General features: G+C 42.7%; 4 pseudogenes; 1 reads left to right on the forward strand and 3 right to left on the reverse strand.

The window, feature by feature from the left end:
- Window positions 1-11442: 11442 nt before the first annotated feature.
- On the reverse strand, window positions 11443-11561 carry LOC134912688 (5S ribosomal RNA; annotated as a pseudogene).
- Window positions 11562-18733: 7172 nt separating this feature from the next.
- Window positions 18734-18852, reverse strand: LOC134912879 (5S ribosomal RNA; annotated as a pseudogene).
- A 7177-nt stretch (window positions 18853-26029) lies between these two features.
- Window positions 26030-26148, reverse strand: LOC134912689 (5S ribosomal RNA; annotated as a pseudogene).
- A 3489-nt stretch (window positions 26149-29637) lies between these two features.
- Window positions 29638-29756, forward strand: LOC134912690 (5S ribosomal RNA; annotated as a pseudogene).
- The last annotated feature ends 42333 nt before the right edge of the window (window positions 29757-72089 follow it).

Here is a 72089-nt window from a genome sequence, read left to right on the forward strand (position 1 = left end):
ATGCAGTCCAGCTTCCTCAGGAGCAAGTGAGATAGTGGCTGTATTGGAGCCTTTTTATACTGGATATGAGTGAATGATTAATTACACATGAGTAAATCACTTAAAATCATATATAAGCCTTTTGGAAAAATTCATATAATATTATGCTTACTACAATATCGACTGGTCCCATATACTTAATATCACAAGCAATATTAAAAACGATCAGTTGTTCAACAGATATATGCTTTTTTAAAATACATTAGATTTGTATAATGTCTAGATCATGTGATAGTTTATACCACATGATCGGCATTTATGTCCAATGGAGGTGTACGATCTAGTCATGTGGTATAACACGTGTTTGCAAGGGAGTCCGTTGCATGGCAACTAGTCCGGAAGAATCTAAAGTCAAGTTAGTGACGTTTGAGGGATTGCGTAACGTCCCGATCACGTGACCATCTGTGTCACGTGATCGGGATATCAGCCAATCTAGAATATTGTATCAGTCACATGTATATGACGGAGTTGGTTGCCGGGCAACGGATCTCTAATAGAGGAAAAAAGAGATAGAATAAACGTCCTGTCCGATATTATGACAGGGCGATCTTACACACGGACTAATATCCTAGTATTGAAATATCTTCCATTAGTATATGGCTACATATCTAACATCCTGGAAATATTACATTATCAGTCAAATCCATATTTCACGATCATATAATTCATGGTCACATGCAATAAAAGTAAACATAGATCATTTCAATCATTGTATACACCCATGACCATATACAGAAGGTTTTTTGTAGTGAGTTGAAAATAGATAATATGAAGATTATAACATAAAAGAGTTATGTAATTATCCGATCATGTGATCATTTTAGGTCACATGATCGGTGTTTTTCCTCCTAATAGAAAAAGTTTGTAAAAATCCATACAGAGGAGAGTTTGAATAAGAAATGTAATAATCCAAATAATTTATCAGTCTATATAAAATATTATTAATAAAACAGAAATAGAAAGAGCTGATTCTAATAGATACTAAAATATACTGTTTTGTATGAGAATCAATTTATGATCTTAGAGAGTTCTTCCAAAAATAGAAGAGGATTTATGTAGTAATAAGGAGGATATATAGTTTCTGTCTAAACATCCTTATGAAGGATATGGCACGGTCAAGCAGATAAAGTGAATAAGAGATGATTAGATAACAGAATTTAATTCCATAGTTTCATTTAAACCAACTGGGTGTAAAGAGTTGAATTTCAACATCCAGTATACTTCGCGACTACAGAGTTTTTTGAATCTATCACCTCCCCTAGAGGTTGGGGTGATCTGTTCGAGACATGTAACTGATAAGCAAGAAGGGTTGGACATGTGTTTTAAAAAATAATGTCGTGAGACACTATGAGTTTGGCATTTGTTTATAATATTTCTTCTGTGCTCCATAAAGCGAACTTTTAGTTTTCTTGTTGTGCGTCCTATATAATTGAGTCCGCAACTACAAGTTAAAAGGTAAATTGCGTAAGTCGTCTCGCAGTTCATAAAAGTTTTGAGTTCATATATCTCATTAAAGGATGGAATATTAATTGAGACGGTCTTACGTTGTATATGAGAGCACATCGTACATCTTGTCAGGCCACATTTGTGGAAGCCCAATGGTTTTGTGCTTAGCCATTCTGTGCCTTTCTGAGTCCTAGGTTCCCTAATGTTTTTTAGGTGGCTAGGGGCCAGAATGGTTTTTAACGACCTATTTTTCTTATAGATGATTTGTGGTTGAGGGGGTAGAATGGTGCTAAGTATATTGTCTTGTTTTAATATTTTATAGTTACGTGACACTATTGATTTTATTTCTTGGGCACATCTATTATATTTACAAATAAAAGAGAAATCTCGATTATTTTCTTTCTCTATTTTATGTCTAAGTTGTTTGGGATGAAGAAGTTGTTGTCTATCCATATTAATGACCTCTGTATAGGCCTGTTGTAGTAATGCCTCCGGATAGTCTCTAGTTTTAAAAGAGTCTATCATCTCTTTAGCTTGAGTTGTGAAAGTATCAACATTGGAGCAGTTGCGGCGTAACCTCCTAAGTTGACCCTTAGGAATGTTGGTTTTCCAGGGTCTATAGTGTGAACTCCTATAGTGTAGGTATGAATGCGTATTGACTGACTTAATATAATTAGATGTAACAATTTTATTATTAATTATTTCTAATGTCAGATCAAGGAAGTTCACACAGGTCTTATTAAACGTGGACGTGAAGGATAAATTAAAAAGGTTAGTGTTAAGAGTGGAAACAAACTGATTAGCAGATAACTCATCCCCATCCCAAATGATAAATAAATCATCAATGTAACGGCCATAGAGGACCAGGTGCGCCCCCCATGGGCCATTCCATATATATTGTTCTTCGAAATCGCCCATGTATAAATTTGCATAACTGGGGGCGAACCTGGTCCCCATGGCCGTTCCCATCACCTGTAAATAATAACGATCTAAAAACGTGAAATAATTGTGAGTGAGAATAAAAATAATACATTGTAAAAGAAAGGCTCTGTGATCCACACTGAGATCACTATCTTGATCTAGACGTCTAGAAATACTATCACAACCTTTTATATGAGGTATATGAGTGTATAGTGATTTGACGTCAAGAGTCAGAAAGGAGAAAGAATCTTTCCATTGTAAATCTTGTATTTTAATAAGAAAATCTGTTGTATCTTTAAGATGTGATCTCAGTGTGGATACCCGTGGTTGGAGAAAGGTGTCAACGTAATATGATAAATTAGATGTGAGGGAGTCAATACCCGAAACAATAGGTCTACCAGGGGGTGACGTGAGGGATTTGTGAATTTTGGGTAAAAAGTAAAAAGTGGGGGTGACAGGGTGATAGGGTAATAAGAACCGGTGTTCTTCCTTAGACAAAATGTTTGATTCTAATGCAGAATCAAGAAGATTTTTTAATTCCAGTATGAAGATGGAGGTGGGATTGTTGTCCAGAGTTTTATAGAAGTTTTTATCCTCCAATTGATTTAAAGCCTCCTTGACATAATCCACACGATTCATAATCACGAGGCCACCACCCTTATCTGCCTCTTTAAAGACTAGGGAGTTGTCCTTGGTTAATGCATGAAGTGCCCTCTGTTCTTGTCTAGTTAAATTGGATGGTGTTTGTAATTTATTATGGTTACGTTCCACCATTTCTTTAAAGTCATCTAACGTGATTCTGTAAAATGCCTCTATACTACTGCTCTTGGCTGATATAGGAAAGAATTCGGATTTATGTCTGAAAGTACCGGTTTCTCTCTTTATGTCAAATATTTTTTCTGTTTTAGCCGGTAAAGTGTTATTTTCTTCCCACAATTGTTCCAACATTGATAACATAATGTCATCTGTACTATTTAGAATGATAGGTATGGACTCATCTTTTTTTGTATTAAGACTCTTCCTAGCAAAGTACCTCTTACGGCATAATGTGCGTACAAATCTGTTAAGGTCAACATATAGTTTAAATAAATTTGGATCATTAGTAGGAGAAAATTTTAAACCTTTCTCCAGTAATGACAACTCTGAACTGGTAAGAGTTTTGCTGGAAAGGTTGAATACACTAGATTTTTTATCGTACGAGATTCTTGTTACAGAAGTTTGGAATCTTCTTGGATTTTTTCTTTCGGTTTCTACCTCCTCTGACTCCTCTATACTGGAATCTCTTCTTCTTTTGGGGGTTTCCCTTTGATTCCTGAAATTTGATCGCCACTGGGATGTCTTGGGGCGTGCCCCTAAAAAATCTCCCCTCTTTTCCTGGTCAACTGTATCATTGGGGTGTGGTCTTTTTTCTCTGTTATATTGATGTCTACTCGGGTATTGGGGGAGGGGCGATTGGAAGGTCCTATCTTCATATTCATTAAGGACTTCATATCTATTTGGATGGATATAATTCCTGTAAGTAGTTTTCTGGGCTGTATTTCTATTAGATTTAGGGTAGTCCCTACGGGAGGGTTCAAAGTTATCTCTCCTTGGATTAGGATCACGCTCTTTCTTCTCTCGTTGTCTAAAAGTATGAACTGCATTGTTTTCATAATCTGCCATATCTCGTCTCTTTTTTTCTGTTTCATACTCATAATAATCTGTTCATATTTTACTACTTTGTCATTAATGACTTTATCCCTGTTGTTAAACTCTTCATCTTTGTCATATACCTCCATATGTTTTTTTAATAAATCAATTTCTTTTTCTAACGAATCAACCCTGGATACTCTGTATCTGACAACCAATTTCATTAGAGCAATAGAACACTCATCTAAAAGTTGGTCCCATTGTTTCTGATACTCTTCATTATCTTGAAAGATAGATGGTTTATGTAACCTGAGACCTCGTGGTATTATTTTTTTATTTATATATTGTTGTAGGTTGGTGCTGTCCAACCAATTTCTAGATTCAGCTTTTAGTAGATTTTCTAATTTAAAAAAATCTTTGTACATATCAGGTTTGTCAGAAAGAGGAGCATCCAAGGTTGATTTGTCAATATGGGACCAGTAGGATTCTCTCCTATTCATACGTTCATTAAAATTCATAAAACAGCTCATGATTGCTGCACCCGTATACCAAAAATATGAATATATGAAAAAGGGGGGCGGGAAATGGGTGCGCTATCAATAGCGGCTGGTAGGGGGATGGTAAATCCCCTGGTAATGTAGGTAACAGAAAGGGGGGTAGATTACCAGCGCTGGCTGATCAAAATTTATATATATATATATATATATATATAAAAAACAATCTATATTCCAAAAGGCTTATAATTATAAAATCATATTTATTTCACATGTATATCCTGTAAGAAAAAGAGGGGGTATGGAATACTCAATAGATTTTGCCACAATATCTTAAATACTTGTAAGTCCACAATTAGGCTATGGTGTTACTCAAGGGGACTGGGATCACTTGGAGATGTCCATCACTAATCGGTTATTTGCATAAAGCCGATAATTGCAGATGTGAGGTATTTACCAGTGTCCTGAAAGCAGAGATTGTCCACCCGATGTATAGCTGGATCAGTTGTCCTCCTGTGCATGGAGGATTGGGTCCAGAGGGTGGATTCTGCTGATGAAGGATGTCCCAAATGGTGTGCACCAGAGTATCCGTAAAGCCAGTGGAGATAGTGGTCTTTGAGTATCCAAAAGAGTATGATGCTCAACGCGTTTCGCTGGGTTATGCAGTCCAGCTTCCTCAGGAGCAAGTGAGATAGTGGCTGTATTGGAGCCTTTTTATACCGGATATGAGTGAATGATTAATTACACATGAGTAAATCACTTAAAATCATATATAAGCCTTTTGGAAAAATTCATATAATATTATGCTTACTACAATATCGACTGGTCCCATATACTTAATATCACAAGCAATATTAAAAACGATCAGTTGTTCAACAGATATATGCTTTTTTAAAATACATTAGATTTGTATAATGTCTAGATCATGTGATAGTTTATACCACATGATCGGCATTTATGTCCAATAGAGGTGTACGATCTAGTCATGTGGTATAACACGTGTTTGCAAGGGAGTCCGTTGCATGGCAACTAGTCCGGAAGAATCTAAAGTCAAGTTAGTGACGTTTGAGGGATTGCGTAACGTCCCGATCACGTGACCATCTGTGTCACGTGATCGGGATATCAGCCAATCTAGAATATTGTATCAGTCACATGTATATGACGGAGTTGGTTGCCGGGCAACGGATCTCTAATAGAGGAAAAAAGAGATAGAATAAACGTCCTGTCCGATATTATGACAGGGCGATCTTACACACGGACTAATATCCTAGTATTGAAATATCTTCCATTAGTATATGGCCACATATCTAACATCCTGGAAATATTACATTATCAGTCAAATCCATATTTCACGATCATATAATTCATGGTCACATGCAATAAAAGTAAACATAGATCATTTCAATCATTGTATACACCCATGACCATATACAGAAGGTTTTTTGTAGTGAGTTGAAAATAGATAATATGAAGATTATAACATAAAAGAGTTATGTAATTATCCGATCATGTGATCATTTTAGGTCACATGATCGGCGTTTTTCCTCCTAATAGAAAAAGTTTGTAAAAATCCATACAGAGGAGAGTTTGAATAAGAAATGTAATAATCCAAATAATTTATCAGTCTATATAAAATATTATTAATAAAACAGAAATAGAAAGAGCTGATTCTAATAGATACTAAAATATACTGTTTTGTATGAGAATCAATTTATGATCTTAGAGAGTTCTTCCAAAAATAGAAGAGGATTTATGTAGTAATAAGGAGGATATATAGTTTCTGTCTAAACATCCTTATGAAGGATATGGCACGGTCAAGCAGATAAAGTGAATAAGAGATGATTAGATAACAGAATTTAATTCCATAGTTTCATTTAAACCAACTGGGTGTAAAGAGTTGAATTTCAACATCCAGTATACTTCACGACTACAGAGTTCTGTAACAAGAATCTCGTACGATAAAAAATCTAGTGTATTCAACCTTTCCAGCAAAACTCTTACCAGTTCAGAGTTGTCATTACTGGAGAAAGGTTTAAAATTTTCTCCTACTAATGATCCAAATTTATTTGAACTATATGTTGACCATAACAGATTTGTACGCACATTATGCCGTAAGAGGTACTTTGCTAGGAAGAGTCTTAATACAAAAAAAGATGAGTCCATACCTATCATTCTAAATAGTACAGATGACATTATGTTATCAATGTTGGAACAATTGTGGGAAGAAAATAACACTTTACCGGCTAAAACAGAAAAAATATTTGACATAAAGAGAGAAACCGGTACTTTCAGACATAAATCCGAATTCTTTCCTATATCAGCCAAGAGCAGTAGTATAGAGGCATTTTACAGAATCACGTTAGATGACTTTAAAGAAATGGTGGAACGTAACCATAATAAATTACAAACACCATCCAATTTAACTAGACAAGAACAGAGGGCACTTCATGCATTAACCAAGGACAACTCCCTAGTCTTTAAAGAGGCAGATAAGGGTGGTGGCCTCGTGATTATGAATCGTGTGGATTATGTCAAGGAGGCTTTAAATCAATTGGAGGATAAAAACTTCTATAAAACTCTGGACAACAATCCCACCTCCATCTTCATACTGGAATTAAAAAATCTTCTTGATTCTGCATTAGAATCAAACATTTTGTCTAAGGAAGAACACCGGTTCTTATTACCCTATCACCCTGTCACCCCCACTTTTTACTTTTTACCCAAAATTCACAAATCCCTCACGTCACCCCCTGGTAGACCTATTGTTTCGGGTATTGACTCCCTCACATCTAATTTATCATATTACGTTGACACCTTTCTCCAACCACGGGTATCCACACTGAGATCACATCTTAAAGATACAACAGATTTTCTTATTAAAATACAAGATTTACAATGGAAAGATTCTTTCTCCTTTCTGACTCTTGACGTCAAATCACTATACACTCATATACCTCATATAAAAGGTTGTGATAGTATTTCTAGACGTCTAGATCAAGATAGTGATCTCAGTGTGGATCACAGAGCCTTTCTTTTACAATGTATTATTTTTATTCTCACTCACAATTATTTCACGTTTTTAGATCGTTATTATTTACAGGTGATGGGAACGGCCATGGGGACCAGGTTCGCCCCCAGTTATGCAAATTTATACATGGGCGACTTCGAAGAACAATATATATGGAATGGCCCATGGGGGGCGCACCTGGTCCTCTATGGCCGTTACATTGATGATTTATTTATCATTTGGGATGGGGATGAGTTATCTGCTAATCAGTTTGTTTCCACTCTTAACACTAACCTTTTTAATTTATCCTTCACGTCCACGTTTAATAAGACCTGTGTGAACTTCCTTGATCTGACATTAGAAATAATTAATAATAAAATTGTTACATCTAATTATATTAAGTCAGTCAATACGCATTCATACCTACACTATAGGAGTTCACACTATAGACCCTGGAAAACCAACATTCCTAAGGGTCAACTTAGGAGGTTACGCCGCAACTGCTCCAATGTTGATACTTTCACAACTCAAGCTAAAGAGATGATAGACTCTTTTAAAACTAGAGACTATCCGGAGGCATTACTACAACAGGCCTATACAGAGGTCATTAATATGGATAGACAACAACTTCTTCATCCCAAACAACTTAGACATAAATTAGAGAAAGAAAATAATCGAGATTTCTCTTTTATTTGTAAATATAATAGATGTGCCCAAGAAATAAAATCAATAGTGTCACGTAACTATAAAATATTAAAACAAGACAATATACTTAGCACCATTCTACCCCCTCAACCACAAATCATCTATAAGAAAAATAGGTCGTTAAAAACCATTCTGGCCCCTAGCCACCTAAAAAACATTAGGGAACCTAGGACTCAGAAAGGCACAGAATGGCTAAGCACAAAACCATTGGGCTTCCACAAATGTGGCCTGACAAGATGTACGATGTGCTCTCATATACAACGTAAGACCGTCTCAATTAATATTCCATCCTTTAATGAGATATATGAACTCAAAACTTTTATGAACTGCGAGACGACTTACGCAATTTACCTTTTAACTTGTAGTTGCGGACTCAATTATATAGGACGCACAACAAGAAAACTAAAAGTTCGCTTTATGGAGCACAGAAGAAATATTATAAACAAATGCCAAACTCATAGTGTCTCACGACATTATTTTTTAAAACACATGTCCAACCCTTCTTGCTTATCAGTTACATGTCTCGAACAGATCACCCCAACCTCTAGGGGAGGTGATAGATTCAAAAAACTCTGTAGTCGCGAAGTATACTGGATGTTGAAATTCAACTCTTTACACCCAGTTGGTTTAAATGAAACTATGGAATTAAATTCTGTTATCTAATCATCTCTTATTCACTTTATCTGCTTGACCGTGCCATATCCTTCATAAGGATGTTTAGACAGAAACTATATATCCTCCTTATTACTACATAAATCCTCTTCTATTTTTGGAAGAACTCTCTAAGATCATAAATTGATTCTCATACAAAACAGTATATTTTAGTATCTATTAGAATCAGCTCTTTCTATTTCTGTTTTATTAATAATATTTTATATAGACTGATAAATTATTTGGATTATTACATTTCTTATTCAAACTCTCCTCTGTATGGATTTTTACAAACTTTTTCTATTAGGAGGAAAAACGCCGATCATGTGACCTAAAATGATCACATGATCGGATAATTACATAACTCTTTTATGTTATAATCTTCATATTATCTATTTTCAACTCACTACAAAAAACCTTCTGTATATGGTCATGGGTGTATACAATGATTGAAATGATCTATGTTTACTTTTATTGCATGTGACCATGAATTATATGATCGTGAAATATGGATTTGACTGATAATGTAATATTTCCAGGATGTTAGATATGTGGCCATATACTAATGGAAGATATTTCAATACTAGGATATTAGTCCGTGTGTAAGATCGCCCTGTCATAATATCGGACAGGACGTTTATTCTATCTCTTTTTTCCTCTATTAGAGATCCGTTGCCCGGCAACCAACTCCGTCATATACATGTGACTGATACAATATTCTAGATTGGCTGATATCCCGATCACGTGACACAGATGGTCACGTGATCGGGACGTTACGCAATCCCTCAAACGTCACTAACTTGACTTTAGATTCTTCCGGACTAGTTGCCATGCAACGGACTCCCTTGCAAACACGTGTTATACCACATGACTAGATCGTACACCTCCATTGGACATAAATGCCGATCATGTGGTATAAACTATCACATGATCTAGACATTATACAAATCTAATGTATTTTAAAAAAGCATATATCTGTTGAACAACTGATCGTTTTTAATATTGCTTGTGATATTAAGTATATGGGACCAGTCGATATTGTAGTAAGCATAATATTATATGAATTTTTCCAAAAGGCTTATATATGATTTTAAGTGATTTACTCATGTGTAATTAATCATTCACTCATATCCGGTATAAAAAGGCTCCAATACAGCCACTATCTCACTTGCTCCTGAGGAAGCTGGACTGCATAACCCAGCGAAACGCGTTGAGCATCATACTCTTTTGGATGCTCAAAGACCACTATCTCCACTGGCTTTACGGATACTCTGGTGCACACCATTTGGGACATCCTTCATCAGCAGAATCCACCCTCTGGACCCAATCCTCCATGCACAGGAGGACAACTGATCCAGCTATACATCGGGTGGACAATCTCTGCTTTCAGGACACTGGTAAATACCTCACATCTGCAATTATCGGCTTTATGCAAATAACCGATTAGTGATGGACATCTCCAAGTGATCCCAGTCCCCTTGAGTAACACCATAGCCTAATTGTGGACTTACAAGTATTTAAGATATTGTGGCAAAATCTATTGAGTATTCCATACCCCCTCTTTTTCTTACAGGATATACATGTGAAATAAATATGATTTTATAATTATAAGCCTTTTGGAATATAGATTGTTTTTTATATATATATATATCTATAAATTTTGATCAGCCAGCGCTGGTAATCTACCCCCCTTTCTGTTACCTACATTACCAGGGGATTTACCATCCCCCTACCAGCCGCTATTGATAGCGCACCCATTTCCCGCCCCCCTTTTTCATATATTCATATTTTTGGTATACGGGTGCAGCAATCATGAGCTGTTTTATGAATTTTAATGAAAGTATGAATAGGAGAGAATCCAACTGGTCCCATATTGACAAATCAACCTTGGATGCTCCTCTTTCTGACAAACCTGATATGTAAAAAAAACACAGGTTGTTGATCTTGCACCGAACTAGATTCAAAAATACAGGGAATTATGTAGGAGCCAGAAATGGACGATCATATATTGGAAATCCCTATCTGTCCATATGGCGGTGCGCCCAGGGTCATAAAAACGAAGTACATATGTGACTACAAAGAGAAAAAGTATGACACTAGTTTGGGCGCACTCTTATTATTGTTTTCTTTTAAATTATGATCATATGAGAAATAATGATATCTTAGGCTTGTACTCTACACCTCATTATAAAACTAAAGAGTAAATATATACTGCACGTATCATCTGTATGACAATGGTGTCAGGAAGGAACACCTATGAATGTATACAAGATAATGTGTGGAATGTTCAGATCCTTAATTATGCCTGGATAATTGCATAATGGAGGGTGGCTACATCACAAGCAACCTCCGTCTGCCAAGGATCTGTACAAACTTGGTTTGTATTAATACAACCCTGAATGGGGTAGGGTTAGTGAATGAGAGAGCCCACACACTATATGCTGATATCTAGTAGTTATCCACTGTCTTAAATTGGAGAACTTATTAGAAAAATAGTTGGAGTCAGTAAAGTAGTGATACTGCTGTTGGCGTTCTTGCCCTAGGTAGATCTTCCTACTTCACCGGGTATTCCCTAGTAGTCACCCGTCTAGGTACTGACCCAGCCCGCCTCCGTTTAGCTTCCAAGATCGGACGAGATTGGGCGTGAACGGAGGGGTATGGTCGTAGAGAGAAATATTGTCCTACCTCGCCAATGAGAGTGCACCGAAACGGAAGGATGGGTTCCTTCTAGGAAGGAGAAATTTTGTAGGAAAAGACGTGAATCTGCTGTCCCCGTTAGACTGGCAGGACGTGTCCCATGGTGGACTAGTCCGCCTGAATCGTGGATGAGAGTTCACAGAAGGAAGAAAAGTAAGAATGAAGAAAAGGAATTACACAGTTATATAGGACTCCTATATGGACGTTCTCAAATTCTTACAGTCACCTGTTGGCTTTCAAATGGATATGCGTCTTTGTTAAGTAGTATCATAGGGATGATACAATAAAGAAGAAAAGCATAAGGTGCCGAGAAATAAATAAAACAAATACTGAATATTCACTTGTGACAGTGGAAAGGTTTGAATTTGTTTTGAACAGTGGTGGGCATACAGTTTTAACCTAGAAAAAAACTGTATTATTTTGTGTTTGAGAGGTAAAAATACACACAGATTGATTGAGTATACACTCCTATAAGAAGGTGTTGCAGGTGGTGTTCCTGCTTGGAATACCTGCTGGTCTTACAGAAAAATAAAAATAAATAGATAAATAAATTTGTTCAAATATACACACAGAGTCGTTTGTATATCAATACCTATGTAAGAGTTTTGAGAAAAAAGATTTTTGTGTTTTTAAGAAAAGTCTGATTGTGTGCCTGCTGAAACAGCAGGAAGACAGATTGTTAAAGGATGCACCACTTATCGGGGTCAGACATAGGAGGTGCCCCTTGGACAACACACCTGTTATAAGGAATAAGATATACACTATTTCAATGACAGATGTGCAAAATTTACCCTAAGCGAATATCGGGGTATTGCAGGTAACGTTCCTGCTAACCAATAATAATTGGAGCCAAAAAAATGGTTAAAGAATACATATCACATATTCAGATGTCAGACATAGGAGGTGCCCCTTGAAAGACATACCTGTTGTAAGAAATGGGATATCCACTGTTTAAATGACAGATATGCAATATTTACCCTAAGCTAGATAAAGAGAACATTGGATATCATCCATTACTAATGTCAGACATAGAAGATGCCCCTTGAAAATCCAGAAATTACAATTGTCATTAATACACATACAGACTTGTTTGGATATAAACACCTATGGGAAGGTATTTTAGATGGTGTTCCTGCTTGTTAGAACAATCCTGTATTCTGAAACAGGTCTAATTATGTGCCTGCTAGAACAGCAGGAAGACAATTTGTTATAAATAAACACACCTAAGGTGGGGTGTTGCAGGTTATAAATAAACACACCTAAGGTGGGATGTTGCAGGTATTGTTCCTGCTGATATCACATATTCAAATGTAAGACATAGGAGGTGCCCCTTGGAAGGCACACCTGTTGTAGGGAATAAGATGTATATTCTTGCAATGATTGATTGGCAAAAAATTGCCCTAAACAAGATCAAGAAAATATTAGATATCACCCATTCCTGATGTCAGACATGAGAGGTGCCCCTTGGAAAAACGCGTTTCACCCGGTAACGGGCTTGTTCACTTTCTTTCTGTGCAGCTAAAGGAAGTCTGAAGCCTGGCTATTTAATGGAGCCAGCAGTGGCTGTGATAGGTCATGTGGGCGGGAAATAGTCTAATGTGGTATTCTGATTGGGAGAGAGACTGTCAGTCATTGTTAGGCCAGAGTGGGGCGGAAGTTTAACTTGGTGCTTCCGCCCTCACTGATTGGCTATGTGGTAAATAAAGAAAGTACCTATATATATAGAAAACACTTGTGTGGGCTTATGTATGTATTTAGAAATAGTCCGTAGGGTTTATAATGGTTAGCCGCATTAGCGATGTGCGGCAGACGTATTATGTGGGCGGGGGTCGTTACGTTTGCTTCGGCCCTGCTGGGCTGAAGCGGGTTGTCATAGTGACTGTGTCCAGCGAGTAGGAGCCGCGATCGGCGGTGTGGTGACGTTAGAGGAGTGTGTGGGCGGAAGTCGTTACATACACTTCCGCCCGTGTAGGTTCTGGCTAGTTACTATGGAGACTGTGTACAGTTACTAAGGTAACTGGACATACGCTGTGTTGGGATGTGAAATTGGACTGGGCTAGTATTGTTGTTTTGGAGCATGGTGAATACATTAAGGTGTGTAAGTGAATAACCGAATATAACAATAAGAATAAATGTAAAAATGAGAGTACATTGAAATAAAAATAAGTTGGTAAAAAATAAATATAAATAAAAATAAATATTGAAAATAATAAAATTAAAATAAAAATAATAATAATAATAATAAAAATTACATTAAATAATCAAAATAGAAACTAGTTGAACAGAAAAAACTTGACTCAGCAGCATGTTTAGAAAACATGTGAGGGGGGGGGAAGGAAAAGGGGGGGGGGGGTTTGGGGGGGAAAAAGGTGGAGGAAAGGGCGATAGGGTGTATAGTGCTTGCTGGACTGGATATGTCAGTGTTTATTGTGTGAAATGGGAAAATTGATTATGTGGGAGGGGAATGCCAAGTGGTGTATATATTGTGTGAGTCAGTGAAGGTTATAAGCAGTGTTGAGTAAATTACTATATATAAGTGTGTGTGTAAATGGAGAATGTGGGACTGGGTTGGCAGGTTGAGATTGAGTGTGCGGGATAGGGGAATGTGTGGAATGGGGGGTGTGAAGGAAGATAAAGTGTGGGAGTATGAATTCTGGGTTGGCATACCTGGACCTGATATTGTGGTGTGGCATGATTATGCTGTGTATTGTTGTGAATGCGTGGGGCGGGGGGGGGGGGAAAGGGGGGGGGGTTTGGGGGGGGGGAAAGGGGGGGCAGAAAGGTGAACTGGGAGATGGTGGTGTGGTGATAAAAAGTGTGTCGGTGTACATGGTGGGCCCTGGGTGTGCGGGTGATGTGACATGAGGATATAGATTGAATGCAATTACTTGTGGCATAACGAGGGTGTGAGGTGTGGATGGGAGAAGTGATAGAATGATGTGGATGGGGCGTGTGAAGATTAAATTTAGGGAGTGCTATACAAGTGGGGTCTCACAAGAAAACACTGTAATTAATATTCTCATTGAGGCCATTGGGTCGCAGACCATTAAGCTTGAAGGTCCATTCACTCTCTTTTTTCAAGAGTTCTTTCGTAATATCCCCGCCTCTGATTCCCAGGCGAATTTGTTCCAAGCCAAAGATCTTGAAATCGTTCAGGTGATCCTTATGGAAAGTATGAAAGTGTCTTGCAACAGTTGTTAGTTGCTTCATCCTCGTTAGATCCGTTGCGGCATTGCGACAGGTGCCCAGATGTTCCAAGGCTCTTTCCTTGAGTTTGCGTGTTGTCATGCCTATGTACCTCGTGTCGCAGCTGCATGTGATACAATAAATTAGTGCTTGTGTATCACAATTGAAAAATTGTTTGATCATTATGTTCTTTCCATATCTGTCCACTACTGAGTTTGTTTTTAAAATATGAGGGCATATTTTACATTTGCCACAGGGAAAGGAGCCTGTCACCCTAGTGTTGGTTGGTGTTCCACTTGTCATGTAGTCCGTTATTCGGCTTTGTCTTGTTGTTTCACGGACAAAGTGACTCCTGACTAAGTGATCCTTGAGATTATTGGACCTTCGCCAGCTCATGTTAATTTTGGAATCGACATATGGTGATAAATCCGAATCTAATTGTAGAATAGGCAGATGTTTTTCAATTGCCTGTTTTAAGAGCCTCCATTCAGGACAGAAGGTTCCAATGAACCTAACTGTAGACTCCTCTTTGTTTTTGGGTTGCCGTTGAGAAATCAGACTATCCCTGCTGGTGTGTAGGGCTTCCTTCTGAGCCCTCTTCAAAGAGCGCTTACTGTATCCCCTTTCTTGGAGCCGATCAATCAAATCATAACTTTTACTTTTGTAGACCTCTATCTCCGAACAATTACGCCTCAGTCTCAAAAATTCTCCCTTGGGAATGTTCTCAATTGTAGGAGGGAAGTGTGCGCTGGTTTGGAGGAGAATACTATTAGTCGCAGTTTCTTTGCGATAAAGTTCTGTGGCCAAAGTGCCTTCAGGGGATTTATAGATCTGTAGGTCCAAGAAGGCAACCTTGTCCTTGCTGATCGTGTGCGTTAATTTGATATTCAAGTTATTGTTGTTAAGATGATGAATGAAAGACAAAAGAAGTTTCTCTGTGCCGTCCCAGATGATAAAGATGTCATCTATGTAACGGAGCCAGATTAGCACATGGTCGGTGTATCTGTCATTCTGTTCATTGAATACATGAGTCTGTTCCCATCTCCCAAGAAATAGATTGGCATACGTTGGTGCGCAAGCCGCGCCCATCGCGGTACCCCTGACTTGTAAATAAAAGCGATCTTGGAAAGTGAAGTGATTCTTCTCTAATACAAATTTCATCAAATTAAACAACAGGGAATTGAAATCCTCATTTTTTCTGAAATCCAGGAAATGTCTTACTGCCTCGAGACCCACTTGGTGATCAATACTCGTATACAGGGCTTCTACGTCCAAAGTGGCCAGTAGGAAATGCTCTTCAAAGTTAATGTCTTGTATCTTACGGAGCAGGTCCGATGTGTCTTGTAAGTACGATGGTAACTGTAATACGTATTCACGCAAGTGTAGGTCGAGGAACCGACTGGGTTGTTCTAGCATCCCTCCATTTCCTGACATAATCGGTCTGCCGGGTGGTCTTTGAATGTTTTTGTGGACCTTGGGAAGGAGGTAGAAGTTGGGTATCCTAGGATTGGTAACAGTGAGATATTTGTGTTCCTGTTTGGTAATTGTTCCAGTAGATACTGCTTCATGGATCAGTTGGGAGTATTCTCTCATAAATTGTGGAATTGGGTTGTGGGAGAGTTTCTTGTAACAGTCTGTTTGATTCAATTGACGAAGTGCCTCAATGGTATACATCTCAATGGGCCAGAGAACAATATTGCCGCCTTTATCGGACGGTTTTATAACCACATCCTTCCAGGTGTTCAGTTGTTTCAATGCTTGCCTTTCTTCTTTTCTCAGATTGTCCGGAAATCTGTAGTGTTTATTAAGGTTTTGTATATGAATCTGATCAAATTCCTTGGCCACCAAATTAAGAAATACTCGCACTTCAGGACTATTCTCATCCGACGGAAAGAAACTGGATTTGTTCTTGCACTTAGGTCGTTGATCGACTGTGAGGTCCCTATTGGATTCTAGGTATAATTCTTCCAAAATGCTAAGTATGTTGCGGTCTTCCTCTGTTTGTGGGACTTCTAGGATGTCGTCCTTTTGTTTACTCCTCCTTGCAAAGAATTTCTTCAGTAGGAGTTTCCGACCAAATAGTCTTAGATCTTTTTCCCACAGGAATCTGTTGAAGGACTTCACAGGAGAGAAGGATAGACCTTTGCTGAGAACATTGGATTGTGCCGGGGTGAGAGTTCTATTAGATAGGTTGATTATTGTTAGGTGATGAGATGTGGAAGAGTCTATCGTATCTGTCGTCTCTGACGTTCCGGATACTTTGATGTTCGTGGCGTATCCCATCGTGCGTCTCGTCCCGTGTCTCTTCTTCCCCCCTCGTCTCGTCTTTCTTGTGGTCTGTATCTTCCTCTTGGTTTCTGTCCTCTCTCTAAAAAATGAGGTGAACCTTCCCTACTGGAGTTGGAGATTGGTCGTCCCGTATCTGGTGTCTCACTGAGAGAGTCCTCACTTGTAGATGATTCGAATTCTGAAAAGGTAAACTCCTCTGGTTGTCTTCTACCTCTATTCCTTGGGGGTTGGGGGTTCCACTTGAAGATATCACCCTGGGAGAAGTCACGTTTATCTCGTTGCAACTTATTCCGCTTACGATCAACGATGGTTTTTTCATAAGTGTCAAGATCCTTCTTGCATTTTTCAAAGGTTGTCTGGAATGAAATGTCTTTTTCCCAATTTTCTAATTCCTTGCCCAGTTCCTCTATCTCCTTTTCAACCTGATCTAGCATTAAGGTATCATGTTTAACCAGGATGTGCAGTAAGTCACTGGAGCATTTTAATAGGGCGGATTCCCATTCGTGCTTCAGACTCTCAGTGGCAAGGGGAAAGGACGGGAAAATTTTTGGTCTAAGGCCTCTAGGTACGATTTTATGCTTAATGTAGTTATCTAATGTTGTAATGTCCCAGGTCAGGCGGATGCGTCTCTGAAGAGTTCTCTGTAATTTAGAGAAGGGTGTTCTCCAATCAGTAGGCGTAGTCTCAAAATTGAGGGTTTCTGATAGAAGGTCTTCTAGTTGTCCAACATTCCTCCGTTTGGATAACTCATTTTTGAGAGAGAAGGAGGACATATTACACTGCTGGTATGCTGTTTTCAGGTACCAGACTGCTTCTTACGAAAGAATTAATGCTGCTTGAACTTTACAGTGAGGGGCTTAGTTCGGAGATACGATATAGTGCCGTATATTAGTTTGAAGCTGGTAGGTTAGTAAGTTGGAGGAAAGCGAGTACAGGACAGAAGACAAGTAACAGGGCGATACAGGTTATCTGCCCAGACAATTAATGAATTGGTCGTGCAACAGATCAGAAACTGAGCATAGCTCAGCATTTATATACATGAAAAAAACACAGGTTGTTGATCTTGCACCGAACTAGATTCAAAAATACAGGGAATTATGTAGGAGCCAGAAATGGACGATCATATATTGGAAATCCCTATCTGTCCGTATGGCGGTGCGCCCAGGGTCATAAAAACGAAGTACATATGTGACTACAAAGAGAAAAAGTATGACACTAGTTTGGGCGCACTCTTATTATTGTTTTCTTTTAAATTATGATCATATGAGAAATAATGATATCTTAGGCTTGTACTCTACACCTCATTATAAAACTAAAGAGTAAATATATACTGCACGTATCATCTGTATGACAATGGTGTCAGGAAGGAACACCTATGAATGTATACAAGATAATGTGTGGAATGTTCAGATCCTTAATTATGCCTGGATAATTGCATAATGGAGGGTGGCTACATCACAAGCAACCTCCGTCTGCCAAGGATCTGTACAAACTTGGTTTGTATTAATACAACCCTGAATGGGGTAGGGTTAGTGAATGAGAGAGCCCACACACTATATGCTGATATCTAGTAGTTATCCACTGTCTTAAATTGGAGAACTTATTAGAAAAATAGTTGGAGTCAGTAAAGTAGTGATACTGCTGTTGGCGTTCTTGCCCTAGGTAGATCTTCCTACTTCACAGGGTATTCCCTAGTAGTCACCCGTCTAGGTACTGACCCAGCCCGCCTCCGTTTAGCTTCCAAGATCGGACGAGATTGGGCGTGAACGGAGGGGTATGGTCGTAGAGAGAAATATTGTCCTACCTCGCCAATGAGAGTGCACCGAAACGGAAGGATGGGTTCCTTCTAGGAAGGAGAAATTTTGTAGGAAAAGACGTGAATCTGCTGTCCCCGTTAGACTGGCAGGACGTGTCCCATGGTGGACTAGTCCGCCTGAATCGTGGATGAGAGTTCACAGAAGGAAGAAAAGTAAGAATGAAGAAAAGGAATTACACAGTTATATAGGACTCCTATATGGACGTTCTCAAATTCTTACAGTCACCTGTTGGCTTTCAAATGGATATGCGTCTTTGTTAAGTAGTATCATAGGGATGATACAATAAAGAAGAAAAGCATAAGGTGCCGAGAAATAAATAAAACAAATACTGAATATTCACTTGTGACAGTGGAAAGGTTTGAATTTGTTTTGAACAGTGGTGGGCATACAGTTTTAACCTAGAAAAAAACTGTATTATTTTGTGTTTGAGAGGTAAAAATACACACAGATTGATTGAGTATACACTCCTATAAGAAGGTGTTGCAGGTGGTGTTCCTGCTTGGAATACCTGCTGGTCTTACAGAAAAATAAAAATAAATAGATAAATAAATTTGTTCAAATATACACACAGAGTCGTTTGTATATCAATACCTATGTAAGAGTTTTGAGAAAAAAGATTTTTGTGTTTTTAAGAAAAGTCTGATTGTGTGCCTGCTGAAACAGCAGGAAGACAGATTGTTAAAGGATGCACCACTTATCGGGGTCAGACATAGGAGGTGCCCCTTGGACAACACACCTGTTATAAGGAATAAGATATACACTATTTCAATGACAGATGTGCAAAATTTACCCTAAGCGAATATCGGGGTATTGCAGGTAACGTTCCTGCTAACCAATAATAATTGGAGCCAAAAAAATGGTTAAAGAATACATATCACATATTCAGATGTCAGACATAGGAGGTGCCCCTTGAAAGACATACCTGTTGTAAGAAATGGGATATCCACTGTTTAAATGACAGATATGCAATATTTACCCTAAGCTAGATAAAGAGAACATTGGATATCATCCATTACTAATGTCAGACATAGAAGATGCCCCTTGAAAATCCAGAAATTACAATTGTCATTAATACACATACAGACTTGTTTGGATATAAACACCTATGGGAAGGTATTTTAGATGGTGTTCCTGCTTGTTAGAACAATCCTGTATTCTGAAACAGGTCTAATTATGTGCCTGCTAGAACAGCAGGAAGACAATTTGTTATAAATAAACACACCTAAGGTGGGGTGTTGCAGGTTATAAATAAACACACCTAAGGTGGGATGTTGCAGGTATTGTTCCTGCTGATATCACATATTCAAATGTAAGACATAGGAGGTGCCCCTTGGAAGGCACACCTGTTGTAGGGAATAAGATGTATATTCTTGCAATGATTGATTGGCAAAAAATTTCCCTAAACAAGATCAAGAAAATATTAGATATCACCCATTCCTGATGTCAGACATGAGAGGTGCCCCTTGGAAAAACGCGTTTCACCCGGTAACGGGCTTGTTCACTTTCTTTCTGTGCAGCTAAAGGAAGTCTGAAGCCTGGCTATTTAATGGAGCCAGCAGTGGCTGTGATAGGTCATGTGGGCGGGAAATAGTCTAATGTGGTATTCTGATTGGGAGAGAGACTGTCAGTCATTGTTAGGCCAGAGTGGGGCGGAAGTTTAACTTGGTGCTTCCGCCCTCACTGATTGGCTATGTGGTAAATAAAGAAAGTACCTATATATATAGAAAACACTTGTGTGGGCTTATGTATGTATTTAGAAATAGTCCGTAGGGTTTATAATGGTTAGCCGCATTAGCGATGTGCGGCAGACGTATTATGTGGGCGGGGGTCGTTACGTTTGCTTCGGCCCTGCTGGGCTGAAGCGGGTTGTCATAGTGACTGTGTCCAGCGAGTAGGAGCCGCGATCGGCGGTGTGGTGACGTTAGAGGAGTGTGTGGGCGGAAGTCGTTACATACACTTCCGCCCGTGTAGGTTCTGGCTAGTTACTATGGAGACTGTGTACAGTTACTAAGGTAACTGGACATACGCTGTGTTGGGATGTGAAATTGGACTGGGCTAGTATTGTTGTTTTGGAGCATGGTGAATACATTAAGGTGTGTAAGTGAATAACCGAATATAACAATAAGAATAAATGTAAAAATGAGAGTACATTGAAATAAAAATAAGTTGGTAAAAAATAAATATAAATAAAAATAAATATTGAAAATAATAAAATAAAAATAAAAATAATAATAATAATAATAAAAATTACATTAAATAATCAAAATAGAAACTAGTTGAACAGAAAAAACTTGACTCAGCAGCATGTTTAGAAAACATGTGAGGGGGGGGGGAAGGAAAAGGGGGGGGGGGGGGTTTGGGGGGGAAAAAGGTGGAGGAAAGGGCGATAGGGTGTATAGTGCTTGCTGGACTGGATATGTCAGTGTTTATTGTGTGAAATGGGAAAATTGATTATGTGGGAGGGGAATGCCAAGTGGTGTATATATTGTGTGAGTCAGTGAAGGTTATAAGCAGTGTTGAGTAAATTACTATATATAAGTGTGTGTGTAAATGGAGAATGTGGGACTGGGTTGGCAGGTTGAGATTGAGTGTGCGGGATAGGGGAATGTGTGGAATGGGGGGTGTGAAGGAAGATAAAGTGTGGGAGTATGAATTCTGGGTTGGCATACCTGGACCTGATATTGTGGTGTGGCATGATTATGCTGTGTATTGTTGTGAATGCGTGGGGCGGGGGGGGGGGGGAAAGGGGGGGGGTTTGGGGGGGGGGGGAAAGGGGGGGCAGAAAGGTGAACTGGGAGATGGTGGTGTGGTGATAAAAAGTGTGTCGGTGTACATGGTGGGCCCTGGGTGTGCGGGTGATGTGACATGAGGATATAGATTGAATGCAATTACTTGTGGCATAACGAGGGTGTGAGGTGTGGATGGGAGAAGTGATAGAATGATGTGGATGGGGCGTGTGAAGATTAAATTTAGGGAGTGCTATACAAGTGGGGTCTCACAAGAAAACACTGTAATTAATATTCTCATTGAGGCCATTGGGTCGCAGACCATTAAGCTTGAAGGTCCATTCACTCTCTTTTTTCAAGAGTTCTTTCGTAATATCCCCGCCTCTGATTCCCAGGCGAATTTGTTCCAAGCCAAAGATCTTGAAATCGTTCAGGTGATCCTTATGGAAAGTATGAAAGTGTCTTGCAACAGTTGTTAGTTGCTTCATCCTCGTTAGATCCGTTGCGGCATTGCGACAGGTGCCCAGATGTTCCAAGGCTCTTTCCTTGAGTTTGCGTGTTGTCATGCCTATGTACCTCGTGTCGCAGCTGCATGTGATACAATAAATTAGTGCTTGTGTATCACAATTGAAAAATTGTTTGATCATTATGTTCTTTCCATATCTGTCCACTACTGAGTTTGTTTTTAAAATATGAGGGCATATTTTACATTTGCCACAGGGAAAGGAGCCTGTCACCCTAGTGTTGGTTGGTGTTCCACTTGTCATGTAGTCCGTTATTCGGCTTTGTCTTGTTGTTTCACGGACAAAGTGACTCCTGACTAAGTGATCCTTGAGATTATTGGACCTTCGCCAGCTCATGTTAATTTTGGAATCGACATATGGTGATAAATCCGAATCTAATTGTAGAATAGGCAGATGTTTTTCAATTGCCTGTTTTAAGAGCCTCCATTCAGGACAGAAGGTTCCAATGAACCTAACTGTAGACTCCTCTTTGTTTTTGGGTTGCCGTTGAGAAATCAGACTATCCCTGCTGGTGTGTAGGGCTTCCTTCTGAGCCCTCTTCAAAGAGCGCTTACTGTATCCCCTTTCTTGGAGCCGATCAATCAAATCATAACTTTTACTTTTGTAGACCTCTATCTCCGAACAATTACGCCTCAGTCTCAAAAATTGTCCCTTGGGAATGTTCTCAATTGTAGGAGGGAAGTGTGCGCTGGTTTGGAGGAGAATACTATTAGTCGCAGTTTCTTTGCGATAAAGTTCTGTGGCCAAAGTGCCTTCAGGGGATTTATAGATCTGTAGGTCCAAGAAGGCAACCTTGTCCTTGCTGATCGTGTGCGTTAATTTGATATTCAAGTTATTGTTGTTAAGATGATGAATGAAAGACAAAAGAAGTTTCTCTGTGCCGTCCCAGATGATAAAGATGTCATCTATGTAACGGAGCCAGATTAGCACATGGTCGGTGTATCTGTCATTCTGTTCATTGAATACATGAGTCTGTTCCCATCTCCCAAGAAATAGATTGGCATACGTTGGTGCGCAAGCCGCGCCCATCGCGGTACCCCTGACTTGTAAATAAAAGCGATCTTGGAAAGTGAAGTGATTCTTCTCTAATACAAATTTCATCAAATTAAACAACAGGGAATTGAAATCCTCATTTTTTCTGAAATCCAGGAAATGTCTTACTGCCTCGAGACCCACTTGGTGATCAATACTCGTATACAGGGCTTCTACGTCCAAAGTGGCCAGTAGGAAATGCTCTTCAAAGTTAATGTCTTGTATCTTACGGAGCAGGTCCGATGTGTCTTGTAAGTACGATGGTAACTGTAATACGTATTCACGCAAGTGTAGGTCGAGGAACCGACTGGGTTGTTCTAGCATCCCTCCATTTCCTGACATAATCGGTCTGCCGGGTGGTCTTTGAATGTTTTTGTGGACCTTGGGAAGGAGGTAGAAGTTGGGTATCCTAGGATTGGTAACAGTGAGATATTTGTGTTCCTGTTTGGTAATTGTTCCAGTAGATACTGCTTCATGGATCAGTTGGGAGTATTCTCTCATAAATTGTGGAATTGGGTTGTGGGAGAGTTTCTTGTAACAGTCTGTTTGATTCAATTGACGAAGTGCCTCAATGGTATACATCTCAATGGGCCAGAGAACAATATTGCCGCCTTTATCGGACGGTTTTATAACCACATCCTTCCAGGTGTTCAGTTGTTTCAATGCTTGCCTTTCTTCTTTTCTCAGATTGTCCGGAAATCTGTAGTGTTTATTAAGGTTTTGTATATGAATCTGATCAAATTCCTTGGCCACCAAATTAAGAAATACTCGCACTTCAGGACTATTATCATCCGACGGAAAGAAACTGGATTTGTTCTTGCACTTAGGTCGTTGATCGACTGTGAGGTCCCTATTGGATTCTAGGTATAATTCTTCCAAAATGCTAAGTATGTTGCGGTCTTCCTCTGTTTGTGGGACTTCTAGGATGTCGTCCTTTTGTTTACTCCTCCTTGCAAAGAATTTCTTCAGTAGGAGTTTCCGACCAAATAGTCTTAGATCTTTTTCCCACAGGAATCTGTTGAAGGACTTCACAGGAGAGAAGGATAGACCTTTGCTGAGAACATTGGATTGTGCCGGGGTGAGAGTTCTATTAGATAGGTTGATTATTGTTAGGTGATGAGATGTGGAAGAGTCTATCGTATCTGTCGTCTCTGACGTTCCGGATACTTTGATGTTCGTGGCGTATCCCATCGTGCGTCTCGTCCCGTGTCTCTTCTTCCCCCCTCGTCTCGTCTTTCTTGTGGTCTGTATCTTCCTCTTGGTTTCTGTCCTCTCTCTAAAAAATGAGGTGAACCTTCCCTACTGGAGTTGGAGATTGGTCGTCCCGTATCTGGTGTCTCACTGAGAGAGTCCTCACTTGTAGATGACTCGAATTCTGAAAAGGTAAACTCCTCTGGTTGTCTTCTACCTCTATTCCTTGGGGGTTGGGGGTTCCACTTGAAGATATCACCCTGGGAGAAGTCACGTTTATCTCGTTGCAACTTATTCCGCTTACGATCAACGATGGTTTTTTCATAAGTGTCAAGATCCTTCTTGCATTTTTCAAAGGTTGTCTGGAATGAAATGTCTTTTTCCCAATTTTCTAATTCCTTGCCCAGTTCCTCTATCTCCTTTTCAACCTGATCTAGCATTAAGGTATCATGTTTAACCAGGATGTGCAGTAAGTCACTGGAGCATTTTAATAGGGCGGATTCCCATTCGTGCTTCAGACTCTCAGTGGCAAGGGGAAAGGACGGGAAATTTTTTGGTCTAAGGCCTCTAGGTACGATTTTATGCTTAATGTAGTTATCTAATGTTGTAATGTCCCAGGTCAGGCGGATGCGTCTCTGAAGAGTTCTCTGTAATTTAGAGAAGGGTGTTCTCCAATCAGTAGGCGTAGTCTCAAAATTGAGGGTTTCTGATAGAAGGTCTTCTAGTTGTCCAACATTCCTCCGTTTGGATAACTCATTTTTGAGAGAGAAGGAGGACATATTACACTGCTGGTATGCTGTTTTCAGGTACCAGACTGCTTCTTACGAAAGAATTAATGCTGCTTGAACTTTACAGTGAGGGGCTTAGTTCGGAGATACGATATAGTGCCGTATATTAGTTTGAAGCTGGTAGGTTAGTAAGTTGGAGGAAAGCGAGTACAGGACAGAAGACAAGTAACAGGGCGATACAGGTTATCTGCCCAGACAATTAATGAATTGGTCGTGCAACAGATCAGAAACTGAGCATAGCTCAGCATTTATATACATGAAAAAAACACAGGTTGTTGATCTTGCACCGAACTAGATTCAAAAATACAGGGAATTATGTAGGAGCCAGAAATGGACGATCATATATTGGAAATCCCTATCTGTCCGTATGGCGGTGCGCCCAGGGTCATAAAAACGAAGTACATATGTGACTACAAAGAGAAAAAGTATGACACTAGTTTGGGCGCACTCTTATTATTGTTTTCTTTTAAATTATGATCATATGAGAAATAATGATATCTTAGGCTTGTACTCTACACCTCATTATAAAACTAAAGAGTAAATATATACTGCACGTATCATCTGTATGACAATGGTGTCAGGAAGGAACACCTATGAATGTATACAAGATAATGTGTGGAATGTTCAGATCCTTAATTATGCCTGGATAATTGCATAATGGAGGGTGGCTACATCACAAGCAACCTCCGTCTGCCAAGGATCTGTACAAACTTGGTTTGTATTAATACAACCCTGAATGGGGAAGGGTTAGTGAATGAGAGAGCCCACACACTATATGCTGATATCTAGTAGTTATCCACTGTCTTAAATTGGAGAACTTATTAGAAAAATAGTTGGAGTCAGTAAAGTAGTGATACTGCTGTTGGCGTTCTTGCCCTAGGTAGATCTTCCTACTTCACCGGGTATTCCCTAGTAGTCACCCGTCTAGGTACTGACCCAGCCCGCCTCCGTTTAGCTTCCAAGATCGGACGAGATTGGGCGTGAACGGAGGGGTATGGTCGTAGAGAGAAATATTGTCCTACCTCGCCAATGAGAGTGCACCGAAACGGAAGGATGGGTTCCTTCTAGGAAGGAGAAATTTTGTAGGAAAAGACGTGAATCTGCTGTCCCCGTTAGACTGGCAGGACGTGTCCCATGGTGGACTAGTCCGCCTGAATCGTGGATGAGAGTTCACAGAAGGAAGAAAAGTAAGAATGAAGAAAAGGAATTACACAGTTATATAGGACTCCTATATGGACGTTCTCAAATTCTTACAGTCACCTGTTGGCTTTCAAATGGATATGCGTCTTTGTTAAGTAGTATCATAGGGATGATACAATAAAGAAGAAAAGCATAAGGTGCCGAGAAATAAATAAAACAAATACTGAATATTCACTTGTGACAGTGGAAAGGTTTGAATTTGTTTTGAACAGTGGTGGGCATACAGTTTTAACCTAGAAAAAAACTGTATTATTTTGTGTTTGAGAGGTAAAAATACACACAGATTGATTGAGTATACACTCCTATAAGAAGGTGTTGCAGGTGGTGTTCCTGCTTGGAATACCTGCTGGTCTTACAGAAAAATAAAAATAAATAGATAAATAAATTTGTTCAAATATACACACAGAGTCGTTTGTATATCAATACCTATGTAAGAGTTTTGAGAAAAAAGATTTTTGTGTTTTTAAGAAAAGTCTGATTGTGTGCCTGCTGAAACAGCAGGAAGACAGATTGTTAAAGGATGCACCACTTATCGGGGTCAGACATAGGAGGTGCCCCTTGGACAACACACCTGTTATAAGGAATAAGATATACACTATTTCAATGACAGATGTGCAAAATTTACCCTAAGCGAATATCGGGGTATTGCAGGTAACGTTCCTGCTAACCAATAATAATTGGAGCCAAAAAAATGGTTAAAGAATACATATCACATATTCAGATGTCAGACATAGGAGGTGCCCCTTGAAAGACATACCTGTTGTAAGAAATGGGATATCCACTGTTTAAATGACAGATATGCAATATTTACCCTAAGCTAGATAAAGAGAACATTGGATATCATCCATTACTAATGTCAGACATAGAAGATGCCCCTTGAAAATCCAGAAATTACAATTGTCATTAATACACATACAGACTTGTTTGGATATAAACACCTATGGGAAGGTATTTTAGATGGTGTTCCTGCTTGTTAGAACAATCCTGTATTCTGAAACAGGTCTAATTATGTGCCTGCTAGAACAGCAGGAAGACAATTTGTTATAAATAAACACACCTAAGGTGGGGTGTTGCAGGTTATAAATAAACACACCTAAGGTGGGATGTTGCAGGTATTGTTCCTGCTGATATCACATATTCAAATGTAAGACATAGGAGGTGCCCCTTGGAAGGCACACCTGTTGTAGGGAATAAGATGTATATTCTTGCAATGATTGATTGGCAAAAAATTGCCCTAAACAAGATCAAGAAAATATTAGATATCACCCATTCCTGATGTCAGACATGAGAGGTGCCCCTTGGAAAAACGCGTTTCACCCGGTAACGGGCTTGTTCACTTTCTTAACGTCACCACACCGCCGATCGCGGCTCCTACTCACTGGACACAGTCACTATGACAACCCGCTTCAGCCCAGCAGGGCCGAAGCAAACGTAACGACCCCCGCCCACATAATACGTCTGCCGCACATCGCTAATGCGGCTAACCATTATAAACCCTACGGACTATTTCTAAATACATACATAAGCCCACACAAGTGTTTTCTATATATATAGGTACTTTCTTTATTTACCACATAGCCAATCAGTGAGGGCGGAAGCACCAAGTTAAACTTCCGCCCCACTCTGGCCTAACAATGACTGACAGTCTCTCTCCCAATCAGAATACCACATTAGACTATTTCCCGCCCACATGACCTATCACAGCCACTGCTGGCTCCATTAAATAGCCAGGCTTCAGACTTCCTTTAGCTGCACAGAAAGAAAGTGAACAAGCCCGTTACCGGGTGAAACGCGTTTTTCCAAGGGGCACCTCTCATGTCTGACATCAGGAATGGGTGATATCTAATATTTTCTTGATCTTGTTTAGGGCAATTTTTTGCCAATCAATCATTGCAAGAATATACATCTTATTCCCTACAACAGGTGTGCCTTCCAAGGGGCACCTCCTATGTCTTACATTTGAATATGTGATATCAGCAGGAACAATACCTGCAACATCCCACCTTAGGTGTGTTTATTTATAACCTGCAACACCCCACCTTAGGTGTGTTTATTTATAACAAATTGTCTTCCTGCTGTTCTAGCAGGCACATAATTAGACCTGTTTCAGAATACAGGATTGTTCTAACAAGCAGGAACACCATCTAAAATACCTTCCCATAGGTGTTTATATCCAAACAAGTCTGTATGTGTATTAATGACAATTGTAATTTCTGGATTTTCAAGGGGCATCTTCTATGTCTGACATTAGTAATGGATGATATCCAATGTTCTCTTTATCTAGCTTAGGGTAAATATTGCATATCTGTCATTTAAACAGTGGATATCCCATTTCTTACAACAGGTATGTCTTTCAAGGGGCACCTCCTATGTCTGACATCTGAATATGTGATATGTATTCTTTAACCATTTTTTTGGCTCCAATTATTATTGGTTAGCAGGAACGTTACCTGCAATACCCCGATATTCGCTTAGGGTAAATTTTGCACATCTGTCATTGAAATAGTGTATATCTTATTCCTTATAACAGGTGTGTTGTCCAAGGGGCACCTCCTATGTCTGACCCCGATAAGTGGTGCATCCTTTAACAATCTGTCTTCCTGCTGTTTCAGCAGGCACACAATCAGACTTTTCTTAAAAACACAAAAATCTTTTTTCTCAAAACTCTTACATAGGTATTGATATACAAACGACTCTGTGTGTATATTTGAACAAATTTATTTATCTATTTATTTTTATTTTTCTGTAAGACCAGCAGGTATTCCAAGCAGGAACACCACCTGCAACACCTTCTTATAGGAGTGTATACTCAATCAATCTGTGTGTATTTTTACCTCTCAAACACAAAATAATACAGTTTTTTTCTAGGTTAAAACTGTATGCCCACCACTGTTCAAAACAAATTCAAACCTTTCCACTGTCACAAGTGAATATTCAGTATTTGTTTTATTTATTTCTCGGCACCTTATGCTTTTCTTCTTTATTGTATCATCCCTATGATACTACTTAACAAAGACGCATATCCATTTGAAAGCCAACAGGTGACTGTAAGAATTTGAGAACGTCCATATAGGAGTCCTATATAACTGTGTAATTCCTTTTCTTCATTCTTACTTTTCTTCCTTCTGTGAACTCTCATCCACGATTCAGGCGGACTAGTCCACCATGGGACACGTCCTGCCAGTCTAACGGGGACAGCAGATTCACGTCTTTTCCTACAAAATTTCTCCTTCCTAGAAGGAACCCATCCTTCCATTTCGGTGCACTCTCATTGGCGAGGTAGGACAATATTTCTCTCTACGACCATACCCCTCCGTTCACGCCCAATCTCGTCCGATCTTGGAAGCTAAACGGAGGCGGGCTGGGTCAGTACCTAGACGGGTGACTACTAGGGAATACCCGGTGAAGTAGGAAGATCTACCTAGGGCAAGAACGCCAACAGCAGTATCACTACTTTACTGACTCCAACTATTTTTCTAATAAGTTCTCCAATTTAAGACAGTGGATAACTACTAGATATCAGCATATAGTGTGTGGGCTCTCTCATTCACTAACCCTACCCCATTCAGGGTTGTATTAATACAAACCAAGTTTGTACAGATCCTTGGCAGACGGAGGTTGCTTGTGATGTAGCCACCCTCCATTATGCAATTATCCAGGCATAATTAAGGATCTGAACATTCCACACATTATCTTGTATACATTCATAGGTGTTCCTTCCTGACACCATTGTCATACAGATGATACGATCAGTATATATTTACTCTTTAGTTTTATAATGAGGTGTAGAGTACAAGCCTAAGATATCATTATTTCTCATATGATCATAATTTAAAGGAAAACAATAATAAGAGTGCGCCCAAACTAGTGTCATACTTTTTCTCTTTGTAGTCACATATAAACCTGATATGTACAAAGATTTTTTTAAATTAGAAAATCTACTAAAAGCTGAATCTAGAAATTGGTTGGACAGCACCAACCTACAACAATATATAAATAAAAAAATAATACCACGAGGTCTCAGGTTACATAAACCATCTATCTTTCAAGATAATGAAGAGTATCAGAAACAATGGGACCAACTTTTAGATGAGTGTTCTATTGCTCTAATGAAATTGGTTGTCAGATACAGAGTATCCAGGGTTGATTCGTTAGAAAAAGAAATTGATTTATTAAAAAAACATATGGAGGTATATGACAAAGATGAAGAGTTTAACAACAGGGATAAAGTCATTAATGACAAAGTAGTAAAATATGAACAGATTATTATGAGTATGAAACAGAAAAAAATGAGACGAGATATGGCAGATTATGAAAACAATGCAGTTCATACTTTTAGACAACGAGAGAAGAAAGAGCGTGATCCTAATCCAAGGATAGATAACTTTGAACCCTCCCGTAGGGACTACCCTAAATCTAATAGAAATACAGTCCAGAAAACTACTTACAGGAATTATATCCATCCAAATAGATATGAAGTCCTTAATGAATATGAAGATAGGACCTTCCAATCGCCCCTCCCCCAATACCCGAGTAGACATCAATATAACAGAGAAAAAAGACCACACCCCAATGATACAGTTGACCAGGAAAAGAGGGGAGATTTTTTAGGGGCACGCCCCAAGACATCCCAGTGGCGATCAAATTTCAGGAATCAAAGGGAAACCCCCAAAAGAAGAAGAGATTCCAGTATAGAGGAGTCAGAGGAGGTAGAAACCGAAAGAAAAAATCCAAGAAGATTCCAAACTTCTGTAACAAGAATCTCGTACGATAAAAAATCTAGTGTATTCAACCTTTCCAGCAAAACTCTTACCAGTTCAGAGTTGTCATTACTGGAGAAAGGTTTAAAATTTTCTCCTACTAATGATCCAAATTTATTTGAACTATATGTTGAGCTTAACAGATTTGTACGCACATTATGCCGTAAGAGGTACTTTGCTAGGAAGAGTCTTAATACAAAAAAAGATGAGTCCATACCTATCATTCTAAATAGTACAGATGACATTATGTTATCAATGTTGGAACAATTGTGGGAAGAAAATAACACTTTACCGGCTAAAACAGAAAAAATATTTGACATAAAGAGAGAAACCGGTACTTTCAGACATAAATCCGAATTCTTTCCTATATCAGCCAAGAGCAGTAGTATAGAGGCATTTTACAGAATCACGTTAGATGACTTTAAAGAAATGGTGGAACGTAACCATAATAAATTACAAACACCATCCAATTTAACTAGACAAGAACAGAGGGCACTTCATGCATTAACCAAGGACAACTCCCTAGTCTTTAAAGAGGCAGATAAGGGTGGTGGCCTCGTGATTATGAATCGTGTGGATTATGTCAAGGAGGCTTTAAATCAATTGGAGGATAAAAACTTCTATAAAACTCTGGACAACAATCCCACCTCCATCTTCATACTGGAATTAAAAAATCTTCTTGATTCTGCATTAGAATCAAACATTTTGTCTAAGGAAGAACACCGGTTCTTATTACCCTATCACCCTGTCACCCCCACTTTTTACTTTTTACCCAAAATTCACAAATCCCTCACGTCACCCCCTGGTAGACCTATTGTTTCGGGTATTGACTCCCTCACATCTAATTTATCATATTACGTTGACACCTTTCTCCAACCACGGGTATCCACACTGAGATCACATCTTAAAGATACAACAGATTTTCTTATTAAAATACAAGATTTACAATGGAAAGATTCTTTCTCCTTTCTGACTCTTGACGTCAAATCACTATACACTCATATACCTCATATAAAAGGTTGTGATAGTATTTCTAGACGTCTAGATCAAGATAGTGATCTCAGTGTGGATCACAGAGCCTTTCTTTTACAATGTATTATTTTTATTCTCACTCACAATTATTTCACGTTTTTAGATCGTTATTATTTACAGGTGATGGGAACGGCCATGGGGACCAGGTTCGCCCCCAGTTATGCAAATTTATACATGGGCGACTTCGAAGAACAATATATATGGAATGGCCCATGGGGGGCGCACCTGGTCCTCTATGGCCGTTACATTGATGATTTATTTATCATTTGGGATGGGGATGAGTTATCTGCTAATCAATTTGTTTCCACTCTTAACACTAACCTTTTTAATTTATCCTTCACGTCCACGTTTAATAAGACCTGTGTGAACTTCCTTGATCTGACATTAGAAATAATTAATAATAAAATTGTTACATCTAATTATATTAAGTCAGTCAATACGCATTCATACCTACACTATAGGAGTTCACACTATAGACCCTGGAAAACCAACATTCCTAAGGGTCAACTTAGGAGGTTACGCCGCAACTGCTCCAATGTTGATACTTTCACAACTCAAGCTAAAGAGATGATAGACTCTTTTAAAACTAGAGACTATCCGGAGGCATTACTACAACAGGCCTATACAGAGGTCATTAATATGGATAGACAACAACTTCTTCATCCCAAACAACTTAGACATAAAATAGAGAAAGAAAATAATCGAGATTTCTCTTTTATTTGTAAATATAATAGATGTGCCCAAGAAATAAAATCAATAGTGTCACGTAACTATAAAATATTAAAACAAGACAATATACTTAGCACCATTCTACCCCCTCAACCACAAATCATCTATAAGAAAAATAGGTCGTTAAAAACCATTCTGGCCCCTAGCCACCTAAAAAACATTAGGGAACCTAGGACTCAGAAAGGCACAGAATGGCTAAGCACAAAACCATTGGGCTTCCACAAATGTGGCCTGACAAGATGTACGATGTGCTCTCATATACAACGTAAGACCGTCTCAATTAATATTCCATCCTTTAATGAGATATATGAACTCAAAACTTTTATGAACTGCGAGACGACTTACGCAATTTACCTTTTAACTTGTAGTTGCGGACTCAATTATATAGGACGCACAACAAGAAAACTAAAAGTTCGCTTTATGGAGCACAGAAGAAATATTATAAACAAATGCCAAACTCATAGTGTCTCACGACATTATTTTTTAAAACACATGTCCAACCCTTCTTGCTTATCAGTTACATGTCTCGAACAGATCACCCCAACCTCTAGGGGAGGTGATAGATTCAAAAAACTCTGTAGTCGCGAAGTATACTGGATGTTGAAATTCAACTCTTTACACCCAGTTGGTTTAAATGAAACTATGGAATTAAATTCTGTTATCTAATCATCTCTTATTCACTTTATCTGCTTGACCGTGCCATATCCTTCATAAGGATGTTTAGACAGAAACTATATATCCTCCTTATTACTACATAAATCCTCTTCTATTTTTGGAAGAACTCTCTAAGATCATAAATTGATTCTCATACAAAACAGTATATTTTAGTATCTATTAGAATCAGCTCTTTCTATTTCTGTTTTATTAATAATATTTTATATAGACTGATAAATTATTTGGATTATTACATTTCTTATTCAAACTCTCCTCTGTATGGATTTTTACAAACTTTTTCTATTAGGAGGAAAAACGCCGATCATGTGACCTAAAATGATCACATGATCGGATAATTACATAACTCTTTTATGTTATAATCTTCATATTATCTATTTTCAACTCACTACAAAAAACCTTCTGTATATGGTCATGGGTGTATACAATGATTGAAATGATCTATGTTTACTTTTATTGCATGTGACCATGAATTATATGATCGTGAAATATGGATTTGACTGATAATGTAATATTTCCAGGATGTTAGATATGTGGCCATATACTAATGGAAGATATTTCAATACTAGGATATTAGTCCGTGTGTAAGATCGCCCTGTCATAATATCGGACAGGACGTTTATTCTATCTCTTTTTTCCTCTATTAGAGATCCGTTGCCCGGCAACCAACTCCGTCATATACATGTGACTGATACAATATTCTAGATTGGCTGATACCCCAATCACGTGACACAGATGGTCACGTGATCGGGACGTTACGCAATCCCTCAAACGTCACTAACTTGACTTTAGATTCTTCCGGACTAGTTGCCATGCAACGGACTCCCTTGCAAACACGTGTTATACCACATGACTAGATCGTACACCTCCATTGGACATAAATGCCGATCATGTGGTATAAACTATCACATGATCTAGACATTATACAAATCTAATGTATTTTAAAAAAGCATATATCTGTTGAACAACTGATCGTTTTTAATATTGCTTGTGATATTAAGTATATGGGACCAGTCGATATTGTAGTAAGCATAATATTATATGAATTTTTCCAAAAGGCTTATATATGATTTTAAGTGATTTACTCATGTGTAATTAATCATTCACTCATATCCGGTATAAAAAGGCTCCAATACAGCCACTATCTCACTTGCTCCTGAGGAAGCTGGACTGCATAACCCAGCGAAACGCGTTGAGCATCATACTCTTTTGGATACTCAAAGACCACTATCTCCACTGGCTTTACGGATACTCTGGTGCACACCATTTGGGACATCCTTCATCAGCAGAATCCACCCTCTGGACCCAATCCTCCATGCACAGGAGGACAACTGATCCAGCTATACATCGGGTGGACAATCTCTGCTTTCAGGACACTGGTAAATACCTCACATCTGCAATTATCGGCTTTATGCAAATAACCGATTAGTGATGGACATCTCCAAGTGATCCCAGTCCCCTTGAGTAACACCATAGCCTAATTGTGGACTTACAAGTATTTAAGATATTGTGGCAAAATCTATTGAGTATTCCATACCCCCTCTTTTTCTTACAGGATATACATGTGAAATAAATATGATTTTATAATTATAAGCCTTTTGGAATATAGATTGTTTTTTATATATATATATATCTATAAATTTTGATCAGCCAGCGCTGGTAATCTACCCCCCTTTCTGTGCACTGTAGTATGCTACCGGCTGGCATCACCATGTGCGACAGGACGGTTCCGTACGAAAACACTCACCGCTTTCGTGTCCAGTCTCCTGTGCGCAGAATGGAAAGTCAGGTCACACGGATCCTGGCCACATTGGGGATTCCCGCTTACCGTCAGTAATGCCTGTTACTGACTCCACCCACTGCGCTGTGGGCTGGTTTATGCTACCACCACCAAACTCCTAACCTGCCGTGGCGTTTGGAACCACGGTTCTGCTCTGTATATGCTGACGCACTGCCTTACCACACCTGTGTGGTGTTGACGAATCCCCACTAGCCACTTGCTAGGCCTCTACCGGTAGCTGGCGGAAGGCGGAACTTGGAGACGTTAGGTGCTTCCCTGGACAGCCGGAGGACGGGGCTATGTTTGGCATACCCATGTAGGTCACAAGATGAAGCAATCTTCTTGAGGCAGATGAGATGTTTATTTGCTCAATAATAGCCTTAAAATAGACTCTTCCCTATTGCTAGGGGCAAGAGCATACAGCAAGATGTTCCAGCAGAATAAAGAAGGTACAATACAATTTTCATGGGGCAACTGCCCTCCTTTTATCTTACTCCAATACACATTACCACAGGGGGTAAGCCCGCCCTGTGGTGTACAACCAATCAATGTTTACCCATGGGCTGGGCATGCTTTGGTCACATGCACAGCTAACATTGTTCTCTATGGACAGTGGGGAGTGGTCACTCTCCTTTGACTGTCCCATCCTGAAGGATCAGGATACGCCCCGGAGCCGTTCAGTCTAGGCTGGGGGAAGTTTTTCTGCCTAAACTGACTTCCAGAAACCTGCTCGGGACCTAGCCCACTGCCTGCAGCCTGGATTTGGGCTCCAGAGCTGGGCAGCCTAGATCCCCGGTCAAGGTTTTCTGGCCACTACGGGTGATCTCCATGGAGCTCCAGAAAACCACTCAGCTTGTTTCAAAGCTGAGCTTCTCCTCTCTCTTCCAATGCCCCTTTCAAGAGTAAGGCTGGAAGGGAAAGTATTCCGTTTTGGGGGAAAAGGTCTGGGAGAATCCATCAGCCTGCACAGCCATGGATTTCCCCCTCCTGGGACACACAACCAAGTAAGTGCAATTTACCTTTAAATACATTTCATTTAAACACGTGTTTCCCTTTAAATCTACACTGAACCTGTGCCCTGCATAGGCTCCACACTCCCAGGAACTGCAGTGCCTCCCAGCACAATACACTTTTTATTTAATGCTGGGCAAGTTAACGCGTTATTAACGCGTTAACGCCCATAAGGCAATAACGGCAATAATACTGTTATCGCCGTTAACGCTGCAGCTGCTGCGCAAAGCTGCTCCATTATGACCCCACCGCTGACCGTAAAGTTCCCACCATTGAATATAATGGAGCGGCTTTACGCTGAGCCGTCTGACAGCTCAGACGCGCACAGCCAATCAGAAGAGTGCCACGACGTGGCGCTCCCTGATTGGATAAAGGGACCCTCTGTGACAGCTGTCAGAGGGGGTCTTGCCAGTTGGGGAAAGGGGTCCCAGGTGTAAACATGGGACCCCTTTCAGTGCGTGGATCAGGTTTTTCATTTTGTTATTTTGCCAAGTACGTGGATTACAAATAGAAGAGGACGGACACTGGATTTTTGCGAGTATAATTTTATTTACAGGTACCCTTGGATTCTACTGATGACGAGGACCGAGGCTTCTTGTCAACATAGGTAAGTATGTGTGTATGTAGGTGTGCATGTATGTAATAAAGTTATACTGTCACGGTGTGCGTGTATTGTTTTTATTTGGTTATTTTTTGTAGTAGAACTACAGGTACCAGCGGGTCCGTTTTTTCACCCGCATGCTGGTACTTGTGGTTCTCCAAGTACCAGCTTGCAGGGGAGGCTTGCTGGGACTTGTAGTTCTTCTACTAAAAACAATATTCTTTTTTTGACACATGGCTATCAGCCCCCCATCCACCACCCTGGGATGGGGGACAGCCTCGGGCTTCACCCCTGGCCCTTCGGTGGATGGAGGGGACCTCTTGATTGAAGGGGTCCCCACTCCTCCAGGGTACGGGGGATCCCCTGTAATCCCCCCCCCCCGTATTTTGACAACCAGGACCGGCTCAAAGAGCCCAAGGCTGGTTATGCTTAGGAAGGGGGTCCCCACGCATTTTTTTATCATTTAATCCCAGCACTATTTTTATTACATTTAAAACACAATGTTTTTTGTTTTAAATACTGTGCCCAGCGCTGGGCTCCCCTAGCCCTGCAGCCTGGCTGCTAGGGCTTGCTCCCTCAGTGCTGGAGGTATGGGGCTGGCTTCCCCCATCCTCCCTGCCAGCCACTGGGGTCCAGGGAGCTGGCTCTCCCTGTTGTATGATGGAGCTGGGCTCATTACCTCCGTCTGGTCACTAAAGAAATATCCTTCAAGTATCAAGTCACCTCTTTGCAGCAAAGGCCAACGCGTTGGGAGAACACTTAAATGAAACAACCGCACAGGATATGTCTCACAAGTATTCTGCTTTATTGAGTTACAAAACACATATTTATAGGCATGTACATCTGGTTTTAATTGTCCAGCTCACATTTCTCTCTCCAAAGGAGGGGGCACAGTTATTTTCCATTAATTTCGTAACATACATTGCACAATATCCAGTAAATCCTATAGCATAATCATCTCATACCATTGCCAATTCTTTTCTGCTACGTTAGCCTTTCTTTAGCACATCCTGTTTATATTTCCTACATTCTTTCCATAGACTGCATACAGCAATTTCCTGCCTTCGTTGACAATATATAATGAATACCAGATGTTAGTTTTTTCTCTAAAAAAACAGTATGACGATTTCTTATATTATATTTCATATACCTTCGTTTAGAATATGTCCAAGCTTTATTTAAACACATTACTTCCTTATATATAAAGCATTTGATTATTATAACCCAATATAATGGCTTATTATCAACTCTATCATTTTCCCTCCTTTTTATAATAAACAAATATTACAAGCTTATCTGGCATTTTCCTAACAAGTCTATGCAATAACAGTCTACTCTAATGATACCAGTGGCTACCCATCTCCCTATAGGTAGGAAGCTACACCCTATCTGCAACAGGATTGATGTATTTCTCTTGGTCTTGGTTGGTAGACCGTTGACTCATATCCATTAGGGCAGACTGTTGTTGGACTTTCTTTGCCAGACTCTTCTGCAATGTCTTATATCTGGAAGATTCAAAGGCTTTCCTTATTCGTTTCTGACAGACTGAAAAACAACAAAGCAGTATCTTAAAACACAGATATAATATAATTGCAATTCCAATAGCTTTTAGAAGGAACATTAGTATTCCTACAATCCATCCTTTAATTCCACTAAACCATGAAACTGGATTTAGCCATGATAACCAACCCCATTCACCCTCTAGAGTGTCAGGGATGTTATGTTTACTGACATGTCAGTTTTGCATCTTCTATCTCTTGTACATGTTTTTCCACTATTTCTTGAGCATTGTCCGTTTCATTGGTAATAAAAATACAACACAACTTTCCTGTCTGTGTGTACAATGTCATGCAATAACCTCCTGTCTGAGCTGTTAAATAATCCAACAAAAGTCTGTGTTTTAACTGTTCTTTCTTTATTTCTTGAATTTCTTTCCCTACATATCTGAAGGTACTATCATGGATTTCAGTAATATCATCTAAGAGTCCTGCAAGAGATTCAACTCTGTAATATGCATTTGACCCAAAGAGGTCCAGAAATCCCATTCTCTCATGCCAGGGTGCATAGATTAGTTTCTTTGCATTTCTCCCTGCTTGCTTTACCTCTCTCCTACCTCTGTGCATAGGGCTATACTTTTTCACTTGACCTTTTTGCTTTCTAATCATTTCTTTTAGCTCCTCATGATCTATTGCTCTTGCTGATGGTACTATGCGTCCTAGGGCGCAATTTCCATAGTCACCATAATTGAGCCACTTATAGGCATATTTTCCACATAGAAAATACAGATCTCTCGGAAGCCATGGGGGTACATAGTCCCACATTCTTTTTAGGTTCTCTAGTCCTACTCTGGCATCTCCATGTACTATTAACTGAGATGGGGTGCTTTCTGTTTCATTCATCCAGTTAGGGAAATCTGGTCCTGGCCATACTCAAATATTTGTTATTGATCTCCCTTCAAGTGGTGTCCCTCTATAGGTTGTAAGGGTTATGGGATATGGAGCTTCTCCTGGCTTTGTATCCCCCTTTACACCACCTACTCTGAACGGGGCTATAGTACAAGGATATAATGTCCCTAAGTAGATATTTGATGGATAATGTTGACCCTGTCTGTGGTCAACCGCACTTTCCCTTTCCCTTTTTTCAAATTCAATGCAAAAGAATACCTCTGGGGTAACTAGATGTGCCAGCAACTTAGGTGGTTTCTGGTTAAAATATCTATCTGATCTTGCCTTAAATAATACTTCATCAGTGTAGTCTTCTTGAAATTCCTCCCATTCCTCAAATGTGATGGGAAGGAATGTCCACTCTCCCCCTCCTGCTGAAGTGGGACCATGAGAGCAGACCCAACAATTTGTTGTATCAAGGGCATTCCCTACTAACTGATGCAACTATAGCAACATGTTTTGGTCTGATCCACTAGGGGCCTTACACCATTCTGTACATGACTCCTCTGGTAGATGTCCACAGTGCTCACAAACACATTTTGGGGTGAATGACAGATTTCTGCATTCATGGATAGGGTTCTCTACTTCCCTTTCCTGGCGTGTGACGTTCACTTCACTGCCTCCTCCCTTCTTCAAAATGTCATGTAATTCTCTTTTGTGTCGCCCTATTTCATCACTTATGTTTTTCTTGCATGTGTGGTTTTGACATGTCAGTTTCTTATTACACATACAATCTTTTTCCCCAATTACGACATATATGGCAAGAATAGTGCCTACTGTTACCAGTGGGGCACCCAATATTATTCCCCAAAGTGCTTTATCTGGGTTGGGGCCTAGTAACCTGTACATTCTCGTTTCTTATCCAAACTTAACTTTCATAAAGTTTGCAATATGATGAATGCACCCAAGCCTCTCTGTCTTTCAACTTCACAGACGTTGGGGTAGTCAGTAACACCTGGAATGGACCATCATATCTGGGCTCCAGGGACTTCCTCACATGTCTTTTCAGGTACACCCAATCTCCTGGCTGGAGATGATGTGGATTCTGATCTGCTGTAGAGTCTGGAAGAGAAGTGTGTGCTACAACATGAAGATGGGTTAGTCTCTCAACCAGACCTTTTACATAAGCAGTTAGATCACCATGTTTATGCTGTTATTCTTGCTGTGGCTTTGGCTACTGGAAATGCTTCTACCCATTTGGAGAAGGTATCGACACAAACCAGTACATACTGAAAAGGCCCATGAGTTGGCATCTGAATATAGTCTATCTGTAGTCTCTGAAATGGCATATTGGCTTTTGGAATGGCTCCTGCTGGAGTCTTGGTTCTACTTCCTGGATTTGAAATTCCACATATCCAACACGCTTGTGTATGCTTCTCTGCTGCCCCTTGGAATCCTGGGGCTATCCATCTTTGATTGACTTGTTTTGTCATTTGGTCTTTTCCTGCATGGGTGATTCCATGGCTTACTTGACACATAGCTGGATATAGTACTCTTGGCAAACATGTCTTATCTTCTGTCTTCCATAGTCCTGTATCATGTTCTTGTATGGCTCCCTTCCTTTGCCATGTGGCTTTTTCTAAGGGACCTGCTTGATTCTGGAAGAGGATGAGTTGCTGTAGATCAGCCATGTGTGCTGGATCCTGGGTTTCACTTTCAGCTAGCATTACTTGTACTACTGATTTTTCAGGGCTCTTGGCTGCCCTCTTTGCTTCGGCATCTGCCAAATTATTTCCTCTTGTCTCTTTAGTTTGATTCTTAGTGTGTGCTTGGATCTTTATGATGGCTACTTCGATTGGCTTGTCCAGAGCTTCAAATAGTCTCTTTATCAGATCTGCATGTTGTATCTGTTTTCCTGTAACTGTTTTGAAGTCTCTGCTCTTCCAAATCTGACCATAATCTTGCGTAATTCCCCAGGCATATCTGGAGTCTGTGTATATGTTAGCTGTTGTGTTCTCTGCATACTCCAGAGCTTTGGTGAGAGCTATTAGCTCTGCAGCTTCTGCTGATAGATGTGCTGGTAAACTTCCTGATTCAATGATATCAGTCTCTGTTGTAACAGCATACCCTGTATATGGGGTTCCATTATCATAGTATCTTGATCCATCCACATAGAGGTTGTGCTGGGCATCAGGAAGGGCTGTGTCTGTGACATGAGGTAGTGGTTGAGTCTCTTGTTCCATCAGAGCCATGCAGTCATGGGAAAACATTTTATTGTGAATATTTTCATCACTTTCTGCATTCCCATAGTTCACGTGGTCCTCATCATCCTGGTTACTCTGGGTACCATTGCTAGAGATATATGTTCCTCTTCTCCCTCCTTTTGAATCTAGGGATTCACACTCTGCTCCTTCTTCCTGCAATAGGGCTGGTAGTAGAGTTGCTGGGTTGAGGGTGGTACAGCTCTTGGTGACATTTGTAGCACTTAGTAGAGCTACTTCTTACTTGGTGAGTCTTGCAGCTGATAAGTGCTTGGTTCTGGCTTGCTGTAGTATTTCAGTCACCGTATGTGGCACCTGAATGATCAGTTCATGATTAAGCACAATGTCTATGCATTTCTGTTTGAGGACTGCTGTTGCTGCAACTGCTCTGATGCAGGTGGGTGCTCCTTGGATAATGTTGTCCAGTTTGCTTGAAAGATAAGCCACTGGGCGTTGCTTGCTTCCATGCGTCTGTGTAATGACTCCAAGTGCATGACCTCTTTCCTCATGGCAATAAAGAGTAAATGGCTTGGTGTAGTCTGGCAGACCCAAAGCCGGTGGAGATGCTATGGCAGCCTTGAGTTTCCAAACTGCTTCTACAACTTGCTTTGTGGTGTAGATTGGTACATCTTTCTTCATACTATCATACAGAACTTGCATGTAGATAGAAGCATGAGGTATCCACTCTCTGCAGTAGCCGACAAGACCTAAGAATGATCTGGTCTGTTTGATGGTCTTTGGTACTTTGGTTTGTAGAATGAGCCGTTTTCGTTCTTCAGTGAGGTGTCTGGTTCCTTGTGAGATACAGTGACCAAGGAAGATGACCCTCTGCTGGCACAGTTGAAGCTTTTCCTTGGAAGCTCTGCAATTTTGCTCTTCCAGAAATCTTAACAGGGATACAGTCTCTTGTTTACATTGGTCTTCTGTACTTGTAGCTAGCAGTAGATCATCTACATACTGTATGAGCTGGGTGTTTTCTGGAAACACTGGTCTCCAAGCTTGTAAGATGAGTGACATTGCTTCAGTGTAGTCTGACGGACTAGTTGCTCCTCCTTGTGGAAGTCTGGTCCAACAGTACTGTCTTCCATCATGGGTGAAGGCTAGCATTGTCTGTGATTCTTCAGTGATCGGTACGGTAAAATGGGCGTTGGCCAAATCAATTACTGTAAACCAGGCCCCTGAAGGTGGGATCTGGTTCAGCAAGGTATGAGGATTTGGCACAATAGGAGAATTGATCACCAGTCTCTTGTTGACTTCTCTTAGATCATGAACAAGTCTATATTGTACTTCTTGTGCTTCATCTTGACCTTGACTTTGACCTTGACTTTGTCCACCTTTCTTTTTCACAGGAAACAATGGAGTATTCCATGGGGATCTACACTGGACAATGATGCCATTTTCTTGAAAGGCTTGGATTTGCTTTGTAATAGCTTCAGTTTGTGTAGTGGTAAGGGGGTACTGCCTGATTGAGACAGGCATGGTTCCGGGCTTGAGCTGCAGGTGGACAGGTTGAACTCGTAGTAGTCCAGTATCCATATTTCCTTTTGACCATAGTCTGTCCGGGACTTGAGAAGTAACCCATTCTGGAAGGGTTAATTCTGAGCTGGGCTTGGCAGTTTCTTGTAGCAGAAAAACTTCAATTGCAGCTTCAATGTTGGGCTTCATAATAGCTGGAATGTTGCTGGTATACTTGATTCCTTGTGGGGTATACTGGATAGTAGCTTGCATGATGTTAAGGATATCAGCTCCCAGCAGATTCACTGAGCATGTGGGTGAAGTCAAAAATTTAATGGGTACAGGTGTAAGTTCATCATTTATACGGAGAGAAGTTGGCTTACTTCTCTGAAGAGGGAGGGGCTGTCCTCCCAGCCCTGTCCCTTCAACATAGTGGCTGGTTAAGAGTTCTTCTGGGACGTTAGTTTTCTTAAGTACAGTGACTGCTGCTCCAGTGTCCAAAAGGCATTCTAGGGTGTTTCCTGTAGGTAGAGTAAGCATAACAGTACCTTTAAGGGGGTCAGTGTAGGTGTCACTTGAGTAGGTGGACCCCGGAGCAGGATTCAGTCATTCCTTTTGTACCATGAAGGCTGGGACAGAGTCCTTAGATTTCAGCCATGCCTGGTATTTTCTGCAATCTTTCTTCTGATGACCTGAAACCTTGCACCAAAAACATTTACCAGTTATGTCTTCACCCTGCACATTTCTTGTGGTGTAGGGCCTGGAGTTATTAACACCTTTATCTTGATTTTGGACCTTAATCGTCTTGGTGTTAGACTGGGCAGCCTGCACTACATGTATAGTAACAGCTGGTGCTTTGGAAGTTCTCTTATCCCTCCTTTCTTTCTCATTATCTTGAATCCCTTCTAGGACTTCTACTAGTGAGGTAATGTTCATCAAATTTGCTTCTGGTCGGACAGCATACAGCTGCTGCCTGTATTCAGGTCTAAGTCCATTAAGGAACCTGGTCTTGAACAGTCTGGCATTGTTAGCCTCTGCAATGGGAAATCCTTCATTCTCTTGTTTAACTGACAATTTGTCATACTATTCCCTTATGCTGAGGTTTTTTTGTACCAGATCAGGTTCAGCTGGGGCAGTGTCTCTGATCTGCGCACACCTGACTTGTACTCTATATAACAGTTGCAAGCCTGAAGCTAGAGTATAACGGTTAGCTTCAGGGGGAGCTGCCTTAATTTCCCCTCTATCACCATCTGCAGCTTGGGTGGTTATAGCTAAAACTTTATTATATTCACCTATTCCTATGGAGGCTTTAAGAACCTGTTCTAAGTCAACTCAACATGGTCTAAACACAACAGTAGCTTGTTTAATTTTCTTTTCAAATTCAGCTGGACTTTTTCTGATATCTGGTAAGTCATTTACAGTATGCATAACCTCTGAAGGGAGCCAGGGTATGTATTGTTCCTGCTCCACATATTCTGCAATATAACCCTCAGCCCCAGGTAACCTATCAGTTGTATGTCAGGGATTAGGGTGGCTATGAACTCTGATAGGCAGTACGTGGTATCTATCACCAGGTACTGCTTTTGAATTTTTATCAGGACTATTATTGAAATCCCACAATCTCTTTAACATCCACGGAACTTGTGGTTTTACATTTCCCCCTTCTTTAACATATTGTGATTCACATGGCCCTGAGTTTGGGTCTACCCAGTTACTACAAAATGGAAATTTTTCACTGCCCTCCGGGACACATCTCTCACAAACAGGACACTTTCTTTCAGGGTACTGGTTTACATCTCTAAGGACCAGTGTACCTTCTGGGTTCTCTATAAAACTTAAAGCATTTAAATAACGTTTTTCAGGTGTATTTTGTTCTGCATGCATTGGTATTAGTGAGGGATATAAGGCTCCTGTAACAGCAGGTGTCTTTTGTTCTACTTGTACTGGTACTACTGAGGGAGCTGACCCCCCTGCGGTATACACCTCAGTGGTATACACCTTCAGTGGGTATACCACTGTTAATGGTATTATGTATTATTGGAGCATAGGGTGGTGGCATTACATCAGACAAATCATCTTCCCTTCTCATTGTTTTTTCATCTTCAACTTCCTGTGAAACAGTTTGCCATATATTTAGTGTCCAGATAACCCTTTCTCTGTAACCAGTGACCATCTGTGACTTGAAATCTTTTCCAAGCCTGTGGATCTAATATTCCGTCTTTTGGAAAATTGGCCCTTTTAAGAATGGCATCAATGTGTTTGATGCTTTTCCTCCCTTCTTTCAACACAACAATCTCTATACGTGAACGCGTTTCCATTCTACTCCCTGTCCCTCCCATTGGGGTAATTAAGCCCTTTCGGTGTGGCCGTATCCACTTGCAGCGACGAGGGATATGTCTAGTTGTGTGAGAAGTTAACTATGTATCACTGGCTTAGGTTTTGTCTGGACACACACTTTTATCTCCTTTTTCCTGTTTCTTCTGAAGATTAATTTAACTTGTCTGACTGTAATATATCACTTTTACAATACATGCAATCTAAACACCATATTCAGTCTTCTAACATTTCTGAAAACTTGTTGGACACACTGCTGGTATTTTTTTTAAATGATCAGTAGGTTAATCAGCTAAGCATAAAGAATATGGTTAATTTCTATGCACTGATAACATTTGAGCATTTAAATGACATCCCAAAATAATCACAATTCTGTAAAAAACACCTTTCTCATGCTGAGATGCTTATCTATGTTGCAAAAATTCACTGGTTAGTTTTGCATAAAGTTTCAACCAAGGTATTCCTTTGTACCATAACACAACACTGGTTGCTCTGCATGCGCTAATAAAGCATTTGACAAACAAATTTAAATCAAACTTTCAACCACAATATACTTATACAACATATAACACTGAGTAGATCAATTGTAAAGGCCAGGTTTGGTTTTTGTTTTTTTATCTCATAAATCACCCAGGGGCTACCATTGACAGAAGACAGGACAAGCCTTTGATAGCAAATGCCAAGGGTCGTCTTTGATGATATTATGGACTAACCACCTTTATACACTTTACACACTTATTTTTTTATACTTAAAACAGACAGTTTAACAGACAGATACGTGACACAGACAAGACAGTAAGCTGTTCATTGAGGCGGCAACCGTTGGTCGGCGATACCCCAAATTCCAGCTAAACAAACAGTTCCCGTAAAGGCTGTCCAACATTCATACACATATACAACACATAAACATATAAACAACAACAAGCAATACGCCTTATCTGCTTTTAAGCTGCAACAAGCAATACGCCTTATCTGCTTTAAGCTGCAACAAGCAATACCCCTTATCTGCTTTAAGCTGCAACAAGCAATACAATATAATTCAGTTAGTCTAGGGAATGTGTGACAAGATAATCGGGTTCTGTGATGACGGTCAAAAAGGACATAAATTATTTTTCTCTATAATGTACTTAGAACGACACTCAGAGAATCTGATTTTGAGTAACAATTATCACTCACCCGGGATTTATCAGAGTCTGTGAGAGCCGGTCAATTCCAAAACAGAAAGTATTCATTAGATGTTTCTTCTTGAATCAGTCATTTCGGCAACGATGCCCCCATGTATGATGGAGCTTGGCTCATTAGCTCCGTCTGGTCACTAAAGAAATATCCTTCAAGTATCAAGTCACCTCTTTGCAGCAAAGGCCAACGCATTGGGAGAACACCTAAATGAAACAACCGCACAGGATATGTCTCACAAGTATTCTGCTTTATTGAGTTACAAAACACATATTTATAGGCATATGGTATACATCTGGTTTTAATTGTCCAGCTCACATTTCTCTCTCCAAAGGAGGGGGCACAGTTATTTTCCATTAATTTCGTAACATACATTGCACAATATCCAGTAAATCCTATAGCATAATCATCTCATACATTGCCAATTCTTTTCTGCTACGTTAGCCTTTCTTTAGCACATCCTGTTTATAGTTCCTACATTCTTTCCATAGACTGCATACAGCCATTTCCTGCCTTCGTTGACAATATATAATGAATACCAGATGTTAGTTTTTTCTCTAAAAAAACAGTATGAAGATTTCGTAGCTTAATACTTCATATACCTTCGTTTAGAATTGTCCAAGCTTTATTTAAACACATTACTTTCTTATATATATAAAGCATTTGATTATTATAACCCAATATAATGGCTAATTATCAACTCTATCACCTCCCAGTGTGACGCTGCCTGGGTAGCCTCGCCGCACAGTGTGGCGCACCCCCCTTATCTAAAGCCCGGCGGCTCAGGACACTGGTCCCGGCCGCCGTGGCTCTGTGCCCTTTTCAGCGCTGAGGTGTCGGGAGCGTAGCTCCCGGTCCCCAGCACTCACTGCCCTACACACGCATCCTGCCGCTAGGGAGCCGGCTAGCCCGGTCCCCCCTGAACGGCGCACTCTGGTGCCCTCTCCGCGCAGGGGGGCGGCTAGCCTGGTCCCCTGTATGCGGTGCTGAGATCGGTGGCCTCGCTGCAGCATCCGGCGGGGAGCCGGGCTGCGGCGCACCCCCCTGCCGCCCAGCAGCCGGCTACCTTGTGTTCTGAGGCACCGGGAGCAGATCTCAGTGCGCCGGGGGGCTGTGCTCACCGCTGCCGGGAGCGGAGCTCCCGGACTCCGGTGGTCATCGGCTCGCACAGCAGCCATTGTCCACGTGGGCTGGGGGTCTCTCCGGCCACACCATGTCTCTGTGTTAAGACACCTGTCGCACACCCAGCACTTTCCGTGCCGTACAATTCGAAGGGCTTCTCATAATCTGGCATGCCTAATGCAGGTGCCTGTGGCACAATTTTTTTTAAACAGGCTGTACACAAGGCGCCTAGCGCCCACAATATTTTAAACCTGGTGCCAAATGCCCATTGTCCTTATATTGGCGCCGGGCACTAGGGGTTAACCCTTTCAGTGCCGCGGCGGTCATTGTCCACGTGGGCTGGGGGTCTCTCCGGCCACGCTCCCCCCCCCCCATTCAAGCGGGTCAACCAGGGACCCGTGTCCCAACGATTTGGTCCCTTGTCCCACAGTCCTTAATGGGGTTACCGGGAGTTCTTTGGGGGTTCAGGCTCCTCCTGACGTGACAGTCCATCCGCATTGCTATGAGCGTTGCCTTGCTTGTGGATAATATGAAAGTCATAAACCTGAAGAGCAAGGCTCCACCGCAACAGTCTGCCGTTTTCCCCCGTGGTGTGCTGGAGCCACCGTAGTGGATTGTGGTCCGTTACCACCATAAAATGGAGGCCATACAAATAGGGCTGAAGCTTCTTCACAGCCCAAACAATAGCCAAACACTCATTTTCAATTGTGGCATACCTCACCTCTCGCCGTAGCAGCTTTCTGCTCAAATAGGCCACAGGGTGCTCCTGTCCATTCAGCCTCTCCTGGCTCAGTACTGCCCCGAGTCCGTACTGTGACGCATCAGTCTGTACAACAAAGTTTTTACTATAGTCCGGCGCCATCAGCACTGGGGCTTGTACTAGAGCTGTTTTCAATGACTGGAATGCCAACTCACATGCGGTCGTCCAGTCAACTATCTTGGGGAGTTTCTTCTTAGTCAGATCAGTCAGGGGTTTGGCCACAGAACTAAAGTCAGGGACAAAATGTCTGTAGTACCCTGCGATCCCTAAGAAAGCCAGGACCTGTCTCTGGGTTGTGGGCCGGGTCCAGTCGAGGATTGCCTCCATCTTCGCTGGTTCAGGCTTCACCTTACCTCCACCCACACGGTGTCCCAGGTACTGTACCTCTGACATCCCCATTTGGCATCCCCATTGACTGAGGAAGCCACTGAATTACAGCGCTGCCTGTAAGGTGGGGAAACGCGTCTCAATCTAACCGCTTGGTGGGACCTCACTGACAGAATTCGCTGCAACACCTCACACTACTGGTACGGGCTACAACTCCAGATAAGGCTCCTACCACAGGTTTAAAGCACCAGAGCCGGGAGAGAATTGAAGCATACTACCCCCAGTGAGGATGCGGTAAATGATCTGCTATTAAAAAAAGCATGGCCATGCTTATTTGCAATTGCACCTTTTACAAATCCTGCACATGTATCACCTTTATCTGCATATTTAAAACAACATTTGCTAAATACATACAGGAACTGTTCCAAACTGAACTGCATACTAATTTCTTCTATGCTTGGCAAACTAATCAACAATCTTCTCTTTTCTTGGCAAATTGCTAAATAATCAAACCTGGCAAGAAAGGTCCTATAAGCAATTTGGATCTTAAAAATATGGACTATCTATATTAAATGATTGTTTGCAAGTAAGATATAAGTATTTGCATGCCGCAAGTTAATTAGGTTAGTAATTGGTTGTTATATTAACAGTATATTGATTTAATGCTGGTATTCTATAAATAACAGTCTTTTCTGTGATAATTGGTAAAGGTAAAGGATGTATTGAGCCAGAGAACAATTAAACATTGTTTTTTATTGTTTTAATTATTGTTAGTGGAATTGGTTCACAGTGAGCTATTTAAAAGTATATATTTTACTATAGCAAGTTAAAACCGCTAAATAAAAATATAAATATATCTTAAAATATATTCTGTTAGCGCTTTTTTTCTTGTGGGACCATTTGGCACTTGTCTGCCCTGATGGTCAGACCTGCCCACCGAATCCTCTCTAATACCAACCCCACGTACCTCAGGTGCTCTTCCCAGGTTCGGCTGAAGACAGCAATGTCATCCAAGTAGGCCTGGGCGAAACCTCTGAACCCCTTCAGCAGGTCATCGACCACACTCTGGAAGGTGGCTGGTGCATTCTTCATCCCAAATGGCATGGTTTTGAACTCAAATAAGCCAAAGGAGGTGATGAAGGCAGGACCGTTCCTGAGCCTCGGGAGTCATTGGTATCTGCCAATACCCCTTGCTCAGGTCGAACATAGAGATGTACTTCGCTCCAGCCAACTCGTCTAACAGTGCGTCAATGCGGGGTAGGGGATAGGCGTCGGATTTGGTCACTTCGTTCAACCGGCGGTAGTCTACGCAGAACCTGGTTGTCCGGTCCTTCTTGGCAACCAGTACAACGGAGGCGGTCCAAGGACTGTTGGAGCGCGTGATTACGCCTAGCGCTAACATCTCCTGCACCTCTTGGTAGATACTCACCTGCGCCTCTGGTGAGACCTGATACGCAGGTTGCCGAATCGGCCTATGGTCACCAATGTCTACATGATGGGCACGTAAGGAAGTCAGGCCGGGCTTCCTGCTGAACTGGGCCTCAAAGGACTGCAGCACTGACTCCAGCTGCTCCCTCTTGGGGCTACCAAGCTCACTGCTCCAGCTAACTTCCTCTACACCACCCTCACCCTTAGCATCCGCGAGGAGGTCAGGAATGAGATCTTTTCCTGGTTCCTCCATCGGCAGGCAGCACACGGATTTGGGGCACGAGTCTGGGGTGCTTGGGATGCAGGACAGTTCATCCTCAGATGTCTGATTTTCCCACAGCCATAGCACTTTTTGTCCAGGCGTGGCTCCGATATCCTCTGATTACTGGCAGGGCCACTGCGGGGCGGTTGCTGGCCAAAATCACCCGGGTTGAAAGATGCTTGCTTTGGGGGGCGATGAGCTGAAGAGGGGTGTCCCCCTGGTGGTACAGTCTTTTGGGGCTGGCTGCTGGTTGGGCGCTTCTGCCCATGTGGCCGAATTTCCACATACTTGTCTGCTAACTGGCAGCCATCTTTAAGCTGGGTGGCTCCCTGTCTAGCACCCACTCCTTCACTTCTGGGGGGCGCCTACGATAGAACTGCTCCCTGCAGATCAGGTCGATCAGTGTGTCCCATGTAGTGGCTTCCGAATCCTTTACCCACTATACCACGTACTGCCGCAGCTGAGTGGCGAACTGCTCATTGGTGCTGCTAGGATTCTTGGGCAAGTCTCTGAACTTCTTCCTGTAAGACTCTGGAGTGATGAAGAATCGCTGGAAAAGGGCCTTCGCAACTTCGTCGTAGTCCCCACAGTCCTCTGTGGCAACTCCTCGATAGGCCTCCAATGCCTCTCCATGCAGAGTGGGCACAAGGTGTCTCACCCACTCCGACTTGGGTAAATCGTGTAGTTTGCAAGTCCTTTCAAAAACTTACAAATGTCCATCAATGTCCCCATCACTGTCAGCAAACTTAGCAAACTAAATACATCCTGATCTGTGTACAACAGCTGACAACGGCTCCCAGGGTACCACGGCTTGTGATGCCCGCTCCGCATGCCACATCCGAATGACAAGCATGCGTTCTTGCTCCGTTGCCCTTTCCCCCAATTCCGCTAGCCGATCTGCTAGGGTATCCGGGCCGCCCTCCCTGGGACATTGGAATCCTGGCCCTGCTAGGGATTGCTGGGAATCGGGGCGGGGCTTGTGGGTCTCACCAGTTCCTTACGAAGGTCCACTGTTGGTCCATCCTCTGCAATGTTGACGCCGTCAGTGCTTTCCACCTCCGCCCAATGGGACTCCTCCAAGCTCATGAGCGCCGTCTTCATGACACTTCTGGATGCATTGAAAGGGATATCCACACCCTTCTCCTGGCACACGATCTCCAGATCATGCTTGGACATTCCGCTGAATTCCGCCATCTTGTGCGTTCTCCTGCGCTGCAGTTACTCCTCTCCTGAGTAACTTGGCTTCTCCAATCGGGTGATGAAAAGCCGCCTGGGATTATCCCACCGCTATGCCACCAATTTCTGTGACAGGATGGTTCCGTACGAAAGAACCCGTCTCCTGTGCACAGAATGGAAAGTCAGGTCACACGGGACCTGGCCACAAAGGGGATTCCCGCTTACCGTCAGTAATTGCATGTTACTGACTCCACCCACTGCGCTCTGGGCGGGTTTATGCTACCACCACCAAACTCCTAACCTGCCGTGGCGTTTGGAACCACGGTTCTGCTCTGTATGTGCCGACGCACTGCCTTACCACACCTGTGTGGTGTTGTCGAATCCCCACTAGCCACTTGCTAGGCCTCTACCGGTAGCTGGCGGAAGGCGGAACTTGGAGACGTTAGGTGCTTCCCTGGACAGCCGGAGGACGGGGTAATGTTTGGCATAACCCTGTAGGTCACAAGATGAAGCAATCTTCTTGAGGCAGATGAGATGTTTACTTGCTCAATAATAGTCTTAAAAAAGACTCTTCCCTATTGCTAGGGGCAACAGCATACAGCAAGATGTTCCAGCAGAATAAAGAAGGTACAATACAATTTTCATGGGGCAACTGCCCTCCTTTTATCTTACTCCAATACACATTACCACAGGGGGTAAGCCCGCCCTGTGGTGTACAACCAATCAATGTTTACCCATGGGTTGTGCATGCCTTGGTCACATGCACAGCTACATTGTTCTCTATGGACAGTGGGGAGTGGTCACTCTCCTTTGACTGTCCCATCCTGAAGGATCAGGATACGCCCAGGAGCCGTTCAGTCTAGGCTGGAGGAAGTTTTCCCGCCTAAACTGACTTCCAGAAACCTGCTCGGGACCTAGCCCACTGCCTGCAGCCTGGATTTGGGCTCCAGAGCTGGGCAGCCTAGATCTCCAGTCAAGGTTTCCTGGCCACTACGGGTGATCTCCATGGAGCTCCAGAAAACCACTCAGCTTGTTTCAAAGCTGAGCTTCTCCTCTCTCTTCCAATGCCCCTTTCAAGAGTGGGGCTGGAAGGGAAAGTATTCAGTTTTTGGGGAAAAGGTTTGGGAGAATCCATCAGCCTGCACAGCCATGGATTCCCCCCTCCTGGGACACACAACCAAGTAAGTGCAATTTACCTTTAAATACATTTCATTTAAACACGTGTTTCCCTTTAAATCTACACTAAGCCTGTGCCCTGCACAGGCTCCACACTCCCAGGCACTGCAGTGCCTCCTGGCACAATACACTTTTTATTACATTTAAAACACAATGTTTTTGTTTTAAATACTGTGCCCAGCGCTGGGCTCCCCTAGCCCTGCAGCCTGGCTGCTAGGGCTCGCTCTCTCAGTGCTGGAGGTATCAGGCTGGCTTCCCCCATCCTCCAGCCTGCCTGCCACTGGGGTCCAGGGAGCTGGCTCTCCCTGTCCCCCCAGTGTGGCGCTGCCTGGGTGGCCTCGCCGCACAGTGCGGCGCACCCCCCTTATCTAAAGCCCGGTGGCTCAGGACACTGGTCCCGGCCGCCGTGGCTCTGTGCCCTTTTCAGCGCTGAGGTGCCAGGTCCCCAGCACCCACTACCCTACACACGCACCCCGCTGCTAGGTAGCCGGCAAGCCTGGTCCCCCCTGAGCGGCGCACTCTGGTGCCCTCGCCGCGAAGGGGGGGCGGGTAGCCCGGTCCCCTGTATACGGCGCTGAGATCGGTGGCCTCGCCGCAGCGTCCGGCGGGGAGCCGGGCTGTGGCGCACTCCCCTGCCGCCCAGCAGCCGGCTACCTCCAGTGTGCTGAAGCGGCTCACCCTTCTCACCCGGCGCACACACAGCTCAGTGCACCGGCGGGCTGACTCCGGTGGTCAGCGGCTCGCACAGATCGCTGCAGTAGCTCCCCTCTCCTTCGGCACGCACACACTGCTCAGTGCGCCGGGGTATGCCCTCACTGCCGCGGTCGCCGGAGAGGTCCGGGACCGTGGTGACACATTAAAGAATACAAATTTGTTTTTAAACAGGCTGTACACACGGCGCCTAGTGCCCACAATATTTTAACCCTAACGCCAAGCACCCATTGTCCTTATAATGGCGCCGGGCACTAGGGGTTAACCCCTTCAGTGCCGCGGCGGCCATTGTCCACGTGGGCTGGGGTCTCTCCGGCCACACCATGTCTCTGTGTTAAGACACCTGTCGCACACCCAGCACTTTCCGTGCCGTACAATATGAAGGGCTTCTCATAATCTGGCATGCCTAATGTGATAGGCACTTTTTGAGTTTCTCAAATGCCAGTTCAGACTCATCTGTGTGCGAGATCCGTTCTGGATTGTTTGAAGAGACCATTTCTTGCAAAGGTAAAGCCAGTATAGAGATCCCTGGGATCCAGTTTCGGCAGTACCCACACATTCCAAGGAAAGTGCGGATCTGTTGCTGAGTTTGTGGCCAGTATAGAGAACCCTGGGATCCAGTTTCGGCAGTACCCACACATTTCAAGGAAAGTGCGGATTTGTTGCTGAGTTTGTGGCAGTGTCATGTCGCGAATCGCCTGTATTCTATCAGTGGTGAGGTGTCTAAGTCCTTGAATCATGCAATGTCCCAAATATTTTACCCCGGGCTGGCACAACTGCAACTTATCCTTTGAAGCCTTGTGTCCCGTTTGAGAAAGATGAAACAGAAGCTGTTTTGTGTCTTTCAAGGACGATTCGAGTGAGTCAGAACAGAACAATAAGTAATCGACATACTGTATTAGCACTGATCCACTCTCAGGTTGAAAGGATTGTAAACAGTCATCCAAGGCCTGGGAGAAAATACTTGGGCTGTCAATGAAACCTTGGGGAAGTGGAGTCCAGATGTACTGTACTCCCCTGTATGTAAAAGCGAAGAGGTATTGGCGGTCAGGGTGCAGAGGGACAGAAAAGAAGGCAGAGCAGAGGTCGATGACAGTGAATAATTTTGAAGTAGAGGGAATTTGCATGAGGATGACAGCTGGATTGGGCACTACGGTGAATTGGCTCTCAACTATCTTGTTTATCCCCCTTAGATCCTGCACTAGCCTGTAACCCCTCCCCCCACTCTTTTTCACAGGGAAGATGGGACTATTGGCAGTGCTGGATGTCCTGACTAGGATGCCCTGTTGTAGCAACCGCTCTATGACGAGGTACACTCCTAATTCTACCTCTGGATTCAGAGGATACTGAGGGATATTTGGAGCTATCCTACCATCTTTTACTTGCACTACTAATGGAGCTACATTCGCCATCAATACAGTGTTTTGTCCATCTTTGGTCCAAAGGGTACCCGGTATTTGTGAGATCATTTCCTCTACCTTTAATGGACACTTGTCTATAACAGCAGAATGCGACATTAGCCTTTGAGGGGTGTCTAATATATCTTGCACTTCTTGAACGTGGTTCTCGGGTATATCCAAGAAGACACCTTCAGGAGTACAATATATGACACACCGCATTTTACACAATAAATCTCTGGCGAGTAGATTAGTCGGAGCCGATGCAGCCAACAGAAAATAATGTTTGGTCTGCAAGGGCCCTTTCGTAACCTCTGCCGGTCTACTCAAAGGGTATTGTTGCACTGTTCCTGTTACTCCCATTGCCGAAATTGTTTTACCCGTGGTTTTTATACCTACTGTCGAATTTAACACTGACATGGCCGCCCTTGTATCTACAAGAAAAGGTAATGGTACACCAGCTACATCAACCGTGACCTCAGGTTCACTACCAAGGCTAGCAATCAACTTCACTGGCTGCAGAATACAGGTGTGGCCTATCCCCTATTGTGCGGGGAGACCCTCCCGCAGCGCATTGGCAGCTATGATATGTGAGGGGGGTAGCTGTGAGTTTTCGGAGGCCTGCCAGTCCCTCCTTGGTGGGTACCTACTTGTTTCCCCTGCGTGTGGCTCGTAATTCCTCCTACGCGATCCCTGATCTCAAGTATGTGCATTGTCGTGAGGTTCATATCCTGGTCTAGGGGGTTGGTATACATTATGTGTACCTTTATTCCTACATTCCCTCGAGTAATGTCCTACCTTTTGACATATATAGCATGTTACTACACGTGACTTACCATCAGGGGTCTGGGGTTTCGGCTGATGTGGCTTTGTTGTAAGTGCGTCTATACTTACTGTCATCAGCCTTTCCCCTTATAACTCCCTGTGCTTATTAATGTACCTATCATGCTCGACCACGGACTCTCTCAATGCAGCCACCGAGATACCTCTCCAGTTCGGTAGAAAGGTCTGTACCCTTGTTCTCTGTGCCTCCTTCAACCCGTCCATTAATACAGATACAGCTACCTCCCTGTGATGTACATTGTCCTTAATGTCCTCGATCCCAGTGTATCTAGCCATTTCCTGCAGTGCTCAATGGAAATATTCGGATGCTGTTTCACCTTCATTTTGTCTTATGGAAAAGATTTTATTCTATTTGACAACAGTAGGGAAATATACTCCTAATTGCAGATTGATTTGCCGTACATTTTCCTGAGTGTATTCATCAGTGAGAGGTACTTCTGCGTCTAACTTACAATCAGTTATGAATTTCGCGGGGTCAATATTTGAGGGTAAACATACCCGTAGCACTGTTCACCAATCTTTGTGGGTTCGTGGGCGTTACCTAACTCTTTAATGAACCTCTGGCATGCGACAAGATCTTTTCTGGGATCAGGAAATTCTGACATAATTGACCTTAACTCTGAACGGGACCAAGGACAATGCATGGCAATGTTCCTGATGGGAGTTACTCCCTGAGCGTCAGTCCTCCCATTGGGGACTTCAATCATCATTTTGATTTGATTCTATAATGTGAGGTGCTATTGTCTATGCATAATGTATGGTACCATACTTACCTGTGGACACTACCTCAGTTTTCCCTCCACTAAGGGGTTTTGCTACTGCTCTTGTTGGTTGAGCCGTGCCCACCTGAGTGTCTTGTATGGTGGCTGCTAGAGAGAGTGCCAATATCGTGCTGGGCTCATCTTCCTGCTCGCAGTCCAGGGGAAAATTTAAAACAGGATACAACTGGCAAGGGTTAGCGTTAGTACATTTATCAGTTACTCTCCTATCTTGTACCAATGTGCCATTGTCTGTAGCCACTTTCTCCCCCACAATATACGGTGGTGGTGCGGTCGCCATTATTTTCCCTCTAGGTTTGGAACCTGCTGCGCGAGCTAATTCCCTTTGTATATCCCCCTCCTGTTGCCATAAATTTAAACAATCTGTATGCCTAATCCTTTGTTTTCTGGATTTTATTAGACATATCCTTATCCTTAAGTTCTGCAATACCTCTGGTTCAAAGCTGCCCACTTTAGGGAATGGTACCCTATCTTTGTCAGTCATACGTACCCATTCAGACAAAAAGTCTTCCGTGTGTGAACCATATTTTCCACACATAACAAACCTCACTGACCCCTTGGGCCGCGGCTCTTCAACCTGAACCCTGGTTACAAAACGACCACTGCTTGTGCAATTGGATCCCATCACGGACTTTTTTTTTACGCAATCCCCAATGCACAATACAAATAGACGGTGAAAGTTCTCAGAACGCTTCCACCCACTCACGCCCACGTTGGCCAGTACTACCATACACTGTCGATAGCGAAGGCAATGTACCCAACCTAGGGCCCTATGTGACCTATATTTACTGGAAGTTTTTAGGAATAACTTACCCTTTCCAGTAAAGTATCGGTCGTTGGAGACTTTCCTGAGAGAGACCAGCGAAAACTCCCTATGCACTTTATTATACACAAATCATGCTAGCGTATGCCCTATATAGTGCTAATGATACCGCAATTTTATGCAAAAGCTTGTAAAAGGATATCACGTTGCGCTATGTATCGCACCCACAAACGCGCGGTCCAATCACACAGCATATAGGTCCTTGTTACTTATCTGCCATACGACCATGGCTCGTTGTACAAACTGGGACCCTCAGTCCGGAGCGTAATACCAAAAAAACCCTTTTTACTTCAATACTTCGCAATACAATGCACTATCACGCTCCTCTACAAATCACCTCACGATTTGCGTATTAAACCTTATACTAACGTGAGTCAGCCTTCTCACGCCACCAAGCCTCCACTCACTTGATGTACCAAACAACGGGATCCCGAATTCCGGGGTTCGAATTTCACTCACTCCTACGTTCGCTCACTCAGGTATACTTTGTATTTCTGTACAGAAAATTTTCATTCAGTCAGATAAGCAGCTTTTCCCCAGAGGCAATACAGTTTAAACAAAGTTTTAAACTAATCTTTGGAATTCAAGCAGTTTTGTGCTATTGTAGCGTGGCTACTGTCCCACCTTTAAACTAAACGACACTATTGTGTGGTTTTATTATGCGCACACAACCCAATGCAAGCTTGCGTAATTACGCAACCGGGTAAAGGAAGAGTCGCACAGACGCTTATTTGCGTTTAATATTTTTGTGTGTGATGTATGTCCTTTCCCTTATATTCAATAGTCTAGGTATGTACCTTTTATCTATTGGGAGGTGCTACAAGGAATAGCGTAAGTATAGAGACTCAAAAGAAGAAGATTCCCTGTAATGGGCACACGCGGACAAGTGTACTTTCTTAAAGTCAAATATCTGTTACGATTTAGAAATAATATTAAAAGTTATATTTTAGAATCTGTGGTCATCTATCGTAACAGATATTTGACTTTAAGAAAGTAAACTTGTCCGCGTGTGCCCATTACAGGGAATCTTCTTCTTTTGAGTCTCTGTAATTATGCAGCCGTGCATACCTCTATGCCACGTGTGCGGCCTTGCGCCACATGCACGTTTTTTTGTACGCTGTCCTCACGTTCCCTACCATGTGTACCAATGTGCATACGCAATAAAACAGATCACACAACTTCTATAAATGTGAGCAATAAAACTACTATTGCCCACTAAACACAACCCACACTTGTTCCGTTTTAACTGCGTTTTGTGATTTTACTCTTACTTCCTTAAATACTTTTATTTTTAACTATATAGCAACAAATGTATTCGGTTTCACACAGATCTAAATGAATCTAGCACTCTGAATGTTATGGCAACAATGTGAGAGGGTATACAAAGAGTATGGGTGCCTTTTGTTGTGTACGCTTTTGGCTCCAAAAAAAAAAAATCACAGATTTTTAAATAGCTTTTTTCTTGTTTACTTTACGGGTTCTACCAGCATTCTTACAAACAATACAGAGCAGACGTCATCTAATCAGCAAACAAGTAGGGTTTTCAGTGCATCCACCGACCAAGAAAAGGATACGTAGGATACTTTCTGTCCGCCCTTTTGCTGATAGATTAAGTCTGCTATGACCTGTAAGGCTGTGGGTATGTGGAAAACCAGACGATGCCCCCAATTGATAATGCTGATTTATCAACAGGAATGAAAAGCTATACCTTATACACACTTTAAATACACTTTACCATAGAGCCGCTGCGGCCGCTAAACTTAATACACTCTACGCACCTTTTACGCTGTTAGTGTACAGAGTCCCGTACTGTGTACGGACTTTGCGTACAAACGGCGAGCTGACGGTACAAAGTACACACCGCGCGTACACACCCAATGAATACACTTTAAACCTTATACAGCAATTCAATGTGATACTAATGCGCTTTAAACCTTATACAGCAATGCAATGTGATACTAATACACTTTAAACTGTAGCAGGGAAAGGAAGACACGACACCAGACTGTAGTTAGACCACTGGGTTCAGACGGGTGTAGTATGGCTGACCGGAGTTCTCCTGACCGCCGGTCAGCTTACCGACGCCGGGATCCCGGCAGCATACCGAAGCCAGGATCCCGGCGGGGAGAGGCGAGTGCAGCAAGCCCCTTGCGGGCTCGCTGCGCTCGCCACGCTGCTGGCTCGGTGGCGACCTACGGTCGCCACGGGTTCTATTCCCACTCTATGGGTGTCATGGACACCCACGAGTGGAAATAGTCCCTGTTGGTCGGCATGCCGACCATCGGGATAGTGGGTGTCGGGAAGCTGCAGGAGGTCATGTGACCGTCGGTCTCCCGACCGTCGGTCACATGAATACCACCCGTTCAGACACCACAGTGTTTTATTGCTGAAAGGGGGTTACAATACAAACAATACAATAGAATAATGGCTACAATCAATGGTACATACGTGAGTGGATTCGCCGCGCTACGCAGATCTGGTCCTCGGTCATCTGATAGATAACTTTGTGAGTCTTGTGTCAGACCAGGCCTGCAGCAGGCTCTCTTTATACAATTCTTCCAAAACTTAACACAATTAATTGTTAGGTGCCGCGGTCCACGGCGCCACTCGGTCTGCTTCCAAGTGACGCTCACGGCCGCCGCACCTCCCTCTATGCCTGGCGCCTAGCAATGCCAGGACACCGTGCGCGCTGAGCCACTGGGTCCCTGGCAACGCTGGGACGCTGTGCACGCTGAGCCGCCGGTTCCCTGGCAACACTGGGACGCCGTGTGCGTTTAGCCGCCGGACCCTTAGCAACGGGGACGCCACTGACGAACTGCGTTCCCCGTTTCTTCCTATCAATATCTGGTCGATCCTGCTCCCTGTGCTCCCGAGTCCTGGAGTTCTGAAGCCGGTCCTGGGAATCCTTCCTGTTCAAGAGAACCTGTTGCAGTCATCTGGGGGTTTTCGTTTGTTGGGGTTCTCTCCCGGTCTCGTGAGTAGCGGCTTCTGCTGTGTGTTGTGGCCTAGGCCGCTTAGTCCTTGTGTTACTTTTTGTATTTGAAGTTTTTGCTGAGGTTTCCGCTTTTCACTGTCCTTCCCGGAACTCAGCGGTGCCGTGTGGGGGAGTGGACAGTGGTATCTTTAGTTGTTCTTTTCCTTTGGTGGCGTGCAGCACATATATTTAGTTTTAGGGTAGTTAGTAGCCCCTAGCTTCGGTTTGCTTTAGTTAGAGTGAGACAAAGCGTGAACCGAGACAGGATAATAACAAGGGGACCTCTAAGACCTGGGGGCATTGGAGTTGGGCAGACCTAATCCGCCCTTCAAACGCGGCTGCTGTGGGCCCAAGAAACCATAGTCACTCAGGCGTGAACTGACCACACGGGTAAAACAACGGAGGTAGGGTGCTAGGGGCTATTTCCGTTCCATCCCTATCTCAGCATCACATCCTGGTACTCTGGACTCACTTTGCAACATCTTTCTAGTTCTGAGCATCAGGAACGTAACATGGATATTGTAATCTCCTTGTCCATTGGACACAGGGATGGTCATTTACAGTACAGGAGAGGTCATAGGTCAGTTTGAATAGGTGGGCGATGTCTGTTCCAACTGCTCTTCTGGGTGGTCTTCTCTGGATTCCCGCCGCATACATAATGTACAGTAAATACAGTTTATATCTATATTCTGCTTCTGCACATAACTATCTGGAGGAACATGCAATCTTCCTCAAACCAACACCGGAATATTACCCTTAAAATACCCTACAGCTGGATACCAAACACCACCTTATAACCTTGTTCTGTCTCCTCCTATTCTGTGATCCTTTGTTCTGATACCATTTAAACTGTTGTAACTGCTGTGGTGCAGGGAGGCTGTGTGTAAAATGTGCACTATTTGGATTAAATATGTAATGTGTTTTGATGACTTTTCCATGCGTTCACAAACTCTACCGTAAATACTCATAAAACGCGCTAATGCGCAGGACCGCAGGAGCGACCATACGCAAATTGCGAATATGCGCACGCACGGCAGAGCAAGTACTCACACGGAGGCCATCTGTGTGTAGTTTGTACGTAATGTATGTACTGCAATATTTATCGACTTTGACACGCTTTCACAACTACAGCTTATGCAAAATGACAAATTCTGGTGCCTGTGCCCGATTCACAAGCCAATTTCATGCCCAAATGCTTGCTGGTCCAGGCAAATTGCAATTTAAATTGGTGTAAGGGTCACAATTTTATGTTATACAAGGTTAACGTAGTGATCATTCTAACCTTACTTGTTTTAATATAATGATCTGAATGAAGCTGGAGCCAAATGAGGAGCTAACTTCAGCCTCATTTTCCAGCTCTCATGAATAAAGCAATAATAAGAAATGGTGATTGCCTGTGCTGTGACTGTCTGTTATTGTGGCAAGCCAGCCGCAGCCGCCCCACCACCATGGCGCACAGGGCATAAGGATGGAAAGGCCGACTTACCGGCGACCCGCCTTGTTGCCAACCAATAACTGAGACGAGACCACGTCAATTGGGCAATAAAATTTGGTCACAGCTGTATTTCCATAACACAATCACAACAAAATAATCGCAGGGCAAGGAAAGGGGAGTGGTGCCCACAAAAGGTCTCTCAACGCTGAAACCACCTGGGGCATGCCCCTCCCAACCTTGTAGGTACGCGACCACCTCCCCTACCATTTGGGACCAGCTACCATCTGCACAACACCCTCACCTGGCGCGCAACCCGTATGGGCCATATTGCTGGAACCAGGCGTGCGGCCACCTATTGGTGAATATGCGAGGCATTCTGACAATCCCCTACTTATCATGCCTTGTGCACCACTCCCTCCCCGCCACACGAGGACCCAGAGACCTGGGACCGAAGCCCCCACCCTGCGGCTACCACTCCCAGGCATTGCAGAATATGCCCAGGCCTTTGCTGGACTGATGTGCTCCCTTGCTCATGCACCAACCACTGCACTAACCCAACAAACTGCTGTGCTGCTGGTGCTTCCTCCGCTGGCTGTGACCGACTCACTGATGGCAGCATTTACCTTTGCTCCAGACCCTCTTTGGTTCCTCACCAAGCTAGCCTTGCTATGATTATGACCATATTATGCGCAGCACTGCCCCGTTATTCAAGCTATGACCTCCCGGGCAGGCATGATGGGGGCTAACAACATCATCTCACCAATGTCATTCCTTCTGAGGCACTGTGCTTTTGCCACAGGCCACCCTGCTCCAGGCTCCACCTCTGGTGGGGCCTCTCTAGCCCTTACCCACCACCTGCCAGTGCTGCCCTGCAACTGTATGATAACACACAATGGCCCTCATTTATCATGAAGAAAAATACGAAGTTCAAAATACAGTTTCCCCCGCCGTGGCATAGTGGCATTCTATTTAAGAAGAGCCTCTGCCACGGTGAGCGAATGCGGCACTTGCCGCGTCATTGCTGATGTTTACCTTACATCAGCACTGACAAATGATCCAAGTGTTCTTACCTCCCTCCAGGCGCATTTGGACCCTGCAATGCATGAAGTATCAGGGTCCATCTAACACCTGATACAGGGTTATGGAATGACACTGCTGCTAAATTTCTAACAGCTCGGTACTTGACCTTACTCTCACCTTCCATTCGCTCTCAGATGATGGTGGGAAGCAGATGAGGGCAGGTGCGTTACAAGCTGACTTTCTATCCTTTATACTGATCAGGATCATTTATGATCAGCATATTTATTTATTTATTTAGCAAAAAAAAATTTGGGCATAATAATAGTTTTATAGGCAATGGTGAGCAACATCATACGCAGCAGTGAATGTTAAATAGTGGACAATATTCCACGTGTCACTATACGTATTGCTGCTGCCACACATATATAAGGGGTACCCCAGTGAATTATTCACAATTTTAGACTGCTGTGTTATAATCAATGATGAATACAACTTAATGTGATATATAACATTTTGAGTCCAAAATAATGTATTTTTGAACTGTTTTTCCACTTTTTTTGGTAGCTTATATACACATGGAAGTGGTATCCCTCAGACATGTGTATAAAATAAAAAAATAGATTTCTAAGAAACACTGCTCAGATATTATACAGAGATATTATTGCAAATACATGTTGTGTTAAATGTAGAAACGTTACAAATTGTGTGTAGCTACAGTGGATTTAAATGTATGGGCATTGATCTAGTGTGTTGAATCTAATGGTATATTATTATCTTGATACATATAATTATATTGTGGCACTGCTGTAGATACACGTAATGCTATAGGCTGTGTGTAGTCACAGGGAAATTGAATGCATAATTATAAATATCAATCTAGTGTGCTGAATTTGATGATATGAAACTGTTTCCGGGTGGTTTAAATCTGAGAAACACTATTATTGTTATACTAGGTGCTTCATCGCGCCCTACGGGCGCTCTTCACACCGTCGCAAGGGGCTACGCCCCCTTAACCCTTGCATGCCTTTCTGGGGTTTAATATTTGTATTATATGGAGTATTACCTGCATTCCTTTGTTAGTGGTTAAATATTGCACAATGAAAGGGCGTGCGATGGTGAAGAAGGCACAGCCCCTTGCGACGGCGTGAACAGCACCTGCAGGGCACGATGTACAGAATGGAGCAGGTGCGGGGAGGACTGCGGATGGTGTCTGTAGATGCTCCGGGTGGAGGGGGGGCAGAAGTGGGGGTGGGGCCCGGATGGGGAAGGTTCGGGAGGTGCTGCGGGTGGGGGAGGGGCAGAGGAGTGGGGGATGCAGATGGGGGAGGGGTCCGGAGGCACTGCAGGTGGGGGAGGGGCAGGGGAGCCACGGGTGGGAGAGGGGCAGGTGTGGGGATGTTGTGGATGGGTGAAGGGTTCCGGAGGTGCTGTGGGATGGGAAAGGACGGGAGTGCCGGGGGTGGGGTAGGGATCCGCAGGCACCATGGGTAGGGTAGGGGCAGGTACGGGTGGTGCGGCAGATGGGGAAGGAGGTCCGGAGGTGCTGCAGGTGGTGGAGGGGCAGGTGCGGGGGTGCCATTGGTGGGAGAGGGGTGGGGGAGGGGGGGACCGCAGATGGAGGAGGGTGTCTGCAGATGCTGCGGGTGGAGGGGGGCAGGTGTGGGGGGAGACATATAAGGGGGGTGAATGGTGGAGGGGGCCTGGAGGTGCTGTGGGTGGTGAAGGGGCGGAGGAGTGGGAGCCGCGGGTGGTGGAGGGGGTCTGGAGGCACAGCATGTGGGGGAGGGGTGGAGTGCCGCATGTGGTGGAGGGGAAGGTGCGGAGGTGTGGTGCATTGGGGAGAGGTCTGGAGGCGCTGCGGGTACTGTACCTGCCAAAAAGGTAGTTGGAGCGTATGCAGTAACAGGGCCAGGACAGGGGTGACAGGGTCAGAACAGGGTTGACAGGGCCAGGATAGGGGTGGCAGGGTCAGAACAGGGGTGACGGTGCCAGGACAGGGGTGACGAGGCCAGGACAGGGGCGACGGGGCCAGGACAGAAATGACAGGGACAGGATAGGGGTGACAGGGCCAGGGTAGGGGCGGCAGGACCAGGACAGGGGTGACGGGGCCAGTATAGGGTTGACAGGGCAAGCACAGGGGTGACAGGGCCAGGATAGGGGTAACAGGGCCAGGATAGGGGTAACAGGGCCAGGATAGGGGTAACAGGGCCAGGATAAGGGTGAAAGGGCCAGGATAAGGGTGGCAGGGCAAGGCCAGGGGTGACAGGGACATGACAGAACACAGGGCACGGGAGAGGTTGGTATTAGGGACAGAACAGTGGTGACAGACAGATGTGTCTTACCTGAGTCACTGCTGCTGGCTGCTGATGTTCCACTCCAACCTGTTGGGATCTGCTGCTGCTGGAGACTTGGCATGGCTGGCTCTCTCAGCTGGAGTCCTGCTTCCTCTGCCCGTCCGCATCCCTCCCCCCCACTCCTCAGTCACACACCGCGGACCTCGCGCGGCTGCCGGGCACTATGTTAAGGGGAGACTGGGAGTGACTGGTTAGCTCCCAGGAGACGCTGCAGCTGGAGGGAAGAGGGGGTCGGAAACCTGCAAGCAGCTCGGATTTCTGCAGCGCTACCCGCCGGCTAAAGTGTGTGAATGAGCTGGGCGCACCTCACTGCGGGTGGCAGCGCTGCAGCTAGCGGTGGGGTTTCCGGGGCTGGAGATAACAGAGGCAGTACGGAACCTGCACAGCGGCAGGTGCCCCACAAAACTGCAGCTAAGAAGCGTGTAGTGTGCCAGAAAGTGACGCTCCTCCGCGCCAGAGAGCCCCTGCTGAGTATGCTGATGTGGGGGGTCAAGCACACAGTGAGCCGGTGCCCGTCTGTCTGTATGACATACCCCTCACACACCCCCATACCTCCCAAATGTCCCAATTTTCGCGGGACAGTCCCATTTTTTTGGGTCTGTCCCGCTGTCCCACCCACGGGTCGCAGTGTCCCGCGGTGGGTGGGGGGCAGTTAGAAAGCTCCTGTTCTCGCTGTTCTGCTTTGCAGAGCAGCGGTGAATAGTGGAGACAGAGGGAGAGGGGGCATCAGGGGGTACGGATTAAGGGGGGTTCCAGCAGCAGAGCCGGATTAAGGGGGGGGGGGGCAGGGGGTATGTACCGTTGGCCCCACAGTTTTAGGGGGCCCCCTGGCTGGAGTAGCTCTGTCCCAGCTCAGAAGCTCCCCCCGTCCTGCCAGCAACAACGGCAGCATTGTGCTACAGTCAACAAACGCTGCTGCATATTGTCAGGTCTGCGGTGTTGCAGGGAGGCAGCAGTCTCCCTGCTTTCTTCTGCCTGTGCGGGTGTGTAGGGGGAGCGACCTCCTCCTCTGGATTTAGCCCTAGCTGAGGGGCCAAAATTCCATTAAAAAAAAATCCGGAATTTCCATAAGGGGGCGTGGCCGCGCGTCCACGATTAGGCCACGCCCCCAGCCATGAGATGGGGCCTCCCTGTCTCAAGTGCCCTGGGCCCCCCGGACTCATAATCAGCCCCTGGGGCATGCCAGCAGCTCACAGAGCGCTGGGCATGCCCCCTCACTGAAGAAAACGGGATCCCTCCCGTGAAGCCACGCCCCCTTTTCGCCGAGTGTGTGTGTGTGTGTGTGTCTCTCCTTCTTCCTGAAGAAAGCTGGGAGGTCTGCACCCCTGCCTGTGCTATGCCCATACCATCTGCTTCTGCTCCTAGTCTCCTATAGATTTGTCCAGATCTGTGACTCATTTGACTGACTCCACCCAGTGTTGTGACTCCGCCCAGCGTTAGCAAATGAATCACAAAGTCACAGATCTGGGCTATTATATAGGAGATGTATGTTAGAATCAGCTCTGAATGGACACCACCAAGGAAAGTTTAAACTATCTTCATTTTGAGAATTCTCTTAATTAAATGTCTACATTTATAAGAATATTGCAGCTGCTACATATATGCTATAAAATTAGCTGTCTGAACTAACATTCTTTAACAGCAGATTGATGTCCTGTACTTTTCTATCCGAAGGTATTAATGCAGAGGCACTAATTAAGACTATGTAGAAAAGGTATATACTGGTTGTAAAAACAGAGTTGTAGGAAAATTCTTAGTGCGCACTAATATAGCAGCTGGACACACCCCCTTCAGTAGAAGGTTCCCAATACCTTCACCCAATGGTGTACATGCAAAAAAAGAAATATTTGAAGGGGACTTATCCTGCGCTTCTTGATAAGGTCACCGTCACACTAGGCTTCCAGAAGTGTTTTGTTGGGCTCATATGGATAGCATACAAAAGAGAATATCGTATATAGTGACGTACAGTTTTAATCATCCATATAACAAATAACAATGCAGTAACAATATACACAAGTTAAAAACATTCCATATTTGGCATAAAAATAGCAGCAATGGTTAAAAATGGCTCAATGGCCTGGACTGGATTAAGAGGAGTAATGGAAAATTACCAGAATGATTTGAACTGCATAAGCAGTTCAAAAACAGCTTGCGGGTTTTTAGTGGGACAGGGGAACTCGGGAATCCCCTATACCTCGCTGTACTGCAACGGTTAGTAATTGTAATGACACCTTGAAAAAAACCTCTGTATGAGGTTGAAACGCGTTGGTGGAGACAGGACAGTGAGCTGAGGAGTGCTGGAGGACTAACCGTTGCAGTACAGCGAGGTATAGGGGATTCTCGGGTTCCCCTGTCCCACTAAAAACCTGCAAGCTGTTTTTGAACTGCTTATGCAGTTCAAATCATTCTGGTAATTTTCCATTACTCCTCTTAATCCAGTCCAGGCCATTGAGCCATTTTTAACCATTGCTGCTATTTTTATGCCAAATATGGAATGTTTTTAACTTGTGTATATTGTTACTGCATTGTTATTTGTTATATGGATGATTAAAACTGTACGTCACTATATACGATATTCTCTTTTGTATGCTATCCATATGAGCCCAACAAAACACTTCTGGAAGCCTAGTGTGACGGTGACCTTATCAAGAAGCGCAGGATAAGTCCCCTTCAAATATTTCTTTTTTTGCATATACTGGTTGTAGGCTGCATTTTAACCTCTAGTTGATTTCCAATCCAGTCGGAATAACAAACTGGTTTGGCAGATTGAACTGTAACGGTGGTATTTTGAGCCAATAATAGGTATTGTAATCTCTGTTAATTGAGAGTTGAACTATTAATGCTGGGTGCGGAGGTCTCTATGAAACCACAAATTGGGTTCTGTATTATATTTGTGACTTTACCAAGGGTTTGAGGGTAAATAGCAGTGTTATAGTATCTGACGCTGTTTGGAACCGGCGCCACTCTGCGTCTCGCGAGAATTGTTGACGAATGATGCAGGTCGCGGTGTCAACCCACTGCTGATTCCTAATCGGGTTACAGCAACGGACCAGTGTGACGGATTCAATTGGGATAATCACGATCACGATAATTCCAGCTCCTAACAGGTAATAAATTTCTGCTACCTAAAGAACTGAACCATACAGGTTAATAGTGCTTCGTATAGTGCTAATCACTTGAACATCAGCACAATTCAAATGTGTCTAGTTATTCATGTCATCATAATAACTTTTTAGAAAATTGAGGTCTGTACTATAATTACAGCCAACCATATTCAAGCAGCATGCTCTATTTAATTTGCTCTAAGTAGTGTTGTTGACTGAGATAATTAATTCATCTGAGTTTTAAATACATGTACTTCAAAAATATTTTCTCACACTGAATACGAGTCACCATATAGACTGTGATGAGTTGTTATAACAGCCATCTGCTTATAAATTTATATGAACTGTTATAATTAATAGCCAAATTGCTTATGGATTTATATGAACTGTTATAATAGCCATTTATTCATGAATTTTTGTGGGACGATGCGTGTCAAATTATGTGACGGCTATGAATTTAATTTTCACCCTCTCTATTTTAAAGAGTAAATTACACAATTCTCCACATGCGCTCACATATAATGAACAATCTAAATTCCTTATACTTAGATGGATAGGAAGTTCATCCACATCGGTCACAGTAAGTCCAAGAAATTCCATTGAAACTTCCTCTGGCCCGTTGAGCAAAAGGAAAAAAAAGAAAAAGCAATATAGTGTAGTATGTTTTTCTAATGTTCAAGAAAAAGTCTTATCAGTGGGTTATGGATAATGGAGGTGTAGTGCTTCACAAAAGGTTATTCTTCCACCAGAAATTATTCGTACTATACTCACACCCAAGTGCAATAGAGACCACTCATAAAGGTATCTTTATCTTCCTCCACCTTCTATAACTTCTTTCTATTCAGTCAAATAAGAGGTAATAGCGTACCTTACTTACAATGAGTAAGGATAATGCCTGCACATAAAGGTTTCTTCATCTGTATGCGTTTCTTCCTCTATTCTCGGCACTCAAGTTATTCTTTCTGGCACTCCAAACGATCAGTCATGTATGGAGCTGAATATCCCGACCCAGACTTACGGTAGGTCAGGTTGTTGTAGGCACATAAAAGTATCTTTATCTGTGGCTTTCCTCTTCTAACGTTGCCGCCCAGAAATTCCTCCTAATACTCAAACCAAGTCACAATAATAGGGGTATTAAACCCCAATAAAAACTTGAGGTATTCATAAAAATTTATTTATAGTAAAAAATTAATTTGTTTAAAAAATTAATAAAATGATCCAAATAAATTCAACATACACAGCTCAATAACACATCTTGGTGTAAAGTATGAGTTGGAAAAAAACTTTAAACACCTGACCTGTAGGGTGAGGTTCGGACCAAACCCAGAAGGTAGATGGAATCTTTAGATGTGCATATAGAGCCGTGTAGTCCTCTCTCCACCAACGCGTTTCAACAAATGTCTTCCTCAGGGTGTACTGGAGAGTGACTGGAGTATCCTGTTTATATACCCTAGTTGGTGAAACAAGTAGGTGATGGGGATGAATTAAATATCAATTTATTTAATAATGTATTAACAGGAGACCATATACATATTGTGATGAAGGGTCTCTCATTTTCTCCTTCAAAACCATTTAATAGATTTACCTGGGAATAAAATCTACAACTCTTTGTAAGAAAACTACTTCTAAAGAAATTCTTCTCAAACAAACAACAAAATGATACCCATTTAGAATCGGTCATTAGTGCTGATTTGGATATTATGGATGATAATCAACCTACATGGTCTTCCCAAGAAAGAGTTATATTACAACATTTGGAGGACCTTTCAGGGGATAATGGACATCAGATCCCTCATACAGTCACTCGACCGAGATGTAAGAACAAATCGACTTTTGTACCACCAGACAATATTAGTCCTGAGACCAAAGTATTTCTTCAATTAGTTTCAAAAGAGTTTGATACAATTTATAAGAAATCAAGACAGAGGATCCCCAGGAACCTATCTCACCGTGAAAAACAGGTCCTTGACGAGATAAAATCTTGGGAAGATGTTATAATTAAACCCTCTGATAAAGGGGGAAACACAGTGCTTTGGCCAAGAGAAATGTATACCAAAGAAGCCTCTAAACAACTTAACAATTTCCAATGTTACCGCAGGCTATTACTTAACCCTACTGAGAATTATAAGGAAGTTTATGAGAGGATGATAGGACAGGCCCTATCAAATAACATCATTTCGAAGGAGGAACATGACTTCCTGAGAGTAGACAAACCACGGATTCCGACCTTTTACCTTTTGCCAAAGGTACACAAAAACCTGGTGGAACCGCCAGGGCGCCCCATTGTATCGGGCATAGGAGGACTATCTGAAAAGGCGCGCATCTTTGTTACACAACTAAGCCTCCTATGTAAAGGATACACCAGATGTATTGAAAAAACTCAATGATATCAAATTGGATGATAATCATATATTAGTGAGTATGGATGTAGAGTCATTGTATACATGCATCTCACATGAATTAGGTCTTAAGGCCGTTGAATACTTTCTCAAAATGGAAGGCCTGGGTGATTTTCAGAATTTTTTATTAAGACTCCTTGATTTTGTACTAAATAGAAACTACTTTGTATTTACCAAACAATTTTGCCTCCAGGTGAGGGGCACGGCGATGGGGGCTGCGTGTGCCCCCACTTACGCTAACCTCTTTTTGGACTGGTGGGAGAGGGAAGTCGTGTTTGCGGATGACAATGAACTATATACACAAAAGGTCATCATGTGCCTACGCTACATTGATGACGTGTTCATGATATGGGAGGGGTCTGAAGGAGAATTGGAAGATTTTGTCAGAGGTCTAAACATCAATAAGCACAATATTAAACTAACTATGGAATATGACAGGGATGAGATCGCGTTTCTTGATTTGAAAATCTATAGGGATGAAAATAATGTTCTGACAACCAAACTGTATCGCAAGGACACAGCAACTAACAGTATCCTGCATAATTCAAGCTCCCATTTTCTACCCACTATAGCTAATATACCGAAGGGTGAATTCCTCAGACTTAAGAGAAACTGTTAGGATCCTCAAGTTTATGAGCAAAAGAGTGACGAATTAACAAAACGTTTACGGGAACGTGGATACAGTAATAGATGTATCAAAAAAGCCAGATCATCCCTGGAACATATAAACAGAAATACGCTGATCTTCAAAGAAAAGGAGGAACAGACCAACTCGGAGGAGATGAGGTTTGTTGGGAATTTGTGTAAAGAATGGAGACAATTGCAAAATGGTATTCAGAAGCAATGGCATATTCTCCTAACTGACCCTGATCTGGCCTCCTCACGAACGTATGAACTTCTGGAAAGGAGGCCACCAACACACATATTTTCTCCAAATACGGTGGTAATGTTTAGACGTTATTCCTTTCCTGGCCTGAATAAGAGTGGGGATGACTTCCTTGGGAATACCCTTTTGGGCTAGGATCCGACGCTCAACAGCCATGCCATCAAACGTGGCCGCTGTAAGTCTTGATACACACGCGGCCCCTGCTGTAGTAGGTCCTCTCGCGGAAGAGGCCGAGGATCTTCTATGAGCAACTCCTGAAGATCTGGATAGCAAGCCCTCCTTGGCCAGTCTGGGGCAATGAAGATTGCTCAAACTCTTGTTCTTATTATTATATTGGGAACTTTTGGAATTAGTGGAAGTGGAGGGAAAACATATACTGACCAAAACACCCACTGGGTCACCAGTGCATCCAATGCTATTGCTTAAGGGTCTCTCGACCTAGATCAATATCTCTGAAGCTTCTTGTTTAGACGAGATGCCATCATGTCTACTTGAGGAACTCCCCAAAGACTTGTCACCTGCGAAGACTTCTTGGTGGAGGCCCCACTCTCCTGGATGGAGATCGTGTCTGTTGAG

This window comes from Pseudophryne corroboree, chromosome 4 (genome assembly GCF_028390025.1).
Source record: "Pseudophryne corroboree isolate aPseCor3 chromosome 4, aPseCor3.hap2, whole genome shotgun sequence".
NCBI lineage: Eukaryota > Metazoa > Chordata > Amphibia > Anura > Myobatrachidae > Pseudophryne > Pseudophryne corroboree.